We start from the raw sequence: 72,089 nt of genomic DNA, 5'->3' as shown, positions 1-72,089 counted from the left end.
ATGAGGATGACGATATAATATTGTTACAGCACTGTTATTTTTTTGTTGTTATTACAAGTGTAGAGATTTTACCTACCGATCATAAGCTGAATCTGTCACATCATGTCCTTTAGTGTTGCTGCTATGAACACAAAAGGACGCCACCTACGATGATCTTGCGTTATATTCAGTTTTAAATGTCATCCTTGCGCCTCTGTCTGATTGCCGTCTTCCAACTATTTGCTTCGTTCTCCCTCCGTCAAAACCATAAGTACTGTAATGGCGCCGCCAGTACTTCTTTTCAAACCTCACAGTAACTGAAGAAATTTCAGAAGTCCGCTTCAAAGGCTTTTCTTTAAAGGTGTTCTTTTTATTGCCATAGTGTCTCGTGAAACGTTAATTATGTTCTCGATCTAGACAGGGCGCAAGAATAGATATGTTTATATTAGGTATCTGGGAACAAAGAAGGGAGTTCAACTTTTCTGGAGTCTCCAAGATTGAAGCAGGAACATCAGCACAATCAGGAAAGAACCATTCCTGCATCAAAGATTTGGTAATCATAGGTGAAAGAAGCGAGGAGTGTTACTTTAGAAAACGTTGTCGACACGTAGAATATTTAATGGCTCAATTACGATGAGGTCTCAGTTCACCTTTCCTTTGAAAGGTTTGAACAGAGACTAAAAGTTAGGTATTTAGCTCAATTGTCTTAGTATATTTTTTCATGGTGATGGCAAGGTATTGTATTCCAGGGTAATTGCAAATGCAGATGAGGAAGCAGATCATGCGTTATCAGATACAGCTAAGTGTCACATGTACAAGTAAAAGAATAAACATGCCTTCTGCCAGTGACAATTATAACTTTCTTGGCGAAATGGGGATGTCATGAAATATGGGTCCTGAAAGTTAACATGTTGAGGCGCGGAGAACCACTACATTAAATATCCCCAAACCAATTATGATGAACTGGATGCCACAGAAGCCATTAAGATGGCGTCGTATATCATTGAACTTGCCCTGACAAATTTGGGTTTATTTGATGCATTTCAAGACGATTTCACTGGCACTTAAATGTTAACGGACCGACAAAGCGCCGCTACTAGTATTTAGTCCTGGTACAACAACGAATTGCAATGGGGTAACTCATTCCACGAAGAATTTCTCTTCATCGTACATAACAGTGAAGAAAAATTGGCGCCATTGCCTCCATATTGATGAAGAATCAATGGTGATGTAAAAGGTCGATTTTGACCATTAATATTAAAGTTTACTGAACAGCACGTTACTCTCCGTCAGTTTGTTGGACACTGTGTTCAAAGATACCGAAGCTCACTTACGATGGAATTCGATTGGTTGCAGCTGCAGGTATGTTATTAAGTTCTATTGAATATTTTACTCCCTCCAATAACTTTCAAAGATATGGGCTTTGCAAACGAGCTGTAGTAATAGAAAGTTTAATAAAAGTCCTTCAGGGTAAGATCCTTTTCGACCGACCAATTGTTCGATTATTGAATAATCGATCCATTTTCATTCTTAAATTATTAAAGCAAACGGCAAGAGGTTAAAACCTAACGACTATTCAGATATATGAAACCATCGATTATAGGTGAACTGTGAAACAGACCTTTTCACGTTGAACGCTGATTTTCTGGACAAGACAGAAAAACGGATCGATGTTTGTTGAGATAAGCGAGTAATGCTGATTCCACAAGTGTGACTTTCTCGCCACGTGTTACAGCAATGGCGAAGGATATTTGCAGGGAATAAACAACGATTAGTCACGTTTGCTAGGACTGTCGAGAATCTCTGTGAAGTTAAGAACTTGTTGCTTTGTTAAAAGGAACAAACAGTGCTGATAGATTGCTCATCGATTTCAATTGCAAATGTTATTGACTTGTGTAGTAATCAGTAGATTATTAGTATCAAGGGGAAACTGATGATTGTTCGAAGTCATGCTTTAGCGTTTATGATTTTAACATAGTTGGAAGTTATAATCAGGATGGATTTGCATGTCAATTGAAATTTCATCCGTGAATAAGGTTTCGGTTTTCCGAGTGTATTGCGCTATTTCGAGGTCGGAAACATAAAACTGTGCTTTAGATACTGTGAAATGTTTGTGTATGGTATTCTGGATATGAACAAGCCAACATTTACTTGAAATTTATTCTTCTTTATTAAACTTCTAAGTTTATTGCTGTAAATGATTTTGTTGTGTGTCTTTTGTGTGCAACGAAGCAACGAAGTCGGGGTTTGAAGGACGACGGTAACACATGGGGGGCCCCAAAGACAAAGGCGATAAGGTTTTATGAACCTCTTTCATCTTTTTCATTTGATGAAGGTAGAGACACATCTCTGTTGGAAGCGACAATGTTAATCATAAGGTTCCACATTGTATATTTAATGGTGCGGTATCACCTATGTCGATTTCAAATAGTGGAAAGAAAAAAATATTTTTACTCAGTTGCTCACACATTTTATGCAGCCTAAAGGACGATTTTATTTCTTTCCCATCATATTTTACACACTTGTCACGAAAACTGGTAATGTTAAAATTGACAAGTCGAATTCCTTCGACGAATAACAGACTGAATAGAATTATTCTTTTTGAGAAGAAACACATTAATATTAATCAATGTTTATTGTCACGCATTAACACGATTGGAACTAATTTGGGATAATTGGTTGATGAAGTAATGTCGATTCAATCTTCAAATGTAACCTCACCTACTTTTCTTTTTCAGTTACACCCTTGTTTTTATGAGTATTTTGTAATATCACAACATTCAGCTATACGGCACCTAACACTTCTAAACAATTTGAAAAATATGAAAATCCAATTATCTCAAATTCCAATCTTGTTCATTGCAGCAGTAATAAACACAGACGTGCATCAATTATTAGAGTGACGATTGAAAGTGCATGTCTGAAAAATCCAGGCAGCACACAGATAAAGTCACAACAAAAGCACACGGGGTGAAATGGCGAAAATACAGAAATTGTGTAGTCTGTTCCATTGTCCGATAGTACTGTTGATAAAAAAGCATTTAGCTATGTTGGTTTAAGAAATCGGTACTCTAAACTACGGCAAGATTGAAACAAGTACAATTTACGATGCAATGGATGCTAAAACATGTAATGCAAGCTTGCATTTTCCTTTACATAAACCGAGATTGTCGTATAAATGACGAAATCATTTGTCGTTCTCCGATTATATTTCTGATTTGTTTTCTATCACTCCAATGCTGTTTCTATTCTTTCACATAGATTCCCATAGAAACAGACAATTAACAATGCGAAAATACTCACTAGACAAAATGTTTGATATGCGCTTAGCATATTTACGTATATTAAACACCTATTGCCTGGTCATGAGGGCTATAGCGCTCGTCTATTACCTCGAGGGGCCGTGTGTCCATCGCTATTCCCCGAGGCCGTAGGCCGAGGGGTATAGCGATGTGTTTCTGGTAACACAGCCACGAGGGGTAATAGACGAGCGCTATAGCCCGAATAAAGACCAGGCTATAGGTGTTTTATAACACACCACATGCTCATGTTGTACTAATTGTTAAATAGTTTTTAATGTGTTTTGATATTTTGCACCGCAGCAATCCATTGTGACAAGTTTACTGGGCGATGTTTCCACAGCGGTTTCAGTTGTACGTGGTACCACTATATTTTAAAAAATATGCTAAGCATACCTAGCAACATCCTTAGTTGTACTTTAATCTTTTCCGTCGGTGAGCTGTTCAATTTCCTATGTTGTTGGAATGTTGGAAAATGTTGGAAAATCTGTTTCAGAGAATGTGTCGTCACCTATCCGGGCCCAGACGCACATCACGTTCTAGTCACCCGCCATTGTTGCAAAGCTGCAGACGACACTACGGTCAAGTGACCGGGCACTTTTCCAAATTTGGTCTCAACTATTTCCCTAGGGAAATAGCTTTTTAAAAAATACCCTCTGACGTCACTTTTGTCAATCTGGTTGGGACTAGACGTATCTATTTCTCGTCACGTGACGTATATTGGCGAATCGCGACACGGAATGAGCATGTGGTGTGTTATAATGATGTATATGGAACAGAATACTAATTGCATATGCAGCGTATATCTTTGTATATGGAACATTCCAATACGTTGATATGCATAGCGTATTTCTATGCAGATCATGAGTATATGTAATGCAGATGTTTGCACACTAAGTGTACACTGTAGTTTTGCATTTTATTAGCATACGTACTGTATACTGAATGTATTTGACACATGTACAGAATCAGTATATGTGTATATATTGTTGTATATCAAGCATTTGCCCAGTGACTCTCGACATCATCGGAGACTCATTTACATCAAATTGAGTAATTTTCCTAAAAAAATCACGCGTTGCTAGCCTTTGCTGCAAATAACTCCATTGTTTAATTCAAACGTAACTTACTATCCAAAGTGAACCAAGACAACTGTACTTATATACAATCTAAATTTCAGACCCGTCTATAATCGTTTGCTCTAGTGGAAGTCCATTCTTTCTAAATGCAATAAACATATCTTTAGTTGCTAATATCAATGTCGAGAAAATATATTTTACTACACTCAAAGAAATCATACATTATCATAGGACCATGACCGCACTCGAGAGTTGTTAGTAAGCAGGGAAACAGATCAACGTCAAAGTGCCTTATTTTTTGTTATTAGCTTTTGAAAACTTAATTCACATTCGATATAAAAAGAAAGACCAGAAGTTTCAAATGTGTGAGTGGTTTCAATAAAATCGAACTACTTGTAGCTAATCGTTCAGAAAAATAAATCTACATGTGGAAAGGTGGGTACATATCATAAAGATGTAAGATTACGTGTATAAAAGCTGTCCAGTAATCGGTCGAAGATTTACTTTTCTGAAAAAACAAACAAAACAAAAACTACTAGTGTATTTGCATTTTTCGTTGACAATACATTTGAACAACTATTCTTCATTGATTGACACGTATATGGCAAATGTTTTGTACAGCCAATGGCTGCAACGAAAAACAGAAAACTATCAGAAAATAAAAACGTGCGTATCTAGTACACATGACATAAAAACTGGTCCAATAATCATTTCCATTCGATATATTACATTACTAGGATGTTTGTGATTTACTAAGTTAAGAAGGGCCATTCTGAACCACCATTAGTTAGTGATGGTATTGGTTGTCACCCGTCAGGATTGGTCGTACGAAGTGAAACAGTAAATGATTCATTATATAATAATGATTCAAAGTTAGGAATGCTGTCGCAATAATTTTAGTGACTGAGGTGTCGTATTTGGCAACAGTGTCGTCATATTTACCACAAAACGTTTAGATAGACCTCACTAGTCTTTTGTTGTGTATCCCTGTCATACTATTTTGATGCCAATTAGCTGTTTGTTATTGTAAATTAGGGTAGGAGTCACAAGCTCTATAATATCTGAGAAGTTGAGAAATATATACACCATAAGCAAGTCCAAACGGACTTATCTACTCGACAAATTTCGACTTTTTAGAAACAATAAGTTTAATTTCATTTTTTTATCATTATGTTGATAGAAGCTTTAATGTTCCAAAAGATTAAATATTTAGCTAGCCATATTATTTAACAACGTGTTTTGATATGTTGATATTCGTTTAACATCTATCCAGTAATATGCCCTTTAATGACCCGCCTTTCCAATAAATTCAACACGGACATTCAGATCACTGTATCTCTCTTGGCATGCATTCCACAATACAACGTCCCACATCTTCACGTCCCTTTAAACCATGTCAGAACTCGTGCAAAGAGCAAATAAGCACAAGACATGCATCTCTCAAAGATGCAAAACAAAATCGTAAGGTCATTATCTGAATGAGTAAGATTTTCCCGGTGTGGCTGTAAAACAAACTGCCGGGTAAATAGCTTCGGAAAAAATATTTTAAGCAAAGCAACACCTGCGTGATCTTAGGCTTATCGAACAGAATGCACGTCCGTTGTACCATCCTAATATGTGAAATCCCGAATGAAAAAGATCATCGTATCACAGTGAATGACATAATTGGGAAAGTCTGTTCGTAACCAAAATGGAGACCCAGCTTTAATACAGAGACCCTAGCATTAATAGGACGTCCATCCCAATGGTATTAGGATTGCCCATCTTAATGTCGGTGGTTGGACAAACAGGAACCAAGATTTGAGAAAATAAATATTGACATCAGTTGGCGCGGACATAATAAGTATCTATGAAACTCGTCTACACAGAGATGAAAACTAAAGGCATGAAAATGTGGATTATATATGCGTACCATATGATCGTCTCAAGATGTGTACTACTTTCAATGTTCTCACTTTGAGGTCAGTATCTGATAGATATGTTTTACAGCTATTGAAAGATAGATATTGATTTTATGACCATTCTTTGCTTTATGTTGATTTCTGTAACCGGTGTCATGTCAACCTCAAAGTCCCATCTCAGTCTGAACTAAACTAAGGTACCGTCGGAAAAAATTCCCAAGGAACTTTTTATCTTTCGATATTGCAAGGGATTCCGTATTTACTATCGTGAGGAAAACTAAAAATCTTAAATAGTCGCAAAATTCATTAGAACGCCAATGACTGCATCATAATAAATGAATTCAACCTTACAGCTCGTCGATTGCTCCAATCGAACACGTCACAAATATCACCCGAGTACCGTACTGGAATACTGAGCTCACAATTTCTTGGAAATATATGAAAGAAAGAGAGACACATTTCTTTCGGTTCAGAGGACAGATTGCGAGAAAACGTGAGGTGTACTCAATTTTCAACTACGCCAGATAAAATTTTGATAAGAAATTACGTCACTTTGAATGGATATCAAAAATAATTTTATTGTTGACATTGAATCCTGACATCATATCGTTTTGACGATTTGAAAAAGGCGTGAGGTTATTGACAACAAATAGTACAAGTGGAAGTTTATGATGACATTAAAAACGTTTATATTATTCATGCCAAGATTCCCCGGCACAAACTCTGTAGGTTCGAAATCATTTCCATATGAAAAGATACCTTACTTGAGGTGTGAACTGATTGTCAATCGGTGATTGCTCAACAAATATCACGGGTGATGTCATATTCATAGACATTGTGATCTTTGTTCTACTTGATCGGTAGTTTATTTACTCTCTTGGGGAGTCATAAGCCCTTAATTCGGTAATGCGGAATTTTTCCGCTCTCAGGGGATTAATCTACCTACATGGTTTGTGCCGGCCAATCCCTCATGATTTATGTGCCTAATGCTTGGCATCGTGAATAGTTAGCGTTGTATCGTAATCCAGAAAATAAAAATGTTCACACGGCTTTCAATAATTTTTCATTAAAAAAAAAACATTCTAGTAAAGAGGCGCTAGGCATAGACTATCCGCTATATCATAGTAACTGTATTCTTTTATGGGAATTTTATAATTGAAGAGGTTGGTAAAGCTTTCTTGAAAGCAAAGCGGGGAAAGCTGTCGCTTTACACAAAATAATATTCGTGGTATTCAGGAACGAAAGTGTCAGCGCTCCATGACCTTTTTCAGTTGTGTTTCGATTCATGTAAAATCCTCAACATTATGAATAGTCAATTGTGTCAAACTGAAATATGCACGGATGCCCCATATTTACAGGGGTATAAATCTTAAATCCAGTATATCTAAACAATATATAGCTCGTTAGTAAATGGTACAATTTTAAAGTAATTAGACGAAGGCAAATTTGTGGCCTTTGGCGGACGTTATCATCCCTGAGGGCGCCCTCCACAAATGGATTTCGTCGAACAAGTCATATCAAGATATTCGTTATCTCTGCAATTCTTAGAAATAGGCTTGCTCATTGTCCTCTTTTGCTCCATTTATTGATTTCAAGAAAACCGTTGGTCATTTGGACTGGGACGCCTTACTATAAACACTTTTACTAAGTAATGTTGTTGGTAAAAGTATGAAGTTACACCTATTGATGCTGTGTCTGGTGACACTGGTCGAAATTCATGTCATTTTCTAAAGATACACTCGGAGACTGAGATATCGGAATCGTCTTGTTAACCTTGATGGCCACTAATTAATGAAGAAAATATATATCTTGGAATTAGCTTTTCAGCATAAAAATTGGTCTTCTGATGTATCTTTAAATTTTGATGATCTGAATTTTGGTACAGATGGACTATTTCACGTTAACATACGTCTAGCTTAAAGTTGTTTGCGCCATGAATGCTAAACAACTTCGTGTGAAAATGTCAACCGAAAACCATAACTTACAACATACGTGCTCTTTAAAGCTGGTTATGAGGTAGAATCCCATATATCAATGTCTGTATCTTTATTGGTTCAATTTAGAGCTGGTGTTTTGCTGTCAGGAATAAAAACTGGGCCGGAAGATTTAAGGGAGAAGTTGTTGACCATAAAATCTGCATTTTCTGTAATCAACGTGAGGTAGTGAGATGCGCCCTTCTTTCATTCCCCATGAAAGTTTGAGGGAGATATAAACACAGGTTATCAAACTTCGACATCATATTCTGAGAAATGTACATTTTTGATGTCTAGTAATGTCACTGGAATATCAAAATTTATTGAATACGCATTTGTAGGGGAAAAACCTTTATATGTAAATATTTAAAGATACATTGATTTCTGCTTTGAATATCCTCTTGATTCGATCGATCTGATAATGTTGCACTGTTTTATATGACATATTAACCAATTGGTATGGAAGGTAGCTAGGTTTCACGATATTTTGACCCCGAAAAACGGACGAGCTTGAAGTAAGGGGGAATTTCATGACTGGCTTTTCAAAGCAAGATCCTGTTCTACCCATTGATTGATAGAGCTATTGATTGATTGATTCACAGTTTTGGTAAAAAAATATCACAAAAGCTAAATATTAATTTCCTGCAATTTCAAAAGAAACGACTAAAACACTCCTGCTAATTATGTCCCTTTTAATAACAAACACAATTGGAACTATTTGTGATTATAAGATCTTGAGCATTTTGTTGTAATCTATTTAAAATCATCAATCTAACAGTGTTTTTGTGTGAAGACGAGGGCAAATTTTATAAATTATTGATAATTGCACAATCATCAAATACATCTCTAACAAATTTTACATTTTTGTCTAGCTTTTCGCACTCTCAGGAAAGGAGAACCCATTAAATGTAACTGATTTGTCAATTTTGTTTAGGTTTAAGTGAAAATACAAATTCCCTTTCCAAGGTTGATTTGTAGGCATTTGCTTTTCTCACCGAACGATGCATGATAAAATTTTAAATTTTCGATGGTAAAATGGCCTTCTACCTCTACCCAAATCAGTTCTGCTGTAGTGTATGTTTTTGGTGATCTCTCTTTCAAATGATTTGGTAGATGTTAAGAAAATGACTTGTACATTTATTTATTTCATATACAAGGAAATGAGACCTGGTAAATTTGATAAAACTACCCTTTTCTTGTGCGTTTGCTAATTAATGCTGGAAAATTTTTAAAAATCACTGAACTATTTCAGCCCTTCTATTGAAAATGAACTCTTTTCGGTAGATGCAAAGATGTGTAATCAATATCATCTGTCTGTTGAAACCTTAAAATATTAACGGCAAAAACCAACAGTTTTTGTCTGGAATTTTTAGGAACTGTGCTGAGATTTCTTTGCAGCTTTCAGGGACCACTCCGAGGAGACCCTAAATCTTTTAGAGACCACACTGACATGACCTTGAAAATTTCAGGGACCACCCAGATGAGTCCTTGAAACTTTTAGGGACCACCCAGATGTGACCCTGAATCTTTCAAGGACTATCCTGATGTGACATTGAAACTTTCAGGGACCACCCAGATGAGTCCTTGAAACTTTCAGGGACCACCCAGATGTGACCCTGAATCGTTCAAGGACTATCCTGGTGTGACCTCGAAACTTTCAGGGACCACCCGGATGAGTCCTTGAAACTTTCAGGGACCACCCAGATGAGACCCTGAACCTTTCAAGGACTATCCTGATGTGACCTTCGCTCGTCAGCTTGTGCATTCACAAGCATTACTTGGTAAAGCTGACAGGTAGACGAATCACTGAAAAGATTTGGTCCAAGTTCCTGCACGTACAGCGTCAATATTCATGACGGTCGAAGTTAAGATTATGTAATGGCTTAACACAGCGTCCTCATCGCTCCCATGTGTGACTGGTCGGCCGGCTCCAAAACACGTCTTTGCATATTTATCACGCGATGAGATCTACAAGGCATGTTCTTCCCGGCATAAATGTGATAAACTGGGCAGTGGCTGAACCTTCAATCGACTTAGACGAGCAGTCCTTGACGATTAATGGTAATTTACTCGCTGGTTGAAGTATGCTGTCACTACCCGATGCCGCTGGTTTGAACAGTAAACAATTATTATTTGCAAACAATCAGTTCATGATGGCACATTCCATTTTAACCTACAGGGGCATCTAGGATTGTGCGATTGTGTAAGGTCCCGAGCAAGGTACCTGTTGCTCTTTTATGCTGTAAAGTTTTCCCACCATGTAAAATACTATGGTTGTAAGTTACAGTCTTCATGATTAATTTGGAGATGTAGTCAATGATACTTTTCTCATTAAAGCCGCACTTTTCAATCCCAGGTTCTCGCATTAGTTGAGTTCTCCTCCCAGTCAAACACATGGCCAGTACGATGTTTGATTTCTATAACATTAATTACACAAACTGATCTCAATCTTTTGTCACCTTTTGCTAATCCTGCAAACAGAGCTTATATAACCATTTGATTGACGGTCGGTTCTAATTGCCAACGGTCATTTGTTCCTCAGCACCACACTCGAATTTCCTTAAAAAACATCGTCCAGTCAAGTTAGAATTTGAATATAACCACAGGGTTTGATCGGCAGCAGCTTCGTGCTAACCGCTTGGCAGTCTGTCAACGTTTTTGCGGTCGGAAAAAAACTAAAAAGTGGCATTTTCTGGAGCGTGTGCCCTCATGTTACCTGTTTGGTGTCCACTTACACAATGAACGCCGCCATAACTTGGCGTCCTTTTAAAGGGAGGCTCCGCCTTTAAGCGACACACTGAATCGTACACCAACTAATATGGTCCTTGCTAATTTACATAGTAAAGGTCACGGGTCTTATTGTTGTGAGGCTCTGCATTGTTTCAAGTCGAGTGTGTAAACAGCGTTATGTTCGAATGGATTTTGACTACTGCACTAATTCCTTCCGGGAAAGGTTGCCGATTCTGAATGTAGGACGTCCATTACCCCAATTATTTAATGACAGGACTACATGGAAAGCAATGGAACACTGGATATCTCCGACGAATTTGATGTCTGTTACCACGGTCCTTTGTGGAGTGACACTGACAGTGCTGTTCCCGATCTCGACAATGATGTCAGCAACTGTGATTGTAGCGTGAACATGACTAAGACTATGAGTCCTTGAAACTTTCAGAGACCAACCTGAGGTGTCCCCGAATCTTTCAAGGACTATCCCAATGTGACTTTGAATCTTTCAAAATCGCCATTGCAAGACGAGTCCTTGAAACATTCAGATACCACCCTTATGTGTCCCTGGATCTTTTAGAGACCACTCTGATGTGACCTTGAAACTTCCAGGGACCACCCGGATGAGTCCTTGAAACTTTCAGGGACCACCCGGATGAGTCCTTGAAACTTTCAGGGACCACCCGGATGAGTCCTTGAAACTTTCAGGGACCAACCTGAGGTGCCCCTGAATTTTTCAAGGACTATCCTAATGTGACCTTGAAACTTCCAGGGACCACCCGGATGAGTCCTTGAAACTTTCAGGGACCAACCTGAGGTGCCCCAGAATTTTTCAAGGACTATCCTAATGTGACCTTTAAACTTTCAGGGACCACCCAGATGAGTCCTTGAAACTTTTGGGGACCACCCTGATGTGTCCCTTAATCTTTCTAAGGGACCACTTAGATATGACCCCTAAACATTTTTAGGACTGGCCTAGAGAGGCACTTTGAAATAGTAAAGAACCAATCAGATATGATCCCGAAACCTTCAAATGCATCCAGGTCCTCTAAACAATACAGCAATCATCAAGTTTTGACCCTTAATCTTGACATTTTCAAGAATGTGTTTCAATGAGATGAATTATTCTTAAAAAATTGTCAAAAAGGATAAATTTACGATTTTTGAAAAGCAGATGGCTTTAAATACTACAATTTTTTTAATACTACTTTAACATTTAATTCAATAATTACAGTTTTGATGTTTTCACTAGAAAAATTGATTATTACTAAATACTTTGAGTAAACCCTCTCTCAGAGAGCACATTCTATGACTTTTACTGTTCATCTTATAATCACAAAATAGTTCCAATTGTGTTAACAATGATTCGACTATAAGTAATAAAGCTTTTCCGTCCATTAATGAGCAAGGATCTATGCTTGCGAGAGTAGAATTTCTATTTTTTTGACGACGACAGGCGAACAAGTGGCACATTGGGTGGACTATTTTTATTGTTTGGACAATTTTTCGAGGATGTTCGACCTGTGCTTGGAAAACGCATTTAAATTTCAATGTTGAAACTGGATGGTAGAGATTTACGTTGGATAAGGAGTTTTGTGAAGCTGTTTATGTCAACGCTGTCTGTTCCATACAGTAGTTTTGCTGAATGGTGTGGTATTATATTTTAATTTATATAACAGAATCCTAACCGATTTCGGAATTCCGAAGTCCGAAAAATAACGCTATTCTCACTTGTATGCATATTAATTATTATATTTTCTCAAACATTTTAATCTGAGACAAACCCAAATAATTATATTTCCATCGCATTTTAAAAACTGCCATGTAATACAGCTACTTCCACTTAAGTTTACTTTACACTATAAATTGCGGAATTTTCATTTGACTTGACATACAATAGTTCTGAAACACTGAGAAAAATGATAATTGTTAGATTTCTTTCTAGATTATCATCACTGCTACAATCTATGGAAATAAGGGAAATGAGGGCAACTTCACACATTTATGTACTACGTTTGCTAGTGATACAGTACAGTAAATATATGAATGTGGTTTCATCATATGATAACAGGGAACATGGAGAGTAGTTTTGTGGTACATTTATACTTGTGAATTTTCACTATTGTTGGTTATTGAATCTCAATGCGAAACTTAGATATTTTCATCTAAACGCTATGTTTATTATGGAACATATTCGTTTGCGAAACAGCTAAATGTCAAAGCACATCAATTAGTGATAAAGCTTCTGAAAAATTAGTTTACACGTGTTGGTATGGAGCGAAATATCATAGTTTCAAAAGTTCTTAAAATATTGAGTATTTTCAATAATATTGAGCCATTGGTAGCTAATCGTTCTGATAATCGAAAACATATACAAGGGAAATTTTTAGTAGGTTTGTTTAGATGTATGAAAGGTGTCAAGTCTTTTCCTGCAGTTCTGAAGCTACAGTGTGGTTGTTGCATCTATATAATGTTGACATTTTCAAGCTATAATATATGTAAATAATATTGCTTTATAAATGGATAGTTTTCTTAGGGATGAGTAAGTTGATTTTCTTGAGAAAACATTAAAAAATGTTGCAAGCTTAATTCAGTTTTTACATATACTAGATCTTCATTGTAAGTCAGTTAACCTTATGCTTTTGACACATCCGTAACTAATGTTTAAAGGAAGTTAAAGATATCTTTACATATACTGGATCTTCATTGGTAAGTCAGTCAACCTTATGCTTTTGACACATCCGTAACTAATGTTTAAAGGAAGTTAAAGATATCTATGCATAAGAAAACAAAAAAAAATATTTACTCATATATCTCTGAGGCATACTACGTCTTCAAGGTATTGTTAGCTACGTTCGCTGCATTCAATACAAAATGTATTTGTTGCCATGTGATGTAATTATGAGAGTTAGATGGAACCATCTGAACTTAGGACTCATCATCATCCCCAATGGCTTCTTTATCACCATTATAATCGTCGTTCTTCGTCCTTACCGCCTGTCTCTTCATCATCAAAACGTAGTCTAAACGGACCGACTTTCACATCCTTCAAGATGTCACCGGCGTTGATCATTGAAAGCTTCTCAATAGCTCGTCTCCATTGTCGCAGACGTTTGCACTTGTAGGTAGGCTTGGACTGCTCCATGTAAACTTTACATATGTTATAGCATTTCCCAGCTTTCAACACCACGTCGAACTTTTCACATTTGATTGTTATGAGTGCATTCGTCTTGATATCAGGACAAGCTTCCTGGAAGTTAAAATATATCATTACCTAACCACAATAAATACAGACCCAAGTAGCAAAAATGTGCACTAGTTTGTTCTTAATACGTTATCATCTTATATAGTTTACTGTAAGAATGCAAGATCCTGTCTTCGTTACGAAGATACCAGCGTCTTCTATAGTTAGAGAAATTGGATCCATTTCGATTTGCCAAATAATTCCTCAGTGCCTCAACATCATTTTGTCTTCAAGGTATGGCACTAAAGTGCTGCATTTTGAAAGAAAGTCCTAGTGCAATGATGATATATTTTTTCTGGTGGCGATCTGTTTAGAACGCATCAACTATAATGTTAACGTTTATGAATTGCATGTCCTCACTGTTACATCCATACAGCAGCCCCAGAGCTGGAGATCGAAGACGTGGCCTTTTTTACCGACAGTGTGTGATTTGCATATTACACTGTTGACAAGAGTCGTTCTACAAATGCCATAGCAGGCTAAGTGCGTCTATCCATATAATAACTACCACATTATGTATATCGTAATGTTGTCTTTTTAAAAACAGCGTTGCCTATGAGAATGTAGAATAGTCTTGCGTAGAAGATATAGATAAAGTGGATTTTCACCTATGAAATATGACCTGTCATATGAGAAATCTAATTTCTACCGAAGCTTTAATTTGCAGACGTGGCATTATAATTGAGAGTAATATTTACGTTCGGAATATAGGCATTGGTAACATTTCTTTTGCACAAATGTTTCAGGAATCCATTAAGTGCAATTTTTGTTATATAAGAAATAAGTAAGAACTGTAAGCAGTTTAAATTCTAATATTATAAGGGCTCAGCCCTTTTGTCGAGCCAGGGGTTATTAAGTTAGAAATGTTATTTGTACTTATTCATAATTAGTCATAGTAAAGGGTAAAATAGAATTAATTGTTAATTGCTATATGCGTTTGTACGACAACTATGCCAAGTTTACCCTCTGATAAAAATAGTTCATCTACAGGATACCCTGCAGGATCTTCTGTTAATGTGTAAAAACGTTGGACATAATAATTGGCAATTTTTATCATGATAACTCCCTATTGTATTAACGAGGGACGTATTGTGCCATCTTTATCGTTGCAAGAGAAAAAGCACTGCCCAACTTCCACTAGCAAGCTGAAAACAGGCAATTTTTGCATCTAGTTATTGACACAGAGTGCGCTTTTCAAAAATTCAATCCAAGCATTCTTTGCATATGTCTCCGCTTATCAGCACGATAGTTTTCTCTCTTTTTCTAGTTTTTAGGGTGATAGTATCGAAATTTTGTATCAGTGACATGGTGGATAATAATACGTACTTGCTATGTAAAAGAAGTATATTTTATTAATGGCGTGTTACAAAATAACACTTTGCACGTTTCGTATTAGTTTATTTACGAACACTAAAAGAAACATGGCAGCGCCCCTGATTGTGGGTACACTTCCGGTTACTCGCATAGTATATTATGAATCTGCGCATGCGTAGTAAGTAGGCCGCTGGCGCGACTATTAAAGGCCATCCACAATGATTTAAGAATTACAAAATATTGCTTTACCTTTGTGCTTTCTCCTTCCCTATCTTTGAATACTTTCTTGACAAACAGCAAAAGTCTTTTGTCATCAACGCTTATCAAGTTCCACTTCTGGAAGTCTGCCACAAGTGTGTCAATAACTGCTTCAGACAAGACCGTATAACCAAATTCCTTTACGTTGTTCACGTGAGGCGCTGTTAAATAGAATAAACACCAGTTGAAATGTGTAATCACAGTTTATCCGTATGAATAGTGATGCTTCGATCGGTTTTTCAATTTCTGTACCTTGTCGCAAATTTCATATAATTGATCGGTAAGTAACATAGCAGATACCACGTCAATACTGTACATGTCGCAGACAAATACACAATATATGACAGATAGTGTTCTTTTAATTGAAACCGCATCATAACTTCACATTGTATGTGGTTTACATATCAAATGTGATATGATATTAATGGTCTAATTATACACATACGATAACTATATATTTTGCATGCGTTCTTACATTCATACATACATACATACATACATAGTATACATACATAGAGACAGAGAGAGAGAGAGAGAGAGAGAGAGAGAGAGGAGAGAAGAGAGAGAGAGAGAGAGAGAGAGAGAGCATACGTCCGCATCAATACGTAGAGTGACAGGCAGACGGTAGGTGAGACTCACTCACACACAAATACATACGTTATAATACAAAATTTAACTACAGATAAACAAAGTTTTACCTCCACAAGCACCAGGTCTAAAAGATCCATCATTGATATCGTTAATCGCTTTTGCGATCGGTTTCCTCTTTTCATTCATTGCAAACTCAACGACATGTTTGCCATTTCCGGCAGTTAAAACGACGGTAACTTCAATGCCACAAGAGATGATGAATGTTGCATTTTCAAGGACCTGTATATTATAAAGAAAGAAAAGGTATTTCAAACAGGGTATATACATATAACATGAGGCGTTCTGTAACAATGTTTTCAAAATTCCACCCTTTGTTAACCAATCCCTATTTCTGGAACGAGCATAATTAACGACAAGGACTGGGAGAGCAAATATTTCGTCATTTTTTTCCAACAACGTTAGCTAAAATTTGAAGTTCCCCCTATGTGAGCAAGTCCATATTTTGAGTGCCAGGAAACAACTAAAAAATAACACGATTCGCACTAATTCGGGATAATTTGATTCGTCATTTTTTCAAATTTCTCAAAAGTGTTATGCCATCTATAGCTGAATTTTGCAATATTATAAATTACTCATAAAACAAGTGTGTAACTTAAAAAGAAAAATAGATGAGGTTACATTTGCAGATTAAATCGACATTACTTCACCATCCAAGTATCCCAAATTAGTTGCTATCGTGTTAAATGTAAAGACGCGACGAAAGCTGCTAAATTATATAATAAGATCCACTAGCATTAAGTTTAATTTGTTTATCAATGTATTTATAATAATATATATATATTATATATATATATATATATATATATATATATATATATATATATATATATATATAACCACGATTATAGAAAGATAATCGAATTTATATACATGCTGTTGTAGTTTTCATATTTTCAAGGGTAGACTGCCCTCTACGGCAAATAGAGTTCCATTCATTAGTGCCTTAGAGGGGGGTCACAACATTGACCTGCCTCTTTTCGATCACACCGCTAAACAAGCAGCTGGCAGTTTGGTTTTTCCAACCATTTTATCTTTATATGTATATATAATGAGAATCGTACTGTCTCAATGCAGGAGTGTACTACCTGAATGTTTGGTAATGTATTATAGAAAAGTGGTAAAAAAGTAAAGATGGTATCGCATTTATCAGAGACTTATTATGAGTGTAACTCGACTTGATAGATTGCATTTATAAAGTAGATACATACGGCGGCTTTCTGGTGTTCAACGTAGGTGATGCAGCGATTCAGAGTGGCAATATCGCCGTCTTCTGTAAGTCCGTATCAGTCGCTAATTTGGCTTTCGCCTCACAAATATGTCGGAAACTAATTCTTGCTTGCAAACGATCTTCAGTGCTGGAGAAGGGTTAAATTAGAATGAAATTATTGTCTTTGGAATGGAAATCGCTCAATAATAATAATTGACTACTAAGTCTTCATTTCAGCTACTGTAACGATATATCGTCCATTGCGTTTACGATATATTCATATATCATAACCGGTACATTGATAATTTCGGAAGGATTTCCCAGCGGGTTGTTTATCTTCCGAAAAATGTTCATTACTTAAATGTGTATATAAGAAACAGGTCGGACATTAACCGAAATGGACAACATATGAAACGGTCTCCCATTGATGTAACATTTGGAGCATGTTCTGATCTCTAATGCAACAATTTTCGCCACAGTCGTTGTTTGTGATAGTCTTTGCCAAAAAAAGAGCAGGAAAGCTACATTGCGCAGCTTTCCATGGCAACGTTACCTGTGATCGAAATTCGTCTATGGACACTGTCAGAGTAAAGATTCTCAGATTTATGATAGAGATATTTGTGACCATTACCATGAGAATGCTTCCTTCGAAGATTAATTGCGGCGATCCGCGTGTGAAATCAGAAGAAGAGTGCCACCACGAGGTGAAGATACAGACCTGGTGTATGTCTCGCCATTGACACGGAAAATATACAACGAAATCCAAAACTATCTTGAAACTCAAAGGTTATTAGCTTACATGTATCTGTCTTCGCATCTGACCTCCTTAATTTGGATAAATTAAAGCTAATACTGTAACAGTAAATGCCTTGTTGCTTGTAGGCTTTGTTTGCTGTATAAAACCTATAAAACTAAGGCATACCTATGCACAGAATATTATATCGCAGCTTTCCACAGAGAAATACAGCTAATAAATCATTGAAAATAGTCCGGCGTTTCAACAGAAGGCGTAAAATTCCATGACTACATATCTGACGGGCGCACACTCCTAAAAGAAACATTAAAATTACTGATATCATGGTCTAGATGTCACCGTCGCAATGTTTCCTCTGATTCAAGCATTCGGTTGCCATCGGGTCTCGTTTATTTCCCAATCCTTACGTGTGTCGAAGACCGAGATGTTCACATATCAACGTTTGTAAAGATCGACTGACTGTTTGTATTTGCCAGGACAAGTCTTCACGCTCGTGAAAAGGTGACTGTCAAGCCAAACGTGTCCTTTTCAGGGCCAGAGACTGAACAGAAGTCAATAAGGTGGTTTGCATCGGCCTCAGTGATAACACCTTGTATCGCTAATTACTTTCAATATTGAAGACAGAATTATCTGTATTTCTCGTCGGGCATGGTCTTGTGTCATTCGCATTGACCGCGAAAAGTTTTCATTTATGAAGTTGTCCACAATAAATAGCTTGGTCAATTGTGCAATTGTGCGTTGAGGAACATTTTGATGAATACCTTCGCTATATAGATCTCATCTATCGACGCTGTCATCGCGAAACTTGAATGTGTTAAGTGTCACCTGTTTACGACGGACCGGGCCAGCGACCTTATCATTGTTTCATTATATTTACTTCAAGTTATATAAGTTTTAACGATGGATAACAAATTGAAGAGTAATTGCTTGCTGGACTAAAGCACATAAAAGTTTATTCCTCGAAAATAATACGAAGGTGAAGATAGAAATACAAAATATCGCCGGTTTCGACTTCAGTCTGACAGTGCTTCAATCATTAGGTACGGAAATAGCTACACAACAAACAACAACAATCGCTATTCAAAAGGGATTTACAACCTCCAGGGATTTCCACAGGTGTCGTCGCTTCCTCTTCGCTTTGATTCTCGCAATTCTTGCAGCTTTTTTGGCCTTTATTTTCGTCCTTTTTGTTCTCGTTTCCACAATAAAAACTTGAACATTGAAAATGAAAAATAGTATTGATGAACTCCTTCAAAAGATAGGTACGCTCATAATTGTACGGTTAACTTTTTACCTACTGCTGCAGGGATCGAAAACGGCAATATTTTTAGGGGGCTCTGAAATGGGCAACAAAAGTGCTAACAATTCCGCTTGGCTTTTTCTCTGACGACATGTTCATTTTTGCGTACATGCCTATGGCCATTGGATCGCATTTTTGCCGTATGACAACATATTCAGCAGCTACTTCAAATGTCGTCCCTTGAACACATATTATACATCAAAATGTATCAAAATCGCAGTACATACCCTCGGACTTCAGGTTCATGTCCGGGTACGGTCTTTTCTTTATTTTGGAAAAGACAAAAACAAACGAACAAAAAACAAACTTAGTGTCATCTATTCCATTACTACATATTGCTCTTTTCAAGCAGATGTGCATGTCACATTATATAAATAATTCAAAACTCACCATAAAATTTCTTCTTTTATGATGCCATTAGTGACAAGAACTCTTTCGTTTCTACATACTGGTCTGCCGTTAGGACCCATCGCTATATTGACAGAGATGCTTCTGTGTCCACCCCCCTAAAACAACCGGGTCTCTTTTTCCTTCACAATACACGTTCACCTTTACACCATGTAATGATTTCTTCTGACCATTAAACCTCTTCACATCATTCGTGCTCTCCTTACCATTCGCTTCATTCTAAAAATGAAATCGTCACTAGAGTTCTTCCATTTTGATTTGTATGAAAAGATTAAACTTTGTTTAAATAAGTGTCATAATCGAATATTTCCGTGATTCAGAATGATTATACAGGTTGCCAAAATTAACTTCGAGAAAATAGTTGCTAAACTTCTATACGAAATCTTTGTTGTTGACACAATTCACTGTTTGTTTCCTCAGTTCAGGGTAATACAAACAATGGTTTCTGATGTGCTCAGGAATAATAGTGCATTAGCCAAAATGCTTTTGCTCCACATTCAGACTTTTCCAGAGTGTTTCATGTAAACGTTGATATATCATACGATTTACTAATGTACGCCAGATATGGAGGTATCATAGAGTCGTCAATAACATTACCTGTTCCTCTGCCCTTAGCAGCAGTGAGTAACAGTATCGCATGCAAAGAATATCATTTGTGTTTTCCAATTTTTCCATCTCCTCTTCAATCCTCTGATATGTGATTGCTGTCCAACGAAAAATGATTAAATTAGGCATGCATGATTAATTTAGTTTGAACACTTAGTAAAGATACAACATCTTGATATTGCATGCATTTATTCCTCTGAATCCTTGCGTAATATCGTTTTAATTACATATTTGACACTCCATTAGGTACATATTGAAATTTCACTGCCCTGATACAGGTTTACCAGAACTCGGACGTACGGCGTATGCACCATAGTACGCTCGGGTCCTTCACTTGTAATACTCTTATATGATAAATCTTGAATTTGTGAATCTGGTGTAAAAAAGGACCAGCAGGTACTTATCGTTTCCGTGATAAGTCAACAATTTTTTCTTAGAATTCATAATGCAGATAGCAAACACTATCTCGGGCGCACATCAAGACAACCTATGAACTGAACGTACGTACAGACATACTTTAGCGATCGTTCAACTAGTCTCTTTAACAGTGAACGCGCAGAGTCATTCGGTATTGCCTGTCTATCACATGTACTGGCCCTTATCACCACCTGTGTGACGTACACCAGCACAGTTAGGAAATTCATATTACCCCTGTTGTATGTCATCAACTGAAACTTTTCTCCTGCAATGGTACCGTTCATAAATGCATGCCGCGACATAGACCAATTTGTCGTGATATGGCACAAGACCACTAATTAATTTCCCATAGGCCACCACAGTAGCGTTGAGCTCGATTTTCCTATTTGAAAAACATTCAGCGGCACGAATCCTCTTAACATGTGTTAGGTCAATGTCAGCTTGACTACTGATTAATTTTTCTTGTCGGCAAGTCCACGGAAATTTTAAGATAGCGATGAAAATAGCGCCCTCAGTGTTTTTTTTGACAAAATTCAGGCTTATTGTTATGATTTTAATAGCCCTAGAACTCCTCATATTACCACCAAATGCTTCAGCCATTATTCACAACAGTCTGCATTTTGATTCAGGCAGAAAAATATCTTTACAAAAATTCTTGACGTTAAAGTTCAAACTAAACAAGCATCCATGCAGATATCAAAACTTCAAGGTCTGCACTATTTTTATCTTCGTGGGTAACGAACCCGGAAGTGAATTAGTGGGCTTGTGCCAATATAGTGAACCTTAAATTGACAAAAGTGCACAATTTTAACACCAATGAAAGTACTGGTGAATATGACTCAAATACTGAAATAAAAGAAAATTTAACCTTACACTTCAATTGCTACACCTGCCTCAAGACATACATTCATCGGCCCTACGGCAGCAATTTGCGTCACCTCTGTACCAAGCCATATGACACCATATGACATAAAAACACATTCCTGGCAAACAAATTTTGTGTCCCAAACACTCATATCAGAATACTTTTACAATTGCTTAGTTGTGTTCTTCCCATAAATGATAATGATTTCACAAATAGAATCCCTCCCCCGAATTAAACCCCGGTTTCAGGGGATAGGCCTATTTTCATCGACTTTTTGCGGAAATTTTGAATAATAAATTTCTCTGTAGAAAACTGCTATGGATGGATTTGCACGAATTGTTGATATAAAAGCAAGAAATTGTATGTCTTAACAATAAAAGTACTGGTTTGACAAATTAAGTTGAATTAGGAGAGAAATTGACAAAAAGCTATGCCATACCCCTATTCCTGACTGAGTCCAATATGGCCGCCAGCAGGGATTTGGGCCCCCCCCCCAAGTATATCAAAATTAGTGTCTGAGGTGGTGTCCACATACCTTTGTAATGTTCGGAGTGATAGAAAGTGCAAAAGGTTGTTATTTTTCAGCATAGGACATCATATGTACTGAAATATGTCCCCCTATAGGGCTTCCTTTGGGCCGTCAATTAGGCACAAGACCACTAATTAATTTCCCATAGGCCACCACAGTAGCGTTGAGCTCGATTTTCCTATTTTAAAACATTCAGGTGTTAGGTCAATGTCAGCTTGACTACTGATTAATTTTTCGTTTGGGCAAGTCCACGGAATTTTTTGCAGTGTTTGCAGGAACATGATGTATATGAACTGTATGGTAATGTCAGATATAACCGAAATCCCTCCGCTCGAGAGTTACCTTCACATAAGGGGGCGCTGCAGCTAGTATAGTGCATTTTGCACAAATAAACTTTTTTACAAATATTCGTTCAATTTTATGAATTTGTCAATGCAAGATTGAAATAATGATTGGGTCAACTTTTTAGCTTATCAAGCAGTAGTAAATTACGTGATAAATGAAGTGTTAATTCTTGCAAATGTGTACAAATCACCACATTTCCTGCCTCCCCCCCCCCCCCTTGAAGATTTCCAAAGAGTTCAACTCAAGTCTGGCTGGGTAAATTTTTTTTTAAATTTTCGCATTATGTTTTTTAAATGCTATATAACAATACTAATATTATGTTTTGCAATATAGATATGGCATTTTAGAATAAGAGGCATTTTATTTTTGATAATCATGTTTTAAATCACTTTTTGAGTGTAAGACATTCAATTCTTTCAATTTTAGAAAGAGGAAAGATAATACTAAGTAAATTTGTCATTTTTCTCTGAATATACTCTTCTATCTAGAGAAAAATTACATTTCAAAAAATAGTATCAAGATTATTAATTGTTATCATTAATATCAAAGTGGAGGTTTTTGACCCTAAAATATACAAACCACTCATCATTCGAGTAAATTTCTGCTACCACACTAAACTCTGTTTTGTGAAAATTTGTTGTATTAAGGGTTTTCCTTGTCACCGTAGATGAGAAATATTCCGTTAGAATACTGTTTGGCAACGTGCACCTCCACCTAAGTATGACCTGGACACCACTTGAAATATAAACTTTAATCCAGAATAGTTTAATTCTGTCATCAGACCTCTCGTTCATTAATAATTACATACATGGAGATGCTACTTTTTTGCTTTCAGAAATGGCACTGTAACATTGACATGTAACAATGCTCGCCTGAGCTTGAAGAGCTACCAATAGCTAGTTAGGAAGGATGAATTGCGCCCAGTTAAGGAATGACCAACGTCATAAACACTGTATCTTTGGTTTACAAACTTCATGAACAGTGACGAAATTAATACCGATACGATGCTATGTCAGTTCTTCAGCCGCAAAAATACTGTGAATGCTACTAAGTTCATTTTTGTATATAGTGGCCATCCAAGGGGAAAGAATGAAGCGACTACTACGTGTAGCTAGCCTTTCCTTTATATAGTGTGGCATTGATTCTCAATTTTGCTGATTCGTCCAGTGAATGGTAATAATGGGGACAAACCTGACCCGTGCATTAGCAAATGCAATGTTGAAGTCTACTCAAGTGAAGATACGAAATTCCGTCGGTAACTTGTATTTGTAGAAAATACGGAAATAGTATAAAACAAATTGAAAGACATAAATTGCTTGCGTGAACATTCTTTGTCACTTATCCAGCAAAGGGTTAACAACGTACCTCTGTATTGCATTGTGATGTATACCGACCATATATGTAAGGTATCTGGCTGCAAGAGTGTCGAGCGGGTGTCATATGTATGAAATATAGGTACTACTTATAGATCTTAATCATCAAAATCGGACATGCACTGTAAGATTACCCATTGTGAGAGATTTGACTCTAAATGCAATGTAGATTCTCAGCAAATTAACACCAATTAAAATAATATGCTAATGAGTAGATTGATGCTATTTTGTATTTCAAATCGACCTTTCACAATAATAACTACTGACTCGTTGATAAAAACTGCAAAAGCGTTTTTCGTTATTTTCAACTCCTAAAAAAATACAAGACAATAAATTGCTACTCCAATTAGGTTGAAGAAGAAAACGTACCATGAATAGAACAGTCTGTTAAACGATTTGATTTGATGACGTTCTTTGAGACAAGAACCTCTTCGTTTTCACATACTGGCTTTCCATCATGACCCATCGCTATATTCACACAATGGGCGTTGCCTCCCGATAAAGTAACCGGCTTCTCTTGCCCTTCACAAAACACGTTGATCGTTACACCATGCAATTCCTTACCAGGGTTCAATTTCTTCTCATCATTCTTTCGCTGTGAGTTGAAAGACAAAATTAAAGTAAAGTTTTAAAATTAGGCGTAATGAAAGTCTTCAGGATAGAGAATGATGTGTGTTATTAAATTTATCTATCTGAATGTAATTACTGAAGGTAACTGCTAAAATGCAGTTTTGTTGTTGACTCATGGGATTCGTCGGCTCTATGAAATGTGTGAAGACAATTACAGAATGACACATGGGATATGTCACTACGTCTTTTGATATTCGCTTATATAAATTCGGCCATAAGGGCTTTTCATTCCTGATACAAATGCATCCTTGAAAGGTTTCAGATGCATTTACGCACGTTATACAAGCAGTATTTTCATTGTTTCATAGAATCGGCGATAACATCACCTGTTCCTTTGCTCTTTGCAGAAGTGAGTAGCAATATCGCATGCAACGTTTATCGTTTTCATTCTCCAGCTTGTTAAGTTCTTCTGTGATTCTTTGAAATGTTATTGCTGTCAAACGGAAAATTAAAAGAGCTATATGATTATGAATGTCTAAAGCACCTCGGACACCTTAGTTATTGTAATTTTGTTATATCACTCCACTTTAAACTGTCCGGATTGGAGAATGCCGTAGGGCTATTTACAAAACATGAAGTAAATAATTACATAATGCTGATAACTTGTGCTTTATAACCCACCATCGATAGTACTCTTAATTTAGAATGGTTTATATATCTTTGGAAATAGACATACATTTGAGTAGTTCAAAATTCTTAATAAGTAAACACTTGCTCAAGTTACTTTCTGCTCTCATAAATCGCAGCTTCTGAAATACTGTCTCACCTTGATCAGGACTGGATGAATGTGCTGAACCACTGGCTGAGGTACCTGTAGATTCGACAAGGTCAAACAACAGGAATATTAACGTTTGAGATACTGGTATAATATCAGGACTCATGTTTATATATATTAAAATGCCTCTTCTTTGGGAAGTCTAAAAATATTACTTGTGGAACTGAGACAATGAGACATCAATGAGACAACAGCGACCACAAATGAATAACTTAAAAATAAACAGCTTTGTGTAGATTGCCTTGAATAAGAGGAATAAGTATAACATTACTTTTGGACATTGGTAGATCGAATTATCAAAGTCTGATGAAATCTGATTTTAATTTCTCAAACTTTATACTTCAAACTAAACTGTAAATGAAATATAACTCAACATCATTGGTCATTTGTGAGAAATGTTGGCCGTTATGGAAAAGGGCTTCAAAGCAAAGTGAATATTAAAGGTTGTCACTGACAATTTACATAGGCTAGGTCTTGAAGATGTGTCAAATGATATATACTGCCTTAAAGTGATAACCGAGTATGAACAAATGACCATGGCCTTTGACCTAGGATGCTTCTGTTTAATAACCCCACAGAGCAATTAATTGAAATGAACATGGGTAATCTAAAGGAAATATTTACTTCAAATTAACTTTTCATTCGAATAGCTAACACCGTAATGATAATTGCCTTGCAGTAACATTTCTTACAAGTTGTCTGTTGAAGTATTTGCGCTGAAAAGCGTTTTCCGACAACAGATTTCTCATTTTTGCTTGAATAAGAATCAATACGTTTTTATCAAGATACCGTTCCTTAATGCCGATAGTAACATGAACATCCTTGTTCAAATAGTACTGAAACATCCACACACATAGTTATATTTACACAAAAAGTTCCAACGTAGGTTTTGCCCCCACATATTATTTGTGAAACTACAGTAAATCCTACTACATAGGCGACCAAATGGAGGAAAACGTCAACATCTTTGTGTGGTTAGGGAGAGGGATTGACAAGGTATTACTTTTTAATTTAAAACCAATTAGTAAACAAAATGGTTAATTATAAATGAAAGCAAAGAAACGACAGAGAGACAAGGGTTTGGCCGAGATCCAGGGGCACTGGCACATCCCAGCGTCGTCACCACCTTTCCCCTGAAGTCACTCAGAGATTCGATTGGCCTCAGTGCAGGGCAGCATGTTACCAGTGGATGTATATACTGCCACAGTGGGGATTCGAAACGTCTCAGCGGCCTGGATAGCAGTATTTGGTCCCTCATAGGATCCAACCGCTTATGGGGCAACATGCTATTGGGCACCAACTTTGGCCAATGTCAGATACCGCACAAATTATGACCAAACTGCAGGCATGATGACTGTGATGCTGCAGTGCCACGTAGTCCCCTCTCCCATCCCAGGGGCTGGTGAGGTAACCAGGTACCACGGGTGGAGTCTGGCAATGTGGATGTCAAGCAGTGTCCATTCATTCCTAGAGTTCATATTTGTGCTAATGTCCTGTATGCAAGGCATCAGGTCCATTATATAGGCACAAGTCCGGAGTTCGCTTCAGACACCAGGGTTTCGAAGCTCTCCGTCGGCGAGCAAGGAAGTGAGTGTGCAATAGAGTTCTCTGTTCCGTTGACATTGTTGTAGACATGGAAAACATCCTGCTGCCTCGTGAGGTGCTTCACTCAGTATGCAAGATGGCAGCATTTTGTCGAGCCTTTTCCAGAAAGTATAATAGTTTGATTGTCGCTATGGGACTGCATCATCAGTGCCCCATATTGAACAAGTAAAAGCCCCCTAAAAGCTCCCAAATTTGAATAGTAATGAGTCCCCAACTTGAACAAGTAATGAGTAGGGTACTTCTCCTTCCACTCGATTGAAGCTGTCAATGGGTGGGCCAGGTTGTAGGTTGCGCATGTTGATGGCCTTACCGGGTGTGAATAATTAGCATGGTTGAGCAGTGTTGATGGTTGTAGGGTTGCGGTATCATTACGTTGATGGTCTCTGGGTTTGTGGTCACTCCCTTGAAGGGTTCTTGTATGGAGAGGTAGTGGTGTTGCTGGGCATTGTGGTCAGTTGCGTTACACACAGAGCATTCATGTAGCCTCCTATTTCAGCATGGAGTCTTGCACGAGCCAGGTTTGAAGGGTCAGCATACTTGTGGCTCGTCAGACTGTTTCTGGTGTGCAGGGCCTTTCGATACAATGAGTTTCTGGTGCCGCTCGAGCATTTGGGTCAATCGGTCTTAACATGACCATGTTGACTGCATAATGAAGCATGATGCACGCTGGAGGTGTGGGTGTTGTTGGAAATGCAGGAAGTCGAGCTCTAGGTAGGGTTTGCTCTAGTTAACTTGGTCAGGTTAGCAAGCAGTGTTCAGGAGAAATGGCAAACGCTCTGTCGTACTTAGCAAGGCCTCTGGCTTGTGTATTGCAGCATTTGCGGTGTCAAAGCAATGGCAGTTTGCCTATTGGATCACTACGTGCGGGTGGTAGAAGTACCGTTGTGGGAGGAAGCCAAGTAAGACTGTGAGTAGGTCTCGAAGTCGTCGACAGTTTTGCGTTTTAGCTGGGTGGTGAACGTAGCTATGCCAGGATTGTCTGGGTCATAGGCTATTTGTGTCTTTGTAGCCTGTGGTGTGCGGAGAGCTAATGCATCAGGGTGTAAGTCACTGAGTTTGTTGAACTTAATGAAGTTTACAAAGGCCTTGAGATTTGACTACTCTACATAAGGGAAAAGCAGGTCAGATGGGGATGTAGCAACGAGTGATTTGCCCCTCGGCCCAGCCCTTAGCGATCAGTGCCATGTCATTTCATTTAGGTTAGCTTGCTTCGTCGACTGATACATGGGCGCGGCCATATTTAGTGCTTTGTTGTTATTAGGGGCGCCGCCAACAGCAGAGGGATCCCAGATGTGCACTGTGCTGCCATCGGTGTCCGTGTCCATTTGGGTGACTTGAAAAAGGATTGTTCATAATGTCTGGTAGTTTGATGACCAGGCAGGGTGATATCCAAGTTTGAAGTAGTGGTTATTGTTGCTGGACCCGTTTCGATGATTTAAGTGGGCTACAGCCCCCCCCCCCCCCCCGCCCCCCCAGCATCTGCAATGGTGGGCTAGACATGATGATTGGCCAAGAGTGGGGCGCCAAGTTAGGGTGTTTGCGAGTGTTAAACGTAATTCATGGCAACAGAGTGGATTGCAGTTCCAATACCGCTTTCCATAAGTTTTGCAATGTGGTCTGTATTTCTGCAATCGGCTGTTGAACTTTCTGTTGGAACTGGCTGGAGCAGGTGCATCGCGAGGTGCGCTGGGCGTCATGTGGACCTCGGGGATGAGCGAGGTGTGGCTTGCATAGGGTCCTTACTTCTCTTTGTCTTGACCATGGTTTAAGTTTTATGATGTGAACTTGGTCGTACTAAGAGCTATAATGTCTTCAACGTGGCTAACAGCTGTAGATAGGCGAATGTTTGATGACTCATAGGATATAACGCAAGTATATAAGATAGATATAAATGAGGGAAAGGAGCAGCCGTGGATTGTGTTACATCAAGGGTACATATAGTGAGTTGTAAGGCAAATCAGTGTGTGGCAGCTCTTATGCATCGGTGGTCTTGGTTCTTGTCTCCGTACCTTTTCCCGCGCTAACCACGATTATAGCAAAGCCATATCACCCATTCAACTTATGCATTGACAAACCGTAATAAATTGCTTAAATAATGACTACTAATGTCTTTTACAGCATCTGTACGAAACAAAAAAGTACATTGAAATCAATCATTTGGTTCAAGTTTCAATATCTGCGCCATTTTGTAAGAAATGTTGACCACTATACCGATTTATTTCAAAGGTATAATACTATTTATAACTATTTACCGAGAAGAGTTTTAAGCCATTTGACCCTGAATGCTTTTCGTCTTGTACCGTATCAAATTATACAGCTCAAAAGTGACTTCTGTGCACAATGACTATGGCCATTAAGCTGAAAGTAGCTGGAATCCACACAAGGACCAAATGAGCATCCATTACAGTGAACCTATTCATCGATAGTTCAAATGAAATATTCACTATAAATACAAGGTACTGATAATTACTTTACAGGAAACTTTCTTAATTGTCTTCCTTTGTATTATATTTTTTTTATTTTTAAGAGCGAATCGTCAAGTACTTCTCACCTTCATCAGAGGAAGGATTAGTGGTTGTTTCTGAATGGTCAACAATCTTTTCGGTAAAACAAGTACATGAGCGTTTAGGTTCGATTATGTCTTCTCTGATCAGTTTTTCTTCATCTTCACATATTGGTCCATCTTTATCCATTCTTATAAGCACATGAGAGCTCTTGTCGCCACCCCCCAAAATAATTGGATGCTTTTCTCCTTCACATTTGACTTTGATCGTTACACCATGCAGTTTCTTGCCACCTTTTAATTTCTTCTTAGCGTCTGACTCTTTCTATGTTGATTGGAAATACGATAATGCAATTTGAATGGATTTGCTACATCGAAGTCTTTGTTATACAAAATAACATATTTTTGCTCCACTTTATAAGAACAAGTATTATTGCGCAAGTAAATAGACTGTTTTATTGACTGTTAACTATTTTTTCATGGAACATACTAAAATGACAGTGATGATGATAGTACGGACAGGAATTAGTACTATGATGTTTGATACGTCGCAGAGCTTGGATATTAAATGGTCCATAAACACTTTTCTCTCTTACTTAGTTTTATTCCGGTTTTGATATATGTATTTGTTATATGGTGTACATGTGCCTTACTGAAGTCTTATAGATTCGTAAATAACATCACCTGTTCCTTTGCCCGTATCAGTAGTGAGTAGCAATACCGCATACAACGAACGTCATTTTTGAGCCTAAGTTGTCCAATCTTTTTTGTGATCATCTGAAACGTGATTGCTGTCATAGGAAAAATTAAAAAAAAAATTACAAGCGACCTCAAATGTCGAAATACCCCAAAACAACTATAAAAATATAACATTTGCTCAACCATTTGAAATAAAACTAAGCTGTTTGATTTGGTAAACACTGGCATTCGTTTTCCCAGTCATTACGGGAAGGCTCCATTAACTTGGATGGTACCTGAAACCCGAGTTGCTGCCTGTCAACTCGGGTGACAAACAGAAGACTTTTAATCCCCAAAGGTGTTAATGTTCCATTGTTGCGTTTATCTTATCCAGCTGGAGCTATGATAAGAACGTCAGGGCTGTAACGAGTCACTCAATACCACGGGCACACACATATGCTTGCACATGGAACTATGTTGACAGGAAAAAGTGAACTACCCACTTTTCAATGCAAGTAATCTAGTTTCTTCTTTAATTTAGGCTCTAAACTAAGTTTTAGAAATATGGTGAAACAAAATATCGTTCTTCGTTCATTTTCATTCAAGTTTCCTATTTTTGGACGCTTCACTTCAGTAACGCGCATTAATCATACATGCAAATGTGATCAGAACAGCATGGAACGTTCATTCCACATGTCCAGCTTTTTCATGCACATGCAAACAACGTAACGTGTCCTTACTCCAAGAGCTGCGCGTATCCTGTGACATCTCCGATAAAAAGAACGAAATCAATGAATTGCTAGCCAGAAACCGTTTGTAACAGTATGGCCACTCTTACATATAAGAAAGGAGAAATGGTAGAGGCAGTTGACGAGGCCGGCCGGTGGACGGTAGCACAAGTAATTGACTGTGACACAGAGCCAGAAGACAATGGAAAAATTTCAGTGACTTTCCCAGGGTGGAGTAGAAAATTCAATATGACTGTTTCTGTTTCTCCCAAAGTCAAAAGACAAAGTCCTACACTTACACTGAAAATCAAAGTTTTAAGAGTCGAAAATCTACAAACAGCAAAATCCTCCTTGACGTGAAAGAAAACCGATGCATGTCTCGGATTTGTAAATTGGGCTAGGGGGAAAAACTTATAATCAGATTCGACAAAAATCTAATTGACTAAGCTTATGACATATTACGAAAATTAAACTGATATGCAAACTTCTTCGTTGTTAAGACTAAAAAGTATTGCCATACAACTACAGCCAGACGAACTAAAGTTGTGAGAGAGAAAGATAATGGCAACAGATACAATGGCTGATCATTCATGAAAGGTTAGATGTGGCATTACTTTGAGTTCTTGCAAATGTGTGCAATGAGTGTTAACTGGGATAGACCATGACATGGCACACTGCATCGACAGAGTCTGCCAAAAATATGATCCGTAGTTTTTCAAAACTCATTTAAAGAAAATATAACAACAAAAAGGTATTTAGGTATCTTAACCTAAAATTAGAATACATAAAAATGTACGAGTGTAGTGGCGTAGCCTTAAAGTGAATACTAAATTTTAACCACTTTTTTATGTAACAGCTACTACAGAGATATTTGATTGCAATTGAATCGTACAGTACAGTGTCCTGTCTTCTTTGCGATGTAAATTAATGATTGTATTAATCTATGTTCATGAAAAAAGGCTCACCTTTGTTTCCACAAATATCCATTCTTCTTATTGATTGGATACCTCTGCCTACAATAAAAAGAAAAGAGTAAGCACTGTCCATTTCATCGACACAGTGTATAATTATATATTTGTATCGGACGAATTCACCATAAAACTTGATCATTCTTGTGTAGTTTACTTCAATGTGTAGTTTACTTCAAAATAATGGGTTTTAAATAGACTTAACTTACTAGGTTTTAAAGACTTAAATATTAGCAATATTAGGCGAATACATTTTGGAACGTTCAACACCTATGTAAATTTGAGTTTGTGGCACTCCGTGCTTCTAATAGTATTGTCTATAATGCATGATTAGCCTAAATATTTATCCTACTTCTTTTCACATTGTAGTAGGTATGTCGGATAGTGCTTTCCATTGTTGCTCATAGGTTGGCCTTTGCATACATGCAAGTGCAGTAGATAACAATATTCCATGCCCTCCAGCAGCAGGGATGGCGACTAGACCGACCATTGAAGTTTTTGCTAGGAAAGGCTCACATCTCCCGTTCAGATACCAAATTCGCCAAAGACACGCTCCCAGCACCATTTGTCGAGAGAACCCAACCTCCATAAATTTATTTTGAATTTTGAAAAGACCAAAACGCATCTCGACAGTTTACTCCTCTGAGCTTTTATTTTCCCATTTTAATCCTCGTAGTAAATTTCAAAGTGCAGTTTACCACTTCTGAGCATTATTTACCCATTTCATTTAAGACCCAAACCTAAATCAAGAAAAATGCTTCCAACACCATCTGTGGGCTATAGCCCTTGGAGCCATAGAGACAGTGCCAGGGAAGGCCCACCAACCTCATTAGCCCTGGTTGTTCTTTAAGATATCCCTCTTTGGGCCCGGGTTTTTTTAATTTGCCAAAATATCACCTGGCCCTGCTCAGCAGCAGTGTTTTGAATTTGCCTAAAAACATTTCAATGTCAAGGATTTCGGACTGCCCCAAACAACACTCTCAACCAAAAATGTCAGTGGCGTTGAAAATGATACTATTAAACGAATAGGGAACTAAAAGTATTATCATATAACATTTGCAAGTGGCTTAGGGTAAGCTCAACAGGTCTCTGTAATAAGAGGTGCATTAGGGAGTTCTATGAATGCGCAGTGTTCAAAACTACAGAGCCAAGACTTGGAAGTTCCCGAAGATGTGCTACATCTGAGCGAGGGTGCGGGTACCAAAGAGAGTACATGAGGCTGTTGCACAAAGAGAAAGAAATGTTAGTGGAGGAAAATGATGAAAGGAATAGTTATAATAACAACACATGGCAAACAAGCACCATGCCCAAGCTATGGGTCTAAGGTTTAGCCTGAGGTCGATGATATCCTACATCTCAACGAGGCCCAAAATAATTGCTGTGATGACTGCAGTATTGAGCTCCTATGGGCTTACAAGCCTAAGGATATCCAGCCGTTCAGAGTTGACAATTGTCTAACAGTTACAGTACAAGGGGCCACAGGAGTGCCAACATAAAGTCTCTCGAGTGTAACAGATAAAAAGGGACAACAGTTGTCAATGCCTAAGGACCCCATCCAGTGGTAGATTTGTGTGGGGGGTTACTACGAAAAATTAATTGCATACAAACTCAAATGGTGGCCCATTCTATAAATAGTACAGCACAGGCTCGTCAGCTTTGGTCATCGAGCGCTCAAGTCAGTCAAGGAACAGATGGGATCAATTGCTGGAAACCACTGTCCTTAAGCTCACTACACTGGTACAGTTAATGGATACTGACCCCCAATGGAGGTTTTGCTTGCAAAGGCTGATGAAACAGGACGCAGAAGCAAAGGGCCACCATTCTGGCCTTTACGTCATCAGAAGCCTTAACCAGTCAGCTAGATGGCTTCTTTGGTCGAGGCCATAATGATGGCTGCCTGACGATTCATTCATACAAATACAATCCAGAAGGGAGAGCCATCTCTTGGGTGTCTTTGTACCAAAAGGAGCTGGCCAGCCTATATCTGATTGAATCAGTATGATTTCTCGGTACTGATGGACGTCTATATACCCATGCATGACCTTGACGTTATGCTTTGCAAGCAGCTGAGTCACTGCGTATATATAAATAATAGACCTAAAGCAGTTTGGACCACTTCAATGGGGAACCTTCTTATGATGCGAGAGATGGCCTGGGTCACCTCTTTGGCCTCTTTAATGGCAAGAGCTGAGCGATCTTGAAGTTGGAAGCAACATCAATCGTTGTTAGAGCATACTTGTAGGTGCACTTGCCTACTTTATCGTGTTGCAGAAATAGGGAATCGGCTTGTTGGACGTCGTTTGGCACACCATTGTCGGTTTTTTGTAGCAAAATGAGCTGTGGAGCTGTTTGGGGAGGAGGAACACTTCATGCCGTCCTTTTTCTCCATCTAATACTGCAAATGTATTCAAAGATAAGCCCGCCAGCAAGTGTCTTGCTTTGAAAGGGCAGTGCTCTTTTACAGACAAGTCCGGCGGTAAGTCGGGGGCAAGTCAGCAGCAAGTAATCTAAAGAAAGCCTTGAGAAATATGGCAGGTCAAATCAAATACCACAAGGCCCCTGACCAGACCTTTCAAGACAAAGATCAATTCCCACTTTTCCTGACAATCACATGGCGTTTAGTACTAGGAAAATTTAGGGAAATTTAGGCTCATCGGCTATAAGAGAGGGTCCAAACCACATCCCTTGCTAAACGAGCTGCAACTCCTCATCCACCAAAGTCAACTTCCTCTTATCCTAGTGTTCTTGGTTCTGTGTCTTTCTTTTCTAGTTTTAGCTGCACTGCGTCTGCTCTATATGTACGCTTCCCTTTCTGGATTTCTCCGATGCCCTATCATGCCTTTTTATTTCCACTTTCAAGACCCCCCTAGCCAGATAGTTTCTGGGAAGCACACTGGTGAAGGCACTCGCATTAAGAATATATCTGAAGTCCTTCATCCTTACCACCATTGCAAAGACTGGAGTCTTTCAGGATATTTTTCTGCTCAAGCAAGTGCATCATCACAACAGCCACTGCTATGGCTCACAAAGCTTGAGGACTCTGTTTTAGGTGGGCTTCTAGCCTTGCCTGCAAAGTCTAATCGTAAAAATCGGTAATGAGAGTCTTGGTGTCCATCGCACCATAAATATTTAATGGATATAAAAATTCAAAGGAGGAATTTTCCTCACTTCCTCAAGGCATTGCAGAGGTGCATAGATTATTTGATATCGTTAAGAGAAGAAGAAGAAGCAGGAGCATAGGCGCGAGCAGGATTAAAAAGGAGGAGGGCCCCATGGCCCTCTACCTGCCCGGAGACTATCTGGCAGACTGGAGGACAATCATGCTTGTGTTTTGTGTAGTACAAGCCTTGGACTGTCATAGCGACCCTGGCCCCACCTAGCAGAATGTAGCAATCATTTTACCATGTATGCTTCCTCTGGTGCCTCAGGCCTGCTCTCCGGAGGTGCTGCCCTAGGGATATTGGCCATTTTCTTTTGCATTTTTCTGCTTACTGATCTTGACTAACTTCTTCCACTCAACTGGAACTTTCTTTGAAAAACACTTTCATATCCTTCTTCACCATGTGCACAGGCTACGCTACCAGTGTTTCCATGATCTCCACTGGCATGGGGTTCTGCACCTTCTACTGCATGCATTCCCTTTGGCGAGGCCGTCTCTGACGATAATCGTACCCATATTCTTTAGGCCTCCTGTATTTATGGTGTGGTGTTTGGTCATCATCAGGCCTGCTGTGACAACAGCAAGAACTGGTTCCTGGGCATAAGGCAAGCCCCGAACCTTATTCATACCACTCTTGACAAGGAAATCGTTGTTAAGATCCTTTGAATGCCCCTCTGTGATGCAGATTGGCTGCAAGCAGCCAAAGCCCTTACTAGCCTCGGAAACAAAGTTCTTGATGATGTTCTCACTCATACGGGCATTGAATACTGTCTCCTAGACATCATAGTGTTTGCTAACGAGCTCTGGCTTCATTTTAATATTATTATTTTTAAACTTCCAAAAGGTTGATGGCCTCTCACATGAAAAGGTATCTTTCATCTTGGAGGCAGAATTTTCTTCGCTACTTCAGTGTTGATGCCATCATTATAGCAGAAATGCATTTGCTTTGTGGTGTACTGCAGCTCGTTGTTGTACCGTGCGATTCTTCAAGTGGTTATCAGCATGTGCTCCATATGAGAATCAAAGCTGGCAAATCTCCCATGCCCAGCTTTACTTTGACAGTGTAGTAGTAGCTGGCAACTTTGTTCGAGTGGTGATCTCATCTTCACAGATATCAGCCAGCTCTTTCTCTGCCTTTTTGTGCCTCCCGTTGCAACAAAGATGGTGCTCCTTATGTGAGCCTGGGTCCCTAGAAAGCAGTTAACATAGTCTCAGTGCTTTCGTACAGTCTGGCCATGCCTGCCCATACTAGTCTCTGCCAATGATCCCGCTGCTATATGCTGATGAAAAAGTCCGGCCATTGATGAACTCTGTGCCTTTGCTCAGCAAGGGGCCTCTGTTGGTGACATCAGTGAATTCATTGCTAATTTAGCCCCCTGCTCGCCCCCAACCCTTGTACTCGAAGTCTCCATTGTCGTCCCTGATGCTGAACTCCTGGCAGAGGGCTTCATAGCTAACATTGTTATTGGCGTTGTTCCACTTTAATGTGCGATCGTAAGGCAGTGCAACCTAGAACTGATGGAGAATGCGCCAGGTGGTGAAATAACATAGAAAAGGAGAAGGTATCTGATCGGAGGCAGAGTTGAGGCCCTAAAAGGTCTAGGAAAGTTACGCCACAACAAGCCATCCATGGTACACCAAACAGCAATGTTTAACTGCTGGGGCCAGTACTCGATTTTTCATATGTAAGGGATGAGATAATTTAGTTGGAGAAATTACACGATAAATAATCGAAGGCAAACGTCTTCAGAGGGCACTAGCAATGCAAGAATTAATGAGACCATCATTTGTAGTCTTCAGAAATGTGGTACAAATCGCTAAAGTTGGAATGAACTGCATGAAGTTTCAAAATCCCTGACACATTTCAACTTCAACTGAACACATTGGACCTGTCACACCATACGGAAGAGATGAAAGGACCCTGGGGTGGGAGGAGGTTTTTTGTACAACAGTTTACCTTATTTGATTTTATTAATTTTGACTGATATTTCAAATAAAGAGTTCAATTCTACACCGTCTGATTGCTAATATATATATATTCCCGACAAGTCCTTATCTCCTCTCAAACTTGTGTATACACCCCTGTAATTGCTTCGAAAACATTGCCAACTTGCTAATCCGCTGTCCGTATCAGCGGATTAGTGATTGAGTCAACACCACAGCCGTCCCACACGCATTAAAATAAGGAAAGGGTTGAAGATCTCAGACACAGTGCCACGATGTCGTCCGTAAAACTACTGGACGCTTAAAATATTCATGAATTCGTAAATAAACAGGAAGGTAAACAACTTATTATCCATAAATAAACGGTAAAGGAGCTTCCTAGTTACCGGCCAATGAGAGAAATTACTGAAAAAGTCGAAAACCTGAAAACTACAACCTCGCGACCGGTCGTGTAGATAAATGTTGTCAAATATTCAACACTTTACTCTTACACCCACGACCCCACGATCGGTCGTTGAGCAAAATTACCGGGAAAAAAGTAAAAGCCTGAAAGCCATAACCTCATGACTGATCATTGAGAAAATGTCGGGCTAAATTCAACACTTTACAGCCACGACCTCACAGACCGGTCGTTGATAAAAAATACCAGGGAAAAAGTCAGACTCAAAGATTGAAATGTCGGGAAACATTTAATACTTTACAGCCACGACCTCAACCGGCCGTGGACAGAAAATGAAGTCGAATATACTTAGTACCTGAAAGCCACGGTCGTTGAGAAACATGTTGTGAAAATTCAACACTTTACAGCCACGACCTGGTACGATCGGCTGTGGAGAAAAAAATATTGGAAAAAATTGAGGACCTGAAATCCTGTTTGTGACGAAATCAACTAGGCTACCGCCCGACCGATCAGGAGAGAAAATGTAGAAAGTTAAAAAAGTCAATAACAACAGCTGTGTGGAGAGACAGCTCAGAAAAAAAATCTGAACGGCCTGAAGGAGAACAGCAACCGTCACGTTACAAAATTTTTGATGACATAGATTAAGTTCCTGACTGCATTTTCCTACCCTAGGACTTTAAAAAGCTAAGTCCATGCTTTTAGTTCATTCATATTATGTGCTGCCGTCGTTGAGTTGCGTGTTTGAAGAATGATAATGGTGGAAAGTGCATAACAATACAGCGAAAATATATAAAAGTCAGCGTGGACCCTCTGTTGTGCCGCGCAACAACCTAAACGCAGCCGCTGACGTTTTTACAGACAGAATACATACATAGACGATGTATCAAATACCATGAAATCGTTTTTATTGAAAAGGCATGCTTGCAGTACCAGTAGTAGCTTAATAAACAAAAAACTAAATAAAAAGTTGATGATTTTATCCATCTAGTTCTCGGAAACTGAAGCGAGGGCTGTCCGTCTTTGAGGAAAATACTATAACTTACGCTTGACATGGACGCGGAAGGGAAAAACACACTGGCAAGAAATGTAAGCAAATTCGCAAGCCTGGTAATACCCGGGGTAATACTAGGCAGTCTTAGTCGTGTTCCTTGCCATTCAAGATGTTTTGTTGATACGATGTGCACATGGTGGAGGTTCTTTTGGAATACCAGTAGGTGAGAACTTCATTGGTGTGGATAGTCGCTGATGTATTAAAGGGGAGCCGGGCAAACGAGTCGGTCACAGTCAATGACAGTTTGCTACGTTTACGATTGACGCTAGATATCCGTGACGATTGGCATCGAATAATACAGATAGTGTATAATACTGACATACATCAATCTATATTGAGCTGCCTGCAGCGGTGTTCGTTCGGTTGATGCTGTCCGAGCCTCGCTACAAGGAGAAAATATTTCTCCTTTTCTGTGGCTGAAGAAGCTACCACCTCGATTGACCAAGGAGGTTTGTGTAGATGCATGTGCCATGCCAGATGCGAGAGGCAAGAAACGTGATACCTCACCCTTCAGCTCTAGCTCTTTCTATGCAGAATTTTCAGAAGATTTGTTTATGTTCTCAAACTCATCGTTATCAATTTTTTGTGACAAAAAGGATACAAACTGAATCCATGTTTTGGTTTTGTAGGATTTATTAAAACCAGTCGTGTAGCATGCTCATGTAAAACGTTTGCTCATTTTGAGCATGATGTACGAACTTTTACATTTTACTTTTACATACGAATTCCGACCTAGTGTTGTTGGACTATGGATTGGTATGATTGCGATTATTATATAACATCAAACGCATCATGGGAATATGTTTACTTCTGGACTGGAAATAACAGGTTTGAGGTCAAAAGGTTCTACTTCCGACTTCCGCTCTTACGGACGACATCGGACCATGACCGATTCAAAAATGTAGGTTGGTTTTCTGGCTCAAGATGACCATTTTAGACCGCGTACTTTGGCATGTAGCAGTTCATTGGTATAGCGATGCTTCTGATAGTCGTTAAATTTCGATTGACTTCTATATCTGCTCAGATTTGCGTTTTTTTGTGACACTGTGTCTGAGATCTTCAACCCTTTCCTTATTTTAATGCGTGTGGGACGGCTGTGGTGTTGACTCAATCACTTAATCCGCTGATACGGACAGCGGATTAGCAAGTTGGCAATGTGTCAGGAGCAATTACAGTGGTGTATACACAAGTTGGAGAGGAGATAAGGACTTGTCGGTAATACATAAAGCAGTCAGACGGTGTAGAGTTGAACTCTTTATTTGAAATATCACAGTCAAAATTAATAAAATCAAATAAGGTAAACCGTTGCACAAAAAACCTCCTCCCCACCCCAGGGTCCTTTCATCTGTTCCCTAGGATCACACCTTTCTTAATCCAACTGTTCTTAATGTTTATCTCGTCAATATATATATTGCATGCTTTTAACACCTTTCTGCAGATTCTTGAACCTAACCGGTTGGGTAGGTGATTTTGTAAGCAATATTTTAATTAAAAGTTTCATTAGCAACATAACTAAAAACACAAGGAAGCATAACACATCGCAAGTAAAATAAGAGAATGCGGCTGCACACATCGGCTATTAAATTATGTTGGGAGTCGTGTGCTTTAATGTTTTGTGGTATGGTCTGATAGTGATATTGTTTAGTGACTATTCACGTGTAAGATATTTATGCTGTGCACTGTGTGTGTGTTGGCTTTTTGGTGTTAGAAATTAGCCATTGCCAGATGAAGCCAGATCGGTTATGTCTGAGACACTGCGATCCTTTTGACACTTTCATTTAAGAACCCTGAGTAGTTCCTTTATTATTCGCTTGGATTTATGGAATTTTTTTGGTTCTTGTTGATTGCTTTGCTCAACTTCTTGCCAAGATTCCCTGGCACAAATGCTGTAGGTTCGAAATAATTTCCATATGAAAATATACCTTACTTGAGGTGTGAACTGACTGTCAACCGGTGATTGCTCTACAAATATCACCGGTGGTGTCATATTTTCAATCATTGTGATCTTTTGTTCTACTTAATCAGTAGTTTATTTACTCTCTGGGGAGTCATAAGCCATTAATTCGGTAATGCAGTAAAGGAGAAGAATATGATTTAATTTCTCAAAACTTTTTAAATACACTGTTACAATGCCATTGCTCTTTGTTTGTTCATTTATCTTGCTTTCACTAATGCGTCTTTTATGTATTGTTTTGTTTGTATGTGATTATTATTTGTTTTGGGAAAAAACTAGTTTCAGTGTTTTCGCCAGATATCTTGGTATGATCTCCTTACCCACGTAGTCTATTGATTTAGTGAGTGAGAACATATTTTCTTAAAGGAGATTATTGCACCAGGGTATATACTGGGCTGTACTTCTGAAAAAGCAAAAGAGTTTACTTAAGAAAGTTCACGTTAGGCTACTCTTGGTCTTCTCCAGTAACAATAACCTACTGTCAATGTAGCTGGTGCACCATAGGTACGATGCTGTGTTGACGTCTGTGCACATGTTCCGTTAGCTACTTTACCCTCCACCTCAATGGAGGGAAACATAGTGGACCAACAAAAATCACCGTACACAGACTTAGGTGGCTGCAAATTTTGTCAAGACAAAAGACTACATATAAATAAAGAGAGGATTCGGTGGCTACTCTCGCGTCTGCATACACGGTAGTCCGTTCTTTGCGGTTGGGCTAAAACATGGCTATGGCAAAGTCATAGCCGATCACTCATGACTCATACTGGCAGTAGGGGTAATAGTTCACCATCGTGCATCGGTTGATACCATGACAGAAAATTGTTTTAAGTAAATACTAGTAGTATACCTGTGGTTTTATTTTACGGAAACGCATACGTTAGTCAATGGAGGTAAACGAGTTTTATTCTAGACTACATCCATGCTTAGTCGCTCGATACGATCACAGTCCCTCCACGATCATGAAGCCAGGAGCGGAGCTTGTACCCCCATGCTATACAGCAAGCTTTGTGGAATATTTTGGTCATTACATGGTCATTGGGTTTCTAATTTTCCCTGTTTGGTGAACATTAGAGCAGCCACCAAGGCCCTTATTTTATTTACATATCTGGGCGAAATTTGTGAAAGCAACAAATTTGTCTTGTTTTTTTTTGAATCGTACTGTCTTACACGGAGTAACCTTAATTCACTGCTCACACGTGGGGGTTGTCAACCTGATATAATAGCCATTCTCCAGATTTCCAAGTGATATGAGTGTGTGCGTAAACAACAAAAAATAAACTCATGAATTTTAACAGACGTGGTGGGTACGGCCAATTTGCCCCATGAGCCATACCCACCAAGTCTAAATCTGTGCGGGGAAAAGTTGTCATGTAAGTATCACCGCAATCGCTTGTTTCCGCTAATTTTGAAGTGCGTTGCTTTACAATGGATTACCATTTGATCATTACAATGTCAAGAAATTGTGACTGAAATGCCAGGGTGTGCATTGAGCATGGCGCTATTGTTCGATATTGTTGTCAACGGCCACGGGTATATGATAACGTGACGTTTACAACCAAATTTACAAATGATAATCAACTTTTGTCATACTTAAACCATTTTTAGCTCCTCACTATCGTATTAGTACCTTCAGTGTTATTTGAATATACGGTGATTTTTTGTACTTTTGACTTTTCCTCAATCGTGTTTTACATGAAAGCATATGGACTCAGGACCTCTAATTAACTTTTGCAAACGAAGACAGTTAAGCTTAAAAATAATGTCATTCTCTTCAGTTGAAGAGAACAAGTAAAGGTTTTAACGTATAGACCATTGGTTTATAGTGTTTTAGTGAGAGCAGCATGAGCTGTATTCAAACAAATCACATCAGCTCATGTGTATTAATGGCTTTGAATTTTGCTAAATCACCACTGAGGGCGCTATTTCATCTCTTGCTCAAACGTTCTGAGAATTTGCGTACATAGAATTTTAACCAGTGTTAAAGCTTAGCCTGATCATTCTCCTGCTAAAGGGATTTGGGCCACAGAATATTCTGAAAGAGGAAAATTAAAATTTAGCTAAACACTACCATAGTTGCATATCATTTCAGTTTACTTCTCAAATGCAAGAATTTTTCAGAGGTTCGACAATTGATCCTCCATCATACACACCTACACTTTCATGATGACATACAAAAAATTTTCTTAGGTTCAACAAATGATACTGCATTATACACACCTAGTCTTTGATGATGATATAACCACGTTTCCTAAAGTAATGTTTTTTTTCTCTAAAGAAATTTCCTTAAAATGCAGCATAACACAAAAATGCAGTATCAAAACTATCTTTGCTATTGTAAAGAATCATTTCAATTCAAATTTATTTCTTCGCACAGGTTAAGAATAATAATTTTATGAGGAAAACATTGTGTTTAAAACGTCTTTGCAAATATTACTCTCAAAGCAAAAATCTTAAACTGCCAATGCCATTTATTTGCATGTACAAATGCAAAACAGCCATCAGTTTTACATTTTATAATTGTTTATTTTCACGTCGTAGCAGAAGACTAAAACCATATATGAACTGAATGTGCTCACGTGTTTTAAAACAGTTCATTAATAAAAATATTCTTCAAAGAGCAATCAAATATTTGTAATAAATCAGAGGGATACCTTAAGTTATTGTACATCTTTCTCCGTAAGTTAAGTTTACGTACTAGGCTACACATATACTATGTCGTCGATAAAACCTTCAATATAATGTTGTTTTGAAATGCTCATAAACATTATTGACTTTGTGATCATTATCTCCTAACGTTGTATGCAAATATTACGATTTTTTTCATTGAGTAAACCATGAATATCATCCAGGAGAATGTTTAGGAAGGTACATGCAGGAGGAAATATTAATTTACTCTGAAGCAGCAGAACAACTACAAATGAAGGACCTATTCGGTATAGAGATGGATAATTGGTTTGCATATTCAAGAAATTATATAATCTCTCGAGATCAAGGACCACACAGATAATGAGTAAATATATTACATACATTTAGGTCAATAATAGCATACAGGGAAAAGTACTTTGTGTGGATAATTATTATATCAGAAACTTTATCACATATAATCAGTAATGCCCAAACTGCGACCTTGAAAGATGTTCAATGATAAAAGGACATATTAGACCTCGAGTAATCATGTGAGTTTACTTACCTACTGTCAAGTAAAGTTTGCCTTTTTCTCTGTTATTCAAAAGATTAGTATTCCGCCAGCTCAGCAAAGGAGGAATAATGACATGGCGATCACTGCAGATCTCGTCTGAACCGAAGTGTAATAGCACGTTGACAGCCTAAGATTCAAACTGTATAACATATGAGATGGGTGTTTAGGCGTTATTGGCTGCAGTATTGCCTATTGCAAACAAAATTTTCTTAACAAACCCGCCCTCGCGGAAACGTCAATTATCGGGTACAATGTAGGCAGGCCAGGATTGGTTCTTAATGTGGCTGTCTGATAATGCCAGACTGCCAATTAACGCCATTTTTCATCGCCAGATCGACCAATCGGGCGTGTATGTTTTTCTGTATACAATACTCAGTTGATGCAATGCGTTGCGTGCAGGCATTTATTCGGGAACTACAAGAAAGACTTATTGGTTGCTACAGTAAAATTTTGCAAAGAATACATTCATAGGTCAGAAACTTACGCTATCTATATGACACGATATTCTGACAGGCTATATTTGTCCAAATGTATGCCACTAGCAGACATCAACAGGTTCTCATAGTGTGATGCTTGATAGTATGGAATCTCAGACTTGGCAAAATTTTGAAACTAACTTTTGAAATACTTTCACGCACCTGAACGAGGATTTATCATAATTGGCCTAGCAACAAGTAACATTTATTCAGCTTAATCCAGGGAAATATGTCAAGCAGTTTCTTTTGTTATAAATACCATGGTAACTCGAGGAAAATATTCTATGTAAGCGATCTTTTCTCGTTCATCGTTAATGTTAGTGCTGTTCATAAAGCAAAAGCTGAAATTTTATCTTTATGTATGTGTGTTTGTGTACAATGTCCTAGTGAAGAATATTTTTCAAAACATTGCAACCATGGCAACATTTACGCTGACGAGACAAATATGTCATCAGGCACGAATAATGTGTTAAACGCTAAGTAAGACAATTTACTAGCTACAGACATGAATTTCGTTTTCTTTGTGTAGTCTTGAATAATCTATTTTGCACAATACTCCCATACCTTGGTCTCGCCAACTTTACGTTCACAGATAAAAACGTGGGGGTGTAGAAAACAGTTTGATCGTGAAAATAAGTCTTTTTGGTATCGTGGATGTTCCAAATTTAGTTTTGATACAATCTGCTTGATTGAGTAATTCCTAAAGAAGTAATAAGGAAGGCGAATCATTTAGAAAATAGCAGTGCTGAACATAAGGCCATACGATAATCATAAAAAAGAAAGGTCAACAGGGGACGGTGGGCGAGTCTACAAGCGGGTTGTCAAGAGCATTCCAATGGTAGTAATTGAGAAACCACAACAAGCAACCTTCAGAGCGCGATTGCGTCATAATTTATATAATTCATTATGTGTAGACTTCTTTTCTCGAGACGCAGCTTTCAGTCGATACACCATCTTAAATTTTATATCAAAATGTCTCTGATGTTTTTTCGTTTAATCGTGTACATAATGACTATGATAGTTGATACAAATTTAGTTTATTGTAACCTTTATCATCGGAGCATTCGGTTTCAGAGAGGATGTTACGGTCAAAAGAGAGTCAATGTAGCTCCGAGGGCGCACTAATCAGTGCGGAGTAATTAAATGCTGTGACAGTCCAGAGTTTAGTCATGAATTATCATGATCATCATCGTTATCATCACCATCGTTATCATTATCTCCATCTTCGGCATAACTTTCATCTTCGTTGCTGTCTTCCTCTATACAAATGGAATCACCAACTCTGAAGCCCATCATCAACAACCATCATCTTCATTGTCATTATTAGTTTCATCATTACCTCGGAAGCAAACTAGCACTACAACCCGAACAAAACCCCACATACATCATTTTCATCATATGTTCCTTTGTTTATTTCAATGAAAACCAAACAAGACTGTAACCATCAACATCACCATTACCATAATCATCATATCATCATCATCATCGTCGCCATCGTTGTTGTCGTCGTCCTCGCCATTTTCATTGACATAATTGTATGAAGTACCACCATATTGAGTATGAACTGCCAGATCCCGTTCGCCTTGATCAATGAATGTGGGAGTAAGTTGAATTTACAATCAAAATTTCTCTGAAGAATTATCATATATTGCTGTCATTGTGATTCAAGCTGTTCATTTTACAAATATATGAACATCATTGTACCTTTTCTAAATTATAATTTTTTAGAAAGCTATTCATTTTTTCGATTCTCTTTGCGGTCAATTTGTTATGCCACATTATAAGAGAAATAAAACATTATTGCTTTGTATTTTATGGTCAGTCCATCGCATTACGCAATATTGAAAGGTAAAACTAACATGTCAATGTTTATATGAGCAACAACACCGCACTCCGATTGGACATTATTTCAAAAGCAAAAGGCAGCAGTGAACTTTAAATGGCCAGGTGTTAGACTTGTAGCAAAGTGGGTGTTCTATGTCTGAATTGTCTTTTGCACTTAATTTTTGTCTACAACTGACGATGAGAGGTAACGTCTACGAACAAGCTGCAGACTTACAAATTTCCGTTTTCAAAGACATTTAACATTTAATTATGAGTAAGAAACCAAACCATATAAAAACAAAGTGTCAAAACCATATCAACTACCAACGCACGTTGTGGAAGGCAGACGTTTTTGCTTGCCAACGAGCTTTGATTTGGTTGCGTAGGTAGTGCGTATGCTGTTTCTCCTGGAAGTTCAACAGTCTAACATAACACTCCGAACTCTTAGAAGAGTATCACATTCCTCTGCTGTAAATGATGACGTATTTTTGTTATCAAGCCATTGGCAATTCAACATCGCGCAGCATAGAGTGCTTATTAAAATTTGGGTTAATAATCATGTGCAAACACATGGTCGCAGTTCGGAGAATAACCAAACTTTTTTGCATATTCGACTGTATTATAAGTAGCAACGTTGCGATTCCATGACAGCGTCAAAGCGTGAAGGTTGGAAAAAAGAGCCGGACTTTTTTTCAGAAACTCAATCACATCACATAGGTCACATTTGCTTCCGCAAGGTGAGTAGGTACACCAACCAAAGGGTGACTGTTTTGTTAGTTTTTATGTGCGTTGCCATGTGGTACCGATCGAGTTGAAACAATACAGCGCGATGTATCAATTTTTTCATGTCAAAAGGTGATAGGCCAAAGGTCAATCTTATTATCTTAAGAGTGGTTCCTCCTTAGGACCTCGGTCCACCAAAGCCGTCTGTTTGTAAACAGTTTAACCATTAAAGAAATATTAACTTTAAGTGTACACATAACAATCTCGAATCTGGTGCCCCAAAATATAACTGTACGAACATCTCGAATACAAGTAATCATAATGAGGAGAATTCACCTGATGATCCTTTTATTCACAGCCTATTCATTGGAAGAGAAGAGCAGCAAGTCATGGTTTAGGAATATAATCCACTTCCCTTCAAATTCGAACTCTCACTGTACTTGAAATATACCTCAGGTACAAAATTGATAAAGATGATCGTTGGAAGCACTCGGCTACTTTCCCAAATAGAAAGGGTGTTTCAAAAGGCGGTGACAGTTTTTTGTCGTTTTTACTGCGACGTATCAACATACGGTCGGCAGTATTAATAAATTTCGAACGTTATGTACGCACACTCGCATGCATTATGCGCTTTAAAATTAAACGAATACGACGCAAATATCGCTCAAATTTATTTCAGATAGACTTTTACATCGATTACCAAATCAAGAAATCAAAGGGCAGCGAGATCTGACAACGAGTCGTCTTTAAAGTAAATTCTAAAATGTAGAGGTTTTGTTTATCCTTTCCCCGCAAGGTCGTTTATCCTACAACAAAACGTTAAACGCACAATGTTTAATACTTTGTACTAAGAGTTATCAGAAGATATTTAGTGGATTTCTATCAGTTGCAGTAATAATAGTACTCCTACTTTTAGCTATACTAATAGACTACATACCACTCGCTGATTTCCTTTTCTAAACTGCCATATGCAATTAAGCTAATATATTATGTAAAACTGTTTCAATCCAAATTCATTTACGATCAAATGAAGCAGACTGTGTAAACAGTCGCCTTAAAGATGTTCCCATGTTCATGAATGTCGTCATTTGGATGTTTGGATTTTCCCGGACCCATAAGTTCCACAACCACTTCCTAGGAAGGAAACAAATAAATTGCTCTTAAGACGACAAAATTGAAACATCAATAATGAACAAGATCTATTCTGTTTATAGAGAAATCATGTCCATTAAAATACTCAAGTATTGCATTGGTACGTGTGTATTTACAGCCCCTACCCATATACGTAAATATATTTAAAAATAGCGCGCATGAATTCACCTATGGAGCTATAAACATATTGAAAATCAATTGTCATAATAATATTCTTGCTTCTTTTCATTGTTGTTTTAAAAATGTCCTTCCGATAAGAAATTGAGTACGGAACAAAACGAAAAAAAAACGAAAACAATGTGAGTTTAAAAATTAAAGTCTCCGTTTAAGTTCCTACCGTTGAACACATTGTTGTAAATTCAGTAGTATTAATAAACCCTACAGAGAGCACAAAAACAATCTTTTATCACTGAAAAATTTTCCGAACGCTCAAAACAGCTTGGCAAAACGAATCACGAGCAGTTAAGTTGATTAGTATACTTAAGCAGTCTAGATATATCATCAGCTCAATATTTTTATATCACATGCCAGAAAATCCCAAGAGAGTTTGACCGGTTGACCTCGCTGTTAATTTTATGCAGGAAATTACAATAACAATGCTTGGTCGAATGACGCAGTGCCTTGAGGGTGGGATCGCCAGTGGTATAGGGGGAGGAGTACCTTCCCGATGGTGATAAGTGGTGTAGATTACCGTCGCCTAGGTGACTGGCATATACGCATGCCAAAAGACACCTATGGTTGATTTCCTGTTGACCAGTCGAATGGCAGAGTTGCAAATACCTGCACTGAACCATTTGGTTTTTTGTGGGTGTCGGTGGTACTTTGACAATAAAAGTAAAGATGCACAGATATTGAGTTTATTGTCTTGTTTATGAGCGGCCAGTATTTCCAACAGCATGAATTACGTGCATTTGCCCTAGAAGAAATAAATAATTTCGAATAAAACATCGCGAATGTAACCACATTCCCTAAGCTTGACGTACACTTAAGTGCCCCAAAGAACCATGGAATCACCAGACTTTCGATCGAAGAGATGAGTTTTGCCAAACCGCGTATACAGAAAAAGTGGCAGATGACTTTATTTTTAGAATCATAGACAGTATAGCGAGATGTAAAAAATGTGAAAGAGGCTCTCCACGTAACTATCCTAAATGTTTTTGTGTCGAGTTTGTGTTTGATTCGTTTCGAAAATGTGTTCCTACATTCTTATCCGATTGTGTGTGTTAATGAAACGTTTGTTTCGCTTTGGATATTTGTAGAGAAGTTTGGATTAGTGTGTACGGTAATGTTTTGTTTGTGTGGGGAAAGCTTATGGCGAGACGCAGCCGGACCTATGTTGTTACAAAAGTTGATAAAGTCGCCCTTTGACGCTCGCGTTTCGAAACCCGAGTGTGGTTTCTCATCAGTCGCAGTGTTGATTCATTCCTTAGTTTGTGTATGTGAAAATTTATTTTAATGCATTTTAGTGGTCTTGGTTTTCGATTAGCGAGGCAAGTATATTAATTTTTGGTCACGTTGTGAGTCCGTTTGGTGGTTCGGTTTGTTTGTTCTATGTTTCTTTACTTCGGTAAATTTTGTTTTGACTGGTGTGTCTTTTAGATTTTTGCGGAGGTTTGTGAATTTTTAGGCAATAAGTACCACTGCAGGGTACGGATTTTATGTTTATTGGATCAAGATACTTACAAGTATCCTGGTTGATGTGCTTGTTCTCGTACATTTTGATTAATAGTTCGTTTACTTTGTTTACTGTTTGTTTGGCTTGTTGTGTATAATACTAAGTGTTGCGTAATTGCCTTTCGCATTCGAGTACGTAATCCTTTGTGTTGACAATGACGAAAACCCGACCCTTGTCGAAGGGTTTTTTTACCGAAATTTGTCTATTGTTTGCAAGCTGGTTTATCGCGATTTTTAGCGCGCGACATGTTTTGTTTCCTTGTTTGAAAGGGTATCTGTAGAAGTGCGAGTTTAGCAGCTTCAGATAGCTTTCAAGGTTTTGTTTTTTGTTGTTCGTGGAGCCCAATTTGACTTTTCTTTGAATTGGTGTTGTTGCGATTGTTTGTGTCTCACGATGTAGCGTAGTCACATTTTACGACTTTATTTGTTGAAATCCTGAGTTGGTTTTATTCTGTTTGGTTTTGTTGGTGTCCGAATTAATTTTAAGGCTTTTGCCTAGTACTATTTTACGGAGTTTCATAGTTTGAGTGATGATAGGTTGTTGTTGAATTTCATGTTGCTGTCGGCTTTTCTTTGGAAATAGCTGATTTATTTCCACTGCCATTTTTTCTGTTACGTTACGGTGATTGTTTATTTTGTATTTAATGTTGTGTTACAGTTGTTTGTTATTGTGTGCGATTTTTGTTTGTGTGTTCTATGTAATTTTATGTTTTTTTGGGGTAGTTCTCTTTTTGGAGTATTTGGTGGCCCTGAAAAGGGCCGCATGGTATGGTTTTTGTTAGCGCTTGGCGAGTTTGTTTTGGCGATAAGCCTAGCTCTTTTATGCTTCTTTTCGCCGATTTGATGTGCTTGGTGAGTAGGTGTTTGCCGCCTTCTTGTCACTGTGTGTGCGTACATGGACGGTCTGCATAGCCCTTGAATGTGGTCTCGATTTTACAATCAAACTTACAATTTAGGAGTATATATCAAACTGATAAATGATTTATGTTTTCACATGGGTTCACAAAATTTTACGGCTCGGACTATGATTTTACAAGTTTCTTTAAAAAGTATAAGGTGCGGGGTATTATATATTGACTGATTACTGTAGCTATGATAGGCTACATTCAGGACGGGCAGTAATTAGTAGGCAAAACAGGTGGTTTTCACCGTGGGCAGAACTCGGTGCAATGATACTGAACATTAATAGTAAGCCTGTCACCTTGAAGGTAATGCTGTAGGTGAAACAAGGACTTCAAACGCACGATGGTACAAACAACACCACAAGTGAAACGTACACATAGAAATACACGCGTTCCTACGTTGTGCCCACCCGGGCCACGCGATTAAAATATGACTGATACTGCTGGATAGTGTTAATTGGGTCGGTAAACATTCAATTAATAGTTTAATTGACTACCTGGGTGATTGGCAGGTCGTGTCTAACGACGCATATGCAAAGCAGGCCAAAAGACAAAAGCCCCCAAAGATATGACAGCTGGCCAGGGGTCACCATGAATACGTAATGACGCTTCACTAAGCAGAAACTGCGTAGTCAAGCCCTTCTTAACCGGTCAAATCCTCTTGGCATTTTCCCTCATGTCATTTGTGGAAATACGTAAAATCGTAACTTGAAAAAAGAAATTGTTAGGCGATTTATAACTATTACAACAAACAAAAAACTGAAGCCGCACACATAATATATGATACAAAAGGACAAGGACAGTAAATACTCGCCTGACTCCGAAGACTAAGGGTCTTTTTTCTCCGAACCTTCATTTTTTGAGCCTCCGGAATCATTCCTATGTGAAAAAATATTCCTTGCCTTTGTAGTTTGAAGAACATTTCGTGACTATGGATATATTGTAATGGATTCAATTCCATTCACACATATAAAATTTACGGGTAATTAATGCAAATCATTATTTTACTACTTTATGCACTCGTACTCCGAACAAACCCTAATAAAGCCATGAAATCAAAACATTGTTATTACTTCCTGATAGTATATTCGATAATGCTTGCTTGTTTTTTTGCGAAACATCGAAAACAAGTTTGCAATGAGAAATTATACGTTGAATTGCTTACAAAACGGCAGGTATATCAGGACAGTTGGCGACGAACGGTATACCTTAAATCAAGTTCGTTATCATCGCTTTCCTAAACATTGACTTTTTTATGAATTTTCTAATATGCGAAAATAATAAAGTTATTTTAATGTTAGGCCCTCAGGTCTAGAAATCTTAAATATAACACGATCCACATTTAGTGAAAAGCATCATCAACAAGAAATGGGTGAAAAGTACAGTTACTGCTTTCCGCTAACGAACATTGTTTTTATTATTGTTAGAAGTTAATGATTCAAACATTTTTTCACAAAACATTTCATCGTTTGCAAGGTATAATGAAACAACACTTTTTACTTTGAATTAGTGCATTTTTTGTGCATTGTTGATTTTGATATTTAAAGCCACAGTTTGGAACACGTAATAAAGAAAAAGCCAATAATTGTTTTGTCTACAAAAATCCTTACACCGAATACATGGTCGCCAGTCTAGATTTTGCACGCCCTATTCCTAAAAAGCCTAAATTCGACGCTAAGATGCTGTCCAAAACTGTCAGATACCAATAAAAACAAGTCCAAAGTAGATCTCTTCACAACAAGATCTTTCTGAGGTCTAATTGCAAAATGATTACTGACGCATTTTATGCCTGTACTGTTAATTTTAAGAAATATTAAGCATCGACACAAAAAGCAATTTTTATATTGAAATTCGTCTCTGAATTTGAATGAATCGTATTTCTGCTTTGTATGTCTTTCTAATATATCATTGATCATTGAATTTCGGGGCGTGCTTTGAATATGTTTGAACATGGGCAACAAATGCCAAAACAACAACATTATATTGAAGAAAAAAAAAGAGTGAAATAAGAGAACAAAGAAGGTTGGTTAAAAATACTGATATTAAATTACTTGATATATTGATTACAAAGACAACTGTATAGCGGTAGAGTTTAAAGCAATATATCATGGCGATGCGACAAAAATCAACTTTACAAAGATATCGATGAGGATGGGTTAATGTGCTATAACAAAGAAAAGAAAAACAAGGCCAAGTAAGATCTCTTCACAACAAGATCTTTCTGAGGTATAATTGCAAAATGATTACTGACGCATTTTATGCCTGTACTGTTAATTTTAAGAAATATTAAATATCGACACAAAAAGTAATTTTTATATTGAAATTCGTCTCTGAATTTGAATGAATCGTATTTCCTGCATTGTATGTCTTTCTAATATATCATTGATCATAGATTTAATTGAGTTGAGTTATTTTTTATAGTGCAATAATAAAAAAGCATTACCGTAGTAAAATGATTACAGCATGAGGCACGTTAAATGGATACAGATGCATTGATCAACTTTGACAATTTGATATTGGAAAGGATCATTACAACATCAATGGGGGGATACATAGTATTACAAACGCTTACCCTTTATTCTTTGGTATGATAACATGATGACCGATGTAACTGAAAAGAAGTGGCTCTCCTTTGTGATCCTTTACAACTGCTGCCGTATTGAAATTCTTTGTGTTTTTCCGTTTTTCTTCTGCTCTTTCTCCCTTATCAAAAACCACAGTGCGGTAGTCGCAGTAGACGATTATCCTGTCATACTGTAAAAGTTGATAAACTCGGGATGATGATTGTTCAGATTGAAATCTATTGCGGCGATCTGGCTTTACTGAGAACTCAGACATATGTGCAGGTCTGGTACCTTGGCTAAGCTTACTTATTGGGAGACGTCCTCGACATAGTTTTTGTAAAATAACAGCGAGTATATTAAGTCATATCTTTTAAAATATATGTCATGCAAGACGTCTCATGCAATTTATGAGTTACTGAAAAAGAATATGAGTCAGTTTCTTCTAAATGATTGTGGTTATTAGACAAGATCGTTCTGTTCGAACTTACCTCAATTTCCTTACTCGCGAGGAGAGAGTAACAATATCGCAAACAGTTCTTGTCTTCTTCCCTTTTCTCCTCTTCCTCCTCCTCCTTCTTCTTCTTTTCCTTCTCCTCATTCTTCTCTTCCTTCTCCTTCTTCACCTTCTCCTCCTTCTCCTCCTTCTTTTCCTCCCCCTTGTTCTCCTCCTTGTCGGTCGTTTCCTTTCCCCCATAGCTTTCATCCACTTCTTTTATCACCTTGTTGATGTCATTGAATGAGATGCGGCCTCCACAATTTATTGGTTTGGCTAAATGATATGACATTGTGAAAATCCATATGTTAACGGTTAATGGAAATGTTTGCCCTGATATGGTAGGGTGTGTAATTCAGATGAATACTTTTGAGAGATACCCTAAGCTAATGAGTCAAGGAAAGTAGACTGACTACACGTTGTACAGTAGATACTGTATGGTGTTATTGTATTAAATTATGATAAGTGGTAAAATGTATACACCATTATACCCAATTAGCTTGCCATATGGTATATTGCATGACAAATAGAAACGTTATGATTTCAAAGTTTAAATCCCTTTTCTCATAAACCTTGGTATTCATCGTATTTTTTCTCATTTCGAAAAATCATGCCTGAGTATAGTGCTCAGACCACATTTTAAGTTGACATTTTTAATTCGAGGCCCTCTAGATATATAAAGATGATTATTTATAGTACTGTTGTTTCAACTTATAGGATCTTCAATATCCATGAGATATATACGTAAGGAGATTATAAGAGAGATATGTGACACATCAACGTCTTTTTTCTCTGACCTCATGGCTACACGCTGTAAGATCGACTTATGGCTAACTTATAAAATCCCAGAGAGAAGCTAAACCAACGTACATAAATCACTTATTTTGCATGCACCAGAGCCCATTCTGTATCGTTTGTTGTCGTTTAGCTGCAGCCTGGAAAAAGGTTATATTACATATTGAAATCATGCTGATTTCTGCATATTTTGGCAGTATAATACGATATTAAAAGTAATTTATACATTAAAGGGGAAATGTGAAAGCTTACTGTAAGTGTAAGTTAATGAAAGGCGAAGATCATGACAGAGACACAATTGCTTGTAATTGATAATCTAATATATTGAAACACTGTGCAATTAATGCATGAAGCACGGATTATTGCTATCCTTATTTTAAACGCCTTGACGTTTATTTGAGTCACAAAGTGTTTATAAAAACAAATTAACCTAAAGGTACTCTGCCAAACAGGAAGCTCTCAACGCAATGGTTAACTTTGGAGACTAAACCCGTTCTTTATAAAGCTAGTCAACCGCTGTTGCTTACATATGTCTTCGAACCTGGAATGTAATTAAACTAAAGCTTGTAGATACCTTAAGCGTAATTAACTAGACTTACCTTGAAAATAGAGTCGGGGTCTTCTAACAATGTATATGGCGTTTTCGTGTAACCATACATATGATAAATCGTTTACATTGGAGTGTGAACGTACAATCGTTATAAAAATCGCCGTCTACAAATAGGAGATTCCGATCTTCACCTGAGAACTTTGAACGTTGTGCGCATGTGCAAGTATTCTAAATGTCGCATAGCAACGAGTACAGTGGCAAAGGACTTTAGACTCGTCTTGATTACCGTACCATACGCATACTTTGTTGAGTCAATGATCAACAGGTGATACAAGTGTTGGCGAAGACATGGTGGTTAGAGGGCAAAATGAGGTTATCTGACAAACACCAATATTTTTAGTATACTAGGGACTCTTTGGCCAAATCGTTGCAGCTCGGGTAAATACACTAGTACTGAAACAGCAAATATGGTAAAACATTCTCTGTTCGTGCTGGTGAAATGTCAATATGTCATCTTTGATTTATTTTAGCACTTCATTATTACACTGTAATAACATGTATATCCATAATTTTGAATCTGATCTGTTGTTTACTGTGGTTTGAATCTGGTCTGTTGTTCAACATATTAATAAATCTTATGTTAAACCTTGGACGTAACCTGTTTTAGGTGTAATAGCAGTAAATGTACATGTATTCGTTACATTTACTGTTATAAATATAATTTAAACATGTAGAAAAATGCATTAATTATGAGTGTCATGGATGAGATATAATATTTTTGTTTGTTAATGTAAGTTTAAAATGTTATGTTATCCTTTTTACAAGGTCTTTAAAGTTATTCAGGTTCGGGGTAAACAACATACCAGTTAACGTCTTAATAAATTAAACACGTTGTATTTCACATTTTCACACTTGCCTTCGTTCAAGCTGCGTTAGCTGTACATACCATGATATTCTAAGACCAGTACAGTACCGTACCTCATTCGATGAGACCACGTGTACAGTATTTACCATTGTATTCAATTAGACTAATGTGTAGCACATACATGTACCCTGTCATAAAATGATACCTGTGTAGCGTGCATCACAGGGAATTTCATAATCATACTTGATGTTGGACAAGACATTTGGAGTACTACAGCTATAACTCTCAGCTTGTAGTATCCAATACCATCTCACGGACGTCCAAGTTAACGGGACCTCCCATTTTACATTAAACAGTTCGTACACACTCGCAGTGGTTCGTCGGCAGCCGGCAGCAGGCACGATGTGAACTGGTATAGAGTTAATGCTGTGAATTTATGATATGTTCCGACGTTTACATGCATAGATTCTCCCTCGTCTAGGTAGTCTACTTATGAGAACGTTGGAACTATCCAGTCCTGCCACAACACGCCTGTTTGAGGGCCCCTCGCTAACGGTGTACCTCGATGTACACATTGGGCCGCCCAACACTCATGGTGGTGCGCCGGCGGCCAGTGGTTCCCTCACTGTACAGTATAGGCCGCCTTTTCCAAACCACGGAGCCCTGCCACAGAAAAAACGATGCGCCTAGCCGGTGCCCTGTAGTCTGGTGGGCCCGGGGCTAAATCAGCTAAATGCAGGTGTTTCACTGAACTGCCCTGCAATCGCCATTTTGCAAAGAGAATTTCCTCAGACATTCTCTATTAGAGGATGACTCATCTTATCTAGTTGTGGTTCCATAGCTGTGGTGTCTTCGGACGTACTGGCTTCCAACTCTGTAGGCTGCGTAGCCAAAGACGGGCACTCGAGATAGATCTCGCCATACATGTATACAGGCTAGTGCCGGTCCTGAGGGGTCGCGGTTGTGTTATAGTGCATGCATAGTTGCGTCGCTCGCTGGTCTGTCGAACGTACATGGAAACCGATGGACGGTCTCAACATGCGGCCGATGTCTTCAAGACTGTTTACTTAATTCTATCATGATTTGAATGATCTATGATGATAGGCGAGAAATTACAAAACAACGAGGTGGTTTATTATGGTAATCGAATTTAAACCATTGTAGAAATCATGTAATGGCGATTGCAAGGCGGCTTGATGGAAGGCTTGCTTCAGACCCGGCAGACCGCGCCTGAGGCATCGCTATGTTCGCTATGTTGCTATAAACGGTTGTAAGTCTCGCTCGTGATTTGAACTGTGTACTGCCTGAAACGATTCACACTTAACCTAACTCTCTTAAACTGTTCAAAGTTAACCCGGGCGTCCTTTACGTGATCTTGCCCACTTCAATTCATCGACTACGGTTTCAAGATATAAAAGTTATCGCTGAAATACTGTATTAACATATCGTAAAACATTGGAGTAGGGTGATTTGAATCCCAGCTGTTGGGGATTGCTCTATAGAATGAAACGTAAACCGTGACTTTTTTAAAAATTCACGGTAATTTAGGATTTTTTCTATGGCGTGCGCTCGTTTGTTTTTCTTTCCTCGGGCCCCTGATTTTTCGTCTTAGCGTGTCTTTAATTTTTTTTTTAAGTATATGCTTACATTTTTCTTAGAGCCATCACTTTTTCTAATTTTCTCTCTTTTGATGTAGAAGCGGCTCGCTTTTCATTTGCTATATTTTAATTATATATTATAGTTTTTTACGAAATGTAGTATTTTCTTAAATTTTCTTATTATTCTTTGTGTGCATGGCATTTTTGTCTGTTTGATACGTTTGTAATTATTTTCTGTCTTTTTTAACAGTCAAGCCAAATGCAGTTCACATTTTAGTATTTTTTTATATGTTTTCCGAGTGGTAGTAGTGTTTTTAGTGATTTTCTTGTGTTATTGTGTACGTACCATTGTAAAGATATTTTACTTTTTTGTGAAATCGGCTCTCATCGCACGTTTTACGCGAACTATTATACGTGTACGTCAATATGTATGGGTGTATGACTTTTTCAGTGGTTGAAACACTTTATTTTATAATAGGACTTTAAACAATACTCTCTAGTCACATTTAAGTATTAAATGACATTTCTCCCTCATGTTTCGTTTTTAAACTATACATGTCCTAGTTATTTCCCTCCGTAATGGCACCGAATTTTCATTTCAATCGAGAAAGACAGTTTATTCTTGCACTGAATCGAAAAATATTTTTGAAACATTTGGAGCCGTATCATGTCATCGTATTCTCGCGTGAGCTGTTATATTTGAAGATTATTTTCTACCATCGAGAAGGGTTACAGCACAATGTGGTGGGGTTTGTCAAATACTCGGGTTACATTCTCTTGCTACAACGCAGTGCTACTATACGAGGTCACGAGAGACACATCTATGTGACCCACAAGTGAACCTTCGTCAATTTGAACTTCATTTTAGTTCTTCAATTTGGTGCATATATTGAAATTAGACTTAAGCCAAACCTCGTCAAATTGTAAATAATTGGACAATTTTCTTTGTTTATGAATACTCGACTGGAATATCAATAACTTCTTGCCAAGGCGTGACTTATTGGTATCTCAATGGAAACTCCCAAAGAAAATATTCAATGTTAAATTATCAATGTGTTAGCTATGGAATTAACAAATATAGTGCCCTTTATTCCGTGAAAATGTAGCTTCCTTGAGATTCGTCATGTAGCGATGGTATCATTTTGAGCGGTAGGCTATATAGGGAATCAAAATCAGTATTTTTACGTGCCGTGTCCTAGGGAAACAACGATTCTTCCGTTTTGATGAAAAGCAAGTGCATATCCAATCATGTAAGAAATTCCTATCGCAACTTGGTTTAACATAGTGTTTACTAATTGTCATTGCTTAACAATATATCTCACTGTGATGCCGTCTCTTGGATGTTCTGTCCTCCTAGCGTCAACTGCCGCCTGGTGCTCTACCTATACGTAGCCGCGATACTCCATGAACTCAGATAAAATTTTGTATAAACATTACGTCATATTAAACATGTACCTCTCATAAGTGTTGTGTACACAAGAAATGTATTTTCACGACATTTTATGACTTTAGTTCCTCCATGAGCTACACTGGATGAAATCAAAAAGACGACGTTAATTAATCTTCTCTAGAAATGGGTATATGTTTAGTGTGGACTGCGTCTCGCTGGGAAGAAGCGACACTGAATGAATAAATGCTTTATTTCATCAGATGCTTCACAGTACATACAGTAATAGAAATGAAAGAAAAGGTATATTTTACTGAAGTTGTACAAAGTCAAAAAAGAAAGAAAGAACACTGCAGTATTGTACAATCTGGATGGGGACAATGAAAATAGTCTAAAAAGACTAGTCGAGTTCGTGGCTCCTGAGTATACTAATAATTATTCATTACAAGCTTAAGTGTGATGGAGGATGAAAACATACACAGTTTTAATGCAGATTCAGTAAATGATGTTTCAGTGCGGACTTGAAAACTTGTCTACTTGACAATTGTTTGAGAAAGCCAGGCAGGAAATTCCAGTGTTTCACAGGTGCATACCTAATATTATGTTGTCAAATTGTCATTTTTTGAGCTTTGGATACGAAAATTGTCAACTTGCGTTAAACTTGTTGGATACGGGTGCTCTGAAATCTCAAAATAGTTTTCAACTGTATTAGGAAGATTATTATTTTTCAAGTCATAGACAAACATACGAGAACAATATTTACTAAGTTATTTAAATATCTAAAATATTCAGTTTGTAAAACTGAGGTTCGAAATGAGCAATAAAATGAGATAAAGTAATTGAGCGAATAAGCCGTTTTTGAAGGCGTAAAATTGGCTCTTGGCAGCTTGAAAAAGTGTGTTCCCAGTTTTCTAAACAGTACATTGTATGAAGTAAAATGAACGCATTATATAGGTGGATGAGAATCGACTTTGGAACATAGTGCCTTAGTCGTGTAATAGTACCAGTTTTGGGTGTAATTACTTCTATATAACCTTCTTTATATGATATTCCCATGATCAAGATGAATCTATTGTAATCCCTACATAGGTGGCATGACTCTACGGCGTCATTCCCAATCCACCGATTTCCTTCAAATGTCTTTATGATCATATAATTGGTTTTGTCGACGTTGACTGTGAGTTTGTTTGCCATACACAAACTGATAATTTCATTCAATTTGGCATTAATTTGATTTATTTTTACATTGTGGGTACGTAGAGATTTAAAAATGCTGTTATTATCTGCAAAATGCCGACAATTAAAATAGATAGTTGAATTACAAATATCATTAATATATACAAGGAATAAAGTCGGACACGAAATGGAACCCTGTGGTACACCACATTTGATCTTCCTGTGACAAGAAGATTTACTATTGAAAATTAAAATTTGATTACGATTGTTAAATATATGGAATACCTTTAGTGATGGGCCCCGCAATTCACAATGATGCATATTATGATCTATAGTGTCAAGACGTTTTTCAAATCAACAAATATATTTGTAACGCCCCTTGAGATTCATCATGGTTTTTCATCATCTTATTGGTTAAGATTTCAATAAGAACAATCGAGAGCGGGATATTCCATGGTGTGATGTTATTTAATCTTAAGAAACAATCAAAGACTGGCGGGAAAATTACCACGTGATAACCTTTGTAATTATGTAAGTTTGAAGAAGTATTTAACTTTTTAGAGAGCTTAGACTAGACACACTTGAGATCAGACCTTTGGCAGTGAACGACACGGTCGCCATCTTGCAATAAAGTACAATGTTGTGTTACAATCTACATCTTGGTGTGTCAGCTTCAGTTACTGAAAGCATTACGATCCAGACTGGTACCTCAACTCGTAAATTCCCCTAACTACGAGCGTGACAATTTGGTGTGAGAATCCGGAGTATACTGAAGCAGCACGGCTATAGGATTCTGAGATCTGGTGGTGGAGTCAACGAGGGGCGTGTACGAGAGATGGCAGACCCGGCTGAAAGACCACTGAACCAGCAGCACGAGCGACTGTATGGTGATATGTAAGGGTTGATCGAAGATGCACCGCAGCGGATGGAGGTGAACTGTGACCGGAGAGACAAGGGCGAAATAGAAAGATTGATAATATATAAAAGACGGCCAGCGATATACTCAGCTGCATGGATAATCAAAAGAGGAAAAGTGAAATCATAATCGGTGTTTTTGAGAAATCGAGAGAGCGCAATTCTGTTATGTCTCCTGGTACAACAGGTCAAAACAAGAAAGAATCTATATGACTCTGCTTCAAATAATTCTGAAAATTGATAAGATTGGACATTTCGGACGCCAAATTGGGCCCAATATCAGAGAAATACTCACAGAATTCATTTGCAATATCTGTACTCTTTGTTATCACCCTGCCACCATTTTTACTAAGTTCTAATTTGTTTGAGTCTTGGACTAGCGCTTGTTCAAACTCGTTCATAATTTCATTGAATAAAAGAAGCTTTCGCACGCTTCTTTTTGTTCAAATTGAAAATACAATTGTAGGAACTTATACAGGGCTACGATTATTTATCGCTCTGATTATTTTGCTTGTATGTGAAAAATATACACTTAAATCCTGCGTTGTGAACAATTTGTTTATTATTATAATTGCAAGTGGTGAATAAAGAGTTAATTTTACGACTATGTTATCAACTCGGCGGTGATACGGTAAATATAGATAAATAACAAATACAAACTAGAATTACAAATAATATAACACATTATGAAAGTACTATGTACTATTTACTTGTATTCTGACAGTTCCCGTAATAAGCGTACGTTTTACAAGAACTTGCATCCTACAACATTGATCTTACACTCTCCTAAAAAAAAAAGCTGACGTGCGCAAAACAAAATAGCTACTGCTCTACCAGTTTCTTTTTGCGTTCCTTTGATATTGGTATACATCAATTCACAAACAATGTATTTAAATATAGTCTTTTTCGTCATGTCGCCGGTTAATAGGTCGTTGACTGCCTTACATGGTAACAGTCGATCCTCTGATCGAGCTCTCTTCTCACATACCGCGTTTGATTGCTTTACCACCAAATTAATACTTAAGCATAATGAGCTGGTCTCAGTATATCCAGCCTGTCGATAGGACAATTACAATAGAGAGGCAAAAGGCTTTAGTATATTCATTCACTTTTCTGTCCTTTTTCTAAGTAGCGAATTCCGGTATCGTCTACACTAGAAAAACAGGCGACCATCACAACCACTCAGCTATATCCCCACGTTTAAATCAATTATTTAATAACCAATTTACTTTGATAAATTTTTTGGCGATCCCTCCGCAGAGCTGGAGTTAACTGAAATGAAAGCAGTCATGTTCACTCAAATTCAATAAAATCGACGCACGTATCGCTCAACTGTGCTTCAGATAGCACCAGGTGCAATCTGCTTACTGACAAAACTCAAAGCCAGCTCAGAATGTACTATTTCATCTGTTGCTAATGCCACGTACAGTAAATACTTATCTCAAAAAAATAATGACAGGAACAAAATACAAGGTATATGTGAAATCGAAGTTTATTACAAAATATCTGGAACTTCAATAATTTGGCCACCAACTCAGTTTTTGGGCAAAAGAGTGGTGAATTTGCGTGACAAATCGAGCATATTACATTCACAACATAAATGCTGCAACATCTTTAAACTCATTCCACGCAATGGTTATAATTATTATAAAAAGTAGTAGTAGTAGTAGTAGTAGTAGTAGTAGTAGTAGTATAGTAGTAGTAGTAGTAGTAGTAGTAGTAGTGGTAGTAGTAGTAGTAGTAGTAGTAGTAGTAGTAGTAGTAGTAGTAGTAGTAGTAGTAGTAGTAGTAGTGTTGTTACCACTATTGCTACTACCACTTCTAGTTACAGTTGTTTATGATGCTGTTGTTTTCTCTGGTTGTTGTTGCCGTTTTTGTGCAACGACATGGACACTAACGTCGTGTTTATTATTCTTAAAAGTAAGGGACACGTCTATGAAATCTAACAAATAATATCGGAAATATGCGTTAAGTCATACTTTAAATATAATTATTTAGTGGCCAACATGGCAGTAAACATCGGTGAATCAATGTTCAATGGATTTTTATCGTAATTGTTATCGGATTTCTCAATTTGTCAGCTCCTTCCTGTGAAAGAAACAAGAAAATGATTGTGAATTGAGAAAGTGTGCCATTTAAGGAGTGGGAACATGGGACAGTACCATGGTATAAAAGATAAAAAAGTAACGTGGCATCTATTTGATTCTATTCGATTCTGTTTAAATGTGCCAATACGAGCACAATGGTTTTGTGGTTTTGGACATAGCTTCGCAAACAATTAAATAAATGTTCTTAATATATAAATATCATGAATAAAACGCACCTGCGACGGTCCTTGAGAGATTTAATTTCTTTTAATTTCTTTTCCAACTTCCTGGAAGAAAGGTACCAAGCATAACCATGGTGTAAGTCTGGATACTTTAAGAAATTTCTATCGCAGCTTTGTAGAATCTGTCCTAACTTTTTCATTTTATGTTGGTTCGGGGGTTTAAGTGTGAATTGTAAAAATGATTTAGGCAGAGTTGTTCATGTGTGTAGTAAGTCGTCGGTGAAAAGCAAAAACAATTAATTAAATTATACACCTGTAGGATCAGAAAGAAAACCAACACAATAAAGATGACAAGCGTCACATCTTATCTGGATTTTTTAATTACTTCCATCTGGTCGCCGGTTTCGTGTACGAAAGTCGAAAACAAAGAGAACAAAAAAAGTTTTATACACAGTGCAATTAACATTTAAACAATACAAAGTGAGAACTTTTAAACTTGCCATGTGTTAAATTTATCAGTCTTATAATTACTTTTATGTATTTTTATAACCACGTTTTAATTTCTCTGTACAGAGATAATAACGTTGTCTTGAATCTTGAATACAAAAACATAAATGACAAAATGCGACGTAAGTTTAGATACAAGTAATAACAGGCCACAGTAACGTTCTACGTCGAAATGCCGATAAAACGGCATGTATTCGTCATGTAGATTCTGTCATTTTTATTGTAAAAATCACAATAGCGGACGTAGAAAAGTAAATCTCTTTTTTTATTTTGGTGCATACATAGAGGGCACTAAAACAGGGCTTTTGACAATTCCAACCAACAATTCATTTATGGTATGCTATAGTAAACTATGCCAGAATGACCTTTCTTAACTCCGGCTGCCAAACGATTGCCTACAGCTTAAGCGTCCTTTTATACGTGTATTGTTACCTTAAAGAATACAAAATACGAGGAGTGTCGGTGTAAGATTGAATCCTTTTTCAGTCATAAATCACGGGAAATAAGTTTCTAGAACATATATTAACAGAGCTTTTTGCGTGTATCCCCTAAACTGTGTAATAGTTTGTCGCCCGATCTTCGGATGATTAAGAAATTCGTTTTTAAGAAGTCTCTCAAAACCTTTAATTTTCGTCAATGCTACTGCTGATATATTTTGCCTGCATATTTTATTCTTACCATTTTAGTGATATTTTAAAATACTTTTTTTGCCGTTTTTACGTTGGATCCTTTTTAACCTTTAAGCTTCTTTTGTTTGTTTTTTCTCGATTGGTTTTAATTACACTCTTTTCACTGAGTTATTTTGTATTATTTTCGAATTTTTCATTTCTACTTATAATTTTCTGTAATGTACAGACCGCTGAGACAAGGCGTGTATTGGTATTTAAACAATAATTATTATTATTACTACTACTACTACTACTAATAATAATAATAATACTAGCTGTAAACATTGCATGGTTTTTCATTAATCCTCCTGTTAAAAACTGTATTTATTGATAGACGCGCAATGTCTCTGTTTGTTACATTTCTACAATGGCTAAGTTGTGTATTCATTTAGCAAGAAGAAATGTGTTTAGGAACCAGGGTCCTGTTGATCCTGTGGACATATTTAAAAACAGGATTTTCTCAAGATTGAGACTTGAATTTGAGTATCATCGTCTACATGAAAATTTACATTCTTTTAATATTATTTGGGCTTTTGATGACATTCTCTGTGACACTCATGATGGTCAACTCAATTTTCACATTTAAGAAACTTTCCTGTTTTTGTCCATCGGTAGATTGTGTCACCTGCTTGAACTTATGAAGTGATGAGTTTATGATGTGTATTTCTTGTTGATATTTAATTATGTCATTCATGACATTTTCTGTTCAATGCCGTCCATCACTTTGTAGTGATTTACTTTTATTTGTGTTTATCTTATATTTCCTTTAGTTTCTGGCGATGTAAACATTTCCTTTTACAGTTTTAGTATGTAGGGACATGTGTGAAATAAAGATATTTGAAAAACTACTACTACTACGACATATTGGTACGATGACGTATAACGTCTACATTGTAATCTATTCTGTTCAATTGATAGCATTGCCTGCCCATACAAAAATAGGCAACTAAATAACCGAACACAAGATTTATATCGAAGAACTAACAGATCGATAAAAACAGTAAATGTTACTCCTAAGCAGACAGAAAATAACAATTATGTCTATAGTGATATATGAAAAAAAATGCACGGTCGCAGGGTTTAGAGTGATCTATCATGGCGACAAATATAACTCGATGGAGGCAGGGATTTTCATAATAAACATCGTAAGAACAACATCAAGAAAAGGAATGTTAAAGCACACAGAGTAAAAATTTGAAAAGTACATATAATGATTTTAGATCAACAGCTGAGCGAACAAATTGAACTGTTGAATCACTTACCCTCCTCGTTCCTGCTTTGATAACATGACTTCACTACCGGTGTAATTGAAATGAAGTGGTTTTCCTTTGTCATTCTTTACAATTACTGCAGTGTTGAAGCTCTGATTGATATTTTCTTTCTTGTTTTCAGCATCTCCCTTATCAAAAACCAGAGTCCGCTTGTCGATATGGACAACTATCCTGTCATACTGTAAAGGTAAATACGCTCAGAATGATGACTGCATAGAATTATGTTGCACTGGGCGTTTACAAACTCATATCCAAATTAGGTAAAGATTTAATTTAAGGACGCAACAAATGCATGGTCATATACTGCACATTATAGCCTTTGCCGTGAAATGACATATTGAGAAATATACATCCATAAAAGAGTTGATGCGCAAGACATGTTATACCATATGGGTTACTAAAGGAGCAGAAAGTTCAGTCATGTTTTTGAGATAACGTGGGTGAAAAAATTGTGACAAAATAATGTGTCATTTTGTCATCAAACTTGCCTCACTTCCCTCCTCTGCGAGGAGAGTGTAACAATATCTCAAACAGTTCTTATCTTCTTCTTTCTTCACCTCCTTCTTCTCCTCCATTTCTCTAATCTTATTGTTGACGTCCTCGAATGAGATATATCCTTTGCACTCTACATAATCAGCTGAAAAGGTTTTACTGGTGAATTTCCATACGTTAATAATGAGTACAAATTCCTACTGAAGGAGTTTAAAGGATTATATATATATATATATATATATATATATATATATATATATATATATATATATATATATATATATATATATATATATATATATATATATCCTTTGATCTACACTATCATTTACACCCGTGGCCACTTTAGTGTTGATCAAGGCTACTTTATACAAACAGAAATTCTGCTTAGGCAAAACGAGCTCTGTCTGGGTTGTAAATGAGGGTTTACGATTGGCACCCTGCGTTCAACATTGCGATGTGCCAATGATGCCAATGATAAGCTCTCATTTACAACTCTTGGCAGGGCCTGTTTTGTCTTTATACAAGCAGAATTTGTGTCTGTATCAAGTAGCCTTGATCAACACTAAAGTGGCCAAGGGTGCATATGGTTTGGACATATCATTATATTGTGTTTTAGGTTGTATTGAAACTTGATAAATTATACAGTACTATTCACATACTTTTTTTATAATAGAACGATTGCATGTGAAGCGCGTTCTTTGTGACGCTGATGTAAATCTCATTATTAACTCCCGTTAAGATTTTTCCATTGTAAACAACACTTCTTGTGCGTGAATTGTGAAAAGTACTGAACTGTCAAAGTTTGTTTCTCCAAGGAACAAGGACAGGTCTTTCACTTATCATGGAACACGATTAGAACTAATTTGGGATAATTGGATGGTAAAGTAATGTTGATTTAATCTACAAATGTAATCTCATGTGCTTTTCTTTTTACATTACACACTTGTTTTTATGAGTACTTTGTATTATTGCAATATTCAACTATCTTGCACCTAACACCGTTGAGAAATATAAAAAATATAAAAATCCAATTATCCCAAATAAGTTTCAATCGTGTTCATGGTCAATGATTGACAAGAGTTCCTCTAACAAAAGCATCTTTGTATATCAGAAAAGAAAGCGGCACATTAGTAAACCAATTAACAGTTATTATTACTTTGCATGTGAATCAGTTTGTGCTGTTATTTGTAACGCTGTGCATTTGATTTGACAACTGCATTACATGCCGAAGGTTCAGTTATCAGAGAAAACATAACTCTACTTACGGCAACTAGCTACTTTGCCTGCACCAGAACCCATCCTGTGTCCTCCGAAATGTGTCTGGAAAAGCTGATAACATATTTAGATCAGGCTGATTTCTGCATATTTTAAAAGATTAACTACCATTAAAACAAAACGTTTACTATAAAAGATTGCGAGGAAGGGGTCACTCAAAGAATGTATTTATGATTTATTTTAATACAAGAAATTCCCTTTCAGTCAGCTATTTATTCATCACTTTAGATGAGAATGTCCCAGGTCTGAAATTGAAATATTTCCATGTTCGTTGAAATTACGATAGTATTTAAGTGATTTTTAACGTCTGTTAGTATAATTCAGTAAATTCTCGATGGGATTCGAACTCACAACGCAGTTCGGCACCGAGTCACCTAGCGAAGATATCACAGTCAAAACCTCTCAGCTAAATCTCAATCCTTAAAAAAGGATGGTCCGATAAGCGAGCTCTAGTTTTTACAAGTTTTCTGACTCCCCTCGCCGCATAATTCATGAAGCACTCGTACACTCTCTCTCTCTCTCTCTCTCTCTCTCTCTCTCTCTCTCCTCTCTCTCTCTCTCTCTCTCTCTCTCTCCTCTTCTCTCTCTCTCTCTCTCTCTCTCTCTCTCTCTCTCTCTCTCTCTCTCTCTCTCTCTCTCTCTCTCTCTCTCTCTCTCTCTCTCTCTCTCTCTCTCTCTCTCTCTCATGCATTGCTCACAAACTTTACCAAACCGATGAATATCGCATTAGCTGGGCGAGGGAGACGTATCAGCAAAGGTGTAATCGTAAAAATGTCACCGAACTGCCTTGAATATCACAAATTGAAGGAAGACACTGAGTTGGTGACACCCTTTGTTATGTAACTGACATTTTTTTTACTGAATATCTGGCCAAGAACGATAGTTCAGCTATCAAGCTACTGTTCATGGTCGAAAATGTTTTATATGGAAAGATTATTGGAAAAGCTAGGTAATCTATCTGTGACATTGATCTTAAAGTCCTAATATCGGAAAGCCAATAAACAGAAACAGTAATAAGTTTAACATGTTGATCGTTGTGTAAAATGCAATATATCTCAAGTATTTGTAAAGTTGATGAGTGTCCAGTTGATATCTTGGTCATTGTGAATGCTTCACTCACGCTTGGAGAATAAAGTCGATCATGATAGTTTTGTACTCGATTTGAATAAGTAATTTCTAGGTTGTGTTTTGAATTTGTTTTAGGATGTCGTCATCACAATAGCAAACAAGAGAGCTCTTAATGGTATGTCATAAAATGAGATTGCTTTGTCGAGGGTCTAACATGGCCTTGTGAGTTTAATAGTACACTCGAATGAAACACAGGTAGGCGACAAAACACAGAATAAAACCAGATTTATTCGAAAGATCGCTGCCGAGTTTATCTAGAGCACAAAGTCTTCATGAAAATTCATTTACCTGCTAGTATTTGCCCCATTACAGGGAGACGTTCCTTACGTAACAAATAACTTTGCAGCATAAATCTGTTCTTGGCGCACTCAAAGCAAACTGTGGTTTATACAGCTTTAAAGCATGCGGAAGCTTGTGGTTGTAGTGCTCTCAAACGTAATTAAATAGACTAACCTTGAAAATAGATTCTTCGTCTTCTAAAGAAGCATGTGGCGCTCTGTTTTTATCATGCATATAGCGAACAGTATTCGATAGCACACGAACGTATAGGGCAAACCTTAAATTGCCGTCGACAAATATAAAATTATAATCCCCTTAGTAACTTTGACCGTTATGCGCATGGGCAATCTGTCGGAATGTTGCTTAGCAACGTTTAGTGTGACTTTAGACTTTGGTCATTGAGTATGCCGTGTATTTGATTATTTTGTCATCTCCGAAGCGAATGAGTCTTAGTACACTGATGCATGTAGCCTATTGACAACTGTGCAGAGATTGCTTTCATATCAGGAATCTTTATGCACATTATATAAATTTGCTATAGTGTGTCATTTCAAGGACATTTTACGATTAACGGTGAAGTGATAACTTCTCTACATATTTTCACTTAACATTCCAAATCTATATTTTACATAAAAAGCAAACATTCTACAGTAAAAAACAAACACATAATGGAAGGCTTGTTTTATACGCCCTTTTCAATTTCTGTTGTTTTGTCTACTGCGATGTTTATAGCTATTATGGAACAATGGTCCCATGTATTCAGAATTTTATATGCAATGAGCATAGTAGACACTTCCGCTTACACTAAATGGTTTTGAGTATGATACCGTTATACAGTGTCAAAGTTCAATCCTACAGGAACCGTTACCAGGTTTAAAAGACAACTCATGCAAGCATGTGGCACTTTGTTATTTGCTCGCTCGTTCATTTGACATAAGCTTAGGCAGCTAAACTCTAGCACAGAGTAATATCATAGACCGAGTGGCAACACTTGCATGCCTTTTGTTCCATGGTCGTCTCGGTAGACTATTGGCTTTTCATATTAAAATGAGCTTAAAGGTGTTAAACTTTTTGGAGGCTTGGTTTGTGGTTGATAATTACACGAGATTATGCGAAACATACGACGAGATGGCATCGTACTGCCAGTCGCGTAGCAACCATAGTTACTTTGTGAGCTCATAGGCCAGAAACACTGCCTCACGCCAATCAAAACATAACACGCCAGCAGTTTCATAAACATGTCCTTTCTTGGCGCACGTGTAAAAGACGGTATGACTGACCGTAAACCATTGAGTAAAACCAGACAGTATCGATAAAAGACTTTCAAATTTGGTTCAAACACACTCATTATATATTCATAAAATATGAGAGGAATTTTTAAAACGGTAAAACCCACTTTCCTGAAGCTCGAAACACTCCCGTTTTCGCCAGCACATCAATTCCGATCAGCACCACACGACAACAACAACACAAGCTTTGTCGAACATACTTTCGCTAACAATTGGTGAAAATCCGAAAATTACCGAAGGGTGCATGGTCGGCACTCTTCGGAAAAGAGAGCCAAGAGCTTCGTGAGGCGAGGCAAACATGGATTGCTTACGTAACCGCTTCACGCCTTAAACAATAGCTGTTGCCACTCTGTCTATGATATTACTCTGTGACTCTAGGTAGACATGTCAAGTAGTTCTACGGCACTATAATCAGCCTTTGTATTTTGTTTATTATCTTCTTTATGTTGAATTGTTATGTTTGTCTTGTAATGTTTACGTTCTATCAATCTAAATTACCTAAATGCAAGGTATTTTTAAAAATGAATTTAGGAAACGCACCTCTACCAAATACAATTTCGTACGTTTTTCACTGTCCGCCTACCTCCACTGATGTACAGTTCTCACAAGTCAGGTGTCGGCATAAAAATAAATCGGGTTCAGATTCTTGGAAGTTTTATTCAATGACGATTTCAGTCGTGGAAACATATGAATAATTACAGTCATAAATTTTACTGACATATATACACATATTAGTTATGTGAGCCGAATTCTAAATTCTTTTTCGGCCATTTTATTTGATCTGTATCTAAAACTAGCATTGCAGCGCCTAATTAGATCGCCATGTTTGCTTTTATAGTTTGTCGTAACATTGACATCATTCACCCCAAACTGCTGTCTGAGCGCCAGCGAGGTTCTACGATTATTTGGTTCCCGTTTATTAAACTCGATACCTGTGACGGACTCCAAAGAGTCATATTTGTCCCGGTGGCTTAACGTGCATAGTTCAGCTTCAATAATGTTCCCCATGTGAGATATTTTACAAATTTGCGTGTGTTGCGTCCCCTAACATTCAGTGCAAATGTAACAAATAATCGGTATTCGATAGCCGGTGTTTGACCTGGTACTGAATTTTTTCTTTGCTATGGATCCGTTCGTTATCACGACTTATTACATGGGGGGGGGGGGGTAGGGGAGTTGAAATGACCATAAACGAATATGCTTCTACCAGCTGCACCTTCGTACAAACGACATGGATGCGAGGACCTTTGACAGTAAAATGAGGTAGGCCTATGTAAAGATGCCGTACTGTCGTATCGTTGCTTGTCACGAGAAATATGTGAGGCCTAAGTTAACTTTAGACAACGCATTTTTCGCATCTGTTCTTCAATTTGTACTCTTCGAAATTCACACCGAATGCAAACATCGTCAAATCAAAAGTAATAGGACGATTTGCTGTAACAAACGTTAGACTGGTAGAGGCCATTAATAAATATTGGGCAGAGCCGTCAGATATATATATATTGTTCATATTTGATAAAACTTCAATGTACGTTAAAATTTAAAACTACTGTTTACATGTGCATTCATTGACGATGCAATACTGAGCATGAACAAATATGGCTTCTTCTTTGACAAGTATCAAATGATAGCGGCCGTATCCCTCCGAGCCGTACGCTATGTAGCAGATCAATAGTCCTGAACGAAGCAACAGTCGTTCGGAACATACAATACATAGAGTCATTTACGTTCAAAAAAAAACAGTCACAAGAATTTATGCACTACAGCAGCTTGAAATGAAAGAACCATATTAAAAGGCTTGTGCGCGTTGGTTTTGCGGTCGTGCAGTAAATAAGGCAATCTGCTGTTCCAAAGTCCGGACAACCACGCCAATATTGTCGCTCCCTATAGGGATTATTTAGCGGTCGGTGGATATGTTTTCTTTTTAAATCGGTGGAACGACATAAGTGGGTGCCATCTTTAATTTCCTAAGGTATCTATCTGTAAG

At 37.6% G+C, this 72,089-nt stretch overlaps 2 protein-coding genes and 2 long non-coding RNA genes across 4 annotated transcripts; all 4 read right to left on the bottom strand.

Moving 5' to 3' along the window:
* Positions 1–15,771: 15,771 nt before the first annotated feature.
* Positions 15,772–17,776, bottom strand: LOC139132517 (uncharacterized). The gene is made up of 3 exons (XR_011552334.1): positions 17,634–17,776; positions 16,473–16,644; positions 15,772–15,935 (listed from the first exon to the last, which is right to left on the bottom strand). It is a non-coding gene; the product is annotated as an uncharacterized lncRNA (long non-coding RNA).
* Positions 17,777–20,667: 2,891 nt separating this feature from the next.
* Positions 20,668–35,584, bottom strand: LOC139133555 (uncharacterized). Its single transcript, XM_070700263.1, has 6 exons — positions 35,519–35,584; positions 29,791–30,067; positions 25,626–25,670; positions 25,186–25,292; positions 24,599–24,824; positions 20,668–20,798 (listed from the first exon to the last, which is right to left on the bottom strand). Exons 1-6 carry the CDS (start codon positions 35,582–35,584, stop codon positions 20,668–20,670), a joined length of 852 nt encoding a protein of 283 aa, XP_070556364.1.
* Positions 35,585–51,390: 15,806 nt separating this feature from the next.
* Positions 51,391–53,697, bottom strand: LOC139132516 (uncharacterized). Its single transcript, XR_011552333.1, has 3 exons — positions 53,631–53,697; positions 53,151–53,332; positions 51,391–51,457 (listed from the first exon to the last, which is right to left on the bottom strand). It is a non-coding gene; the product is annotated as an uncharacterized lncRNA (long non-coding RNA).
* Positions 53,698–62,581: 8,884 nt separating this feature from the next.
* LOC139132514 (uncharacterized) lies at positions 62,582–66,281 on the bottom strand. The gene is made up of 4 exons (XM_070698832.1): positions 66,125–66,281; positions 65,628–65,815; positions 63,245–63,295; positions 62,582–63,009 (listed from the first exon to the last, which is right to left on the bottom strand). Exons 1-4 carry the CDS (start codon positions 66,209–66,211, stop codon positions 62,991–62,993), a joined length of 345 nt encoding a protein of 114 aa, XP_070554933.1. The 5' UTR covers positions 66,212–66,281; the 3' UTR covers positions 62,582–62,990.
* Positions 66,282–72,089: the final 5,808 nt, after the last annotated feature.

The sequence above is a fragment of the Ptychodera flava genome, chromosome 5 (genome assembly GCF_041260155.1).
Source record: "Ptychodera flava strain L36383 chromosome 5, AS_Pfla_20210202, whole genome shotgun sequence".
NCBI classification, from domain to species: Eukaryota; Metazoa; Hemichordata; class Enteropneusta; family Ptychoderidae; genus Ptychodera; species Ptychodera flava.
The sequence above is the reverse complement of the archived record's forward strand: the minus strand, read 5'-3'. Positions and strand labels throughout refer to the sequence as shown.

Coding starts and splice junctions, on each gene's coding strand:
- LOC139132514 (XM_070698832.1), bottom strand. CDS start 66,211: ATGGAGGAGAAGAAGGAGGTGAAGAAAGAAGAAGATAAGAACTGTTTG. Junction 65,816..66,124: donor TCGCAGAGGAGGGAAGTGAG/GCAAGTTTGATG, acceptor TTACCTTTACAG/TATGACAGGATAGTTGTCCA. Junction 63,296..65,627: donor TCAAAGCAGGAACGAGGAGG/GTAAGTGATTCA, acceptor CCTTTCTTCCAG/GAAGTTGGAAAAGAAATTAA.
- LOC139133555 (XM_070700263.1), bottom strand. CDS start 35,584: ATGGCCAATATCCCTAGGGCAGCACCTCCGGAGAGCAGGCCTGAGGCA. Junction 25,671..29,790: donor TAATCCTTCCTCTGATGAAG/GTGAGAAGTACT, acceptor TCGAATCTACAG/GTACCTCAGCCAGTGGTTCA. Junction 24,825..25,185: donor TGCAAAGAGCAAAGGAACAG/GTGATGTTATCG, acceptor TTCAACTCACAG/CGAAAGAATGATGAGAAGAA.